General features: G+C 46.8%; 1 protein-coding gene across 1 annotated transcript; it reads left to right on the top strand.

Moving 5' to 3' along the window:
* The first annotated feature begins 31,645 nt into the window (after nt 1–31,645).
* Nucleotides 31,646–65,044, top strand: LOC146172143 (uncharacterized). The gene is made up of 13 exons (XM_084585982.1): nt 31,646–31,710; nt 35,631–35,708; nt 36,252–36,519; nt 37,573–37,818; nt 38,796–38,804; nt 39,566–39,645; nt 40,454–40,538; nt 45,247–45,381; nt 46,267–46,468; nt 53,916–54,079; nt 57,407–57,468; nt 58,881–58,999; nt 64,908–65,044. Exons 1-13 carry the CDS (start codon nt 31,646–31,648, stop codon nt 64,916–64,918), a joined length of 1,524 nt encoding a protein of 507 aa, XP_084442108.1. The 3' UTR covers nt 64,919–65,044.
* The last annotated feature ends 7,045 nt before the right edge of the window (nt 65,045–72,089 follow it).

Here is a 72,089-nt window from a genome sequence, read left to right as displayed (position 1 = left end):
TAAACTTCAATTTATTCACAATAAAATATTTAACAGTAATTTGTTGAATCCTATAGTTAACTTTGTGCAATTATAATCGGCATAAGCTATCCAAATATATCCAAATATAAGATATCCAAATATAATACTTCTGGCTAAAATTGGCAGAGAGGAAATACTATGGCGCCACTTCTGGGCAGCGCCCGCGTTACGTACGCAGGAAGGAAAACACACGTTGAATTGTTTCTGTGCGCTGCTTTCTTAGGCAGTTTAGGCTTTCTTAGCTATTATTTGGAAAAAGAAGTTTGATACTCTCCGGCTTTCGGTCGAACCCTCCTTACTGTCTGGTAAGATGCCGCTTTTTGAAGAAGTGAGCATCACCTTTTCCCTCCAGCCAGAAACCAGTCCTCGTTTACCTTACAAGTGATTAGTGCTAGAACGTAAACGTGCGCGCCGGTTTTGGGGCCGCGACTCACACAACTGTTTAGTGGTAACTATACAGAGACGAAATCTCTTTCTGAAATGCCCGCTGCGCAAAACGGAATAACCATTATCTTCATTACCCACTTCCAGCTTCATATTTTCCACTTAGAAATAGGAGCTCACACCGGTTTTTGTCGGGTACATCCGGCATTGATGGGCAAATCAGCAACGGATCATAGCAGCTGCTTAAATAAACTGCGGCAACCCCTGCGATGATGTAAGATCAACATGTGCAATGTTAGCCCAGGCTAATGAGCAAGAGCTAAAATACGGGACTTCTAGCTTTTATGACCCACAAATGCATTCGAGTGCCTGCTGCAGCAGCAGTCAGAGAAGTCACGTGATCCAACTTGCACCTCTAGATCAACGCTAGCGCCGTTCTGCATAGGAGGGCGAAGCTCCCGCTCTGTGGCAGACCTAAGCTACAAATACACTTTGGACACTTTCTGCACATAGAATCCGTACACGGCGCATACTTCAAGTAATACCTCCTAGTAAAACTTGTCGGAAAAACGCACACGCGACCTTATATCAAAATTTTGAGGCAGCTGATCTTTTGCGGCGTTAAGGGTGGTATGATAGCATTTCTCTTCACATTCAGTATCACTCTGCTAGTGGACTTACATTTGCAATGAATTCGAACTGATGACATGCGCATTCAACGAGGTATGTACATCCTATTGTATGCCGTTCATTTAAGTGTGGTTGTCCACCGAGACAAGAAAAAGATACTGCACTGCTCTTTCCCAGAAAGTCAGGCTAATTAACGATGTTAAATACTTTGGCAAAATATATGCCAGACTTATTAGCGCAAAACGTTCGAGGATAGAAATGTGGCATGAAAGACGTTACGCGTGCCCTCTTAAGACGAAGCTAAAGCGTCCTCTGAATTTTTTCACTCCTTCTGAACTACCTGCGACTTGCACTTGCGCGTCAATCTACCTGAGCTTAATTACTACGTCCTCCTGTAAGACACGACAATGAAATAACTAACAGGATTTTAACGTATAATTCCCATTGCAAAGTTACCCACTGGACGTCGCTTAGTTCGCCAAAAGCGAATTTGCGTATCTTAGGAAGCTCTTGCTGTTTAGTCATTGAGTGATAGCACGTCGAAGAGCTTGCTCACTCTTGTTATGTGCTTTCCCGCATCGGCGGGTGCTGCTGGTGGATTTGGGCGAGGCGCTTGATGGCGGGCGAATGTCGAATTGAACGTCGAACTTGTGTCCAATGGTCCCCCTTGAAAGCTTTCGCCGCAGGCGGAGTCCTTACGTCGAGTGTGCTGCAATACGACGCGAGTCGTCAATGAGAAAACAGCAAGACAAACCTTAACAGACTGAATTCGATGGAGGCGCTGAAGGATAGGCGTAGCTTTGCCACAAAATTTAGCGCTGTTGTTGATGTACGTGCAGGCTCTAAACAAGAAGTACTCTCCATGTTTATCTACGACGCCAATTTAGCCGAGGGAAGCTCTCGCAAGTCAGTTGAGGTTAAATATTGCATTAAAAAATGGTGGCCTTATGCCCTTTGAGTAGCCCGTAACGCAGTAGCCATAAATGAGCGATCTAGTTTTCAGAAAAGTGCCAATTGGATTTTTTCCTGCCCGTCACATGCCTTATTTCTCGATTAAGGTTCTCGCGCTACACCAGATGATATTTTGAGTTTTGACTATAAATACCGATTCTACCTTGTGCATTTTTACCAAAATATATCTCGTGAAACACTGCTACAAGCTCTGATGACACAAATGCCCGTAGAAGGTATATCGTGAAACCAAGATGTGAAATATTTGGCGCTCCACAGAGCAAATTGTTCGGTGTATTGTCCGGGACACCCAAACTAAAAAAAACACAGCCAAGAACGCGGATGTTTTAATCGTTTGCTCGCGTCTGACCATGTAAAACAGTGCAGTGCAACATGCAATGCATGAAATAAAGCATCTTGCTCCTTGCTTTGTCACGTTCTCTTTGACCTTGCTTGCTCACTTAGCACGCGGTGAACTTAAATTCCCGCGTGTGCTCCCTGCAGCCGAATTACATTTACGGTACTCCGCATGAAGCTACCAAGAAACGAATGACGAACTCCTCCAGTAGCACGTGAATATAGGGCATCGTAGACGCATTTTGTTTCGTGTAGGTATTATTAATACACTTAATAATTTGCCCTCCGAAGTAGGAAAAAAGTGAATGTTGCTGCATCATCCGGGCAATCGTTCGATAGATAAATATGCAGCATCCTTGAGATTACCCCAAGCATGATGAGCAGCTGTGACTTTAAAGTGTTTAGTGGAAAAAACAAGAAAAAAAAAGGTGGTTACCTGCCGGCTATGCCAGTAATATTCCAGGAATTGCTACACCTAGCAAAAGTTACATTCACAACAGTTTATTCACCTCGCTCAGCTCTTAATGCTCCTACAAAAGACCAAATTGAAGGCCTCGAACTCGAGCCCACCGAATAAACAATTTTTATCAACCTAATGTTTTGCAGTTTTTCCCCGAACAGAAGCTAGATAAGCACACGAGAGGTTTTGTCGAACGCTGGCTGGATGTCTCATACTGTGGCATTCTTTTTCATCAGACAGTTTCGTAGCAGTGAAGCTTACACGTGGAGTAGAAGTCGCTGGCAACTGATGGTAAACCCACCTAATCAAGCATTATGCATGCCGCTAACATGCAGACCATTAATTCGCCGGTGTTCTGCATGCCACTAACATGCAGACCAAAGTTCGTCGGTGCAGCTCAGGGAGCCTGCGGTGACTCACCGCTCGTTGACTTCTGGGCGGCCAACGTTCATCCTTGGTTGCAAACGATCTCGGTCGGTGGTGGTACAGGTTAGGTGCAGGGACAGCGAACACGCCCAAGGGGCCCCGGGTGTGGAAAGTCCGTGACTCCGTGGCGATCCAAGGCGCACATGGGAAGACCGCGCGGGGCTTCCTTTCCACCGCGCTCCGCACACGCCGGCAAACACACATGGCGCGACGTCGTCGCCTCTACGCCCAGGCACGCACACGCACAGCCACTCACACACCAAACAAAGGGTGATGCCGACCTTCAGCGGCGAACCTGTCCCGAGCACCTTCGCAATCGCGGCGGCCTTGGGTGAAAGGGGCATCTTCCATGCTCCCCGTCCCCAAACGGCCCCATCTTCATTTCCACACACACTGAAAAAGCCGCGCGTCGGGGCTGACTAATGAGCAACCCTCGCAATTTCAAGAAGAGGAGAGATGACGCTCTGTACAAAAAAAGGCACTCACTGTACAATATTTGCAAGATAGGAAGCAAGAACGGAAACAGAAGAAAACGAAAAATGAAAAAGGAGACACACAAAAAATAAAGCACGAAGGCTGGAATTGGGCGAGCCAGAAAAGGGGAAGACCAACCTTGCTTCCGGGTAGGGTTCGACGAGCAAGCTCGCTCGGTCGGTGAGGCGGTATGCCTTCGGTTGCGGAAAAGGCCCGTCGTCCGGCATCAATCACACAGGTGAACGTCGCCTCACCTTGTACCGGTGCGGGGCACGGCTGCAATCCACCGCATCGGTTGTGCCTTGGCACTTGCCTGTGGTGACAATGGGCACCAGCGCAAGCTCGGCAGACCGTTAGGCATGGGCCTTCAGGTCTGCGATGTAGGCACGACTGGCTTTCCCCATAGGGGGATTCTCCAGCAATGAGCCCCTGCTTGTTACTGGGGAAATGCCCCATGAAATCGCAGGTGGCCATCTGCCACGGACGCACACTGTCAGTTGGTTTCGTCATGCCCGGTGGCTTCCCACCCGTCGACTTCCCCATTTGACAGACATGGCAGGAACGGCAACAGCGGAAAATGTCGCGCTTCATGCCGGGCTGCAGTCACCCATTGACTCAGTTTCTTAAAACCTTGGAGCCACTCAGATGACCAGCCAATGGTTTGTCGTGAGAGAAACGCAACAGAGCGCCGCTCAGACATTGGGAAATAGCCACTTCAAATGGTTCATGGACTTATCATCCGTGGCTAGGTATTTCAGCGCGAGGCCGTCACGGCCCAGCAAATATGAATCCCCGGGGCACGCCGCGACACACGCTGGCTCGTGCCCCCCTGCGCCCGCTCAATACAAGCAGCGTATAGGCGCTGCGCCCGCTGCAATACAAGCAGCGTAACGGCGCTTCGTCTCCCAGAGACCGTCGCTGTCATCGCGACAAAACGGATCATTTTGCTGAACCGTCGTAGCTCTTCATGGCTGAAAACGATCCCAGGCATCCCAAAGGAAAGCCTGGTTTCGTCCCCTCGCAGGCTCGCAGCAAAACTTCCGCCGGGATCGGCGTCTCAGATGTGCTCACAAAGAGCTTTCACCCTCGCCTGCTTTGCGAAGCGCTGCTTACCCGGATAGCGGAATGGGGAACCCGTCTGCGGGCGTCCCCTCCGTGCCGATCTGCGGCTCGTCCGCTGTTTCGCCCCCTTCGCCTGCCGGCGTAAAGACGCCGCCGCGGGCGAGTGGGGCACGGGATAGCGCGTCAGCTACCACGTTCGTTCTCCCCTGCAGATACTGCACCGAAAAATCGAAACGCTGTACCAGGAGAGAATGGCGCGCCAGCCGGCTCGCAAGTTCACGGAGCCGCATCAGCCAACTGAGCGCCCTGTCGGAGCGGTTTCCAGAGGGAGCCCGGCCGACGCCTCGCCGTTCCCCAAACAGAAATGACTGCTAGCGGGGTACGGGTGCTGTTGTGCGAAGATGCCGGCAGCGGCGGCGTCGCGCACATTGCTTCCGCAACGGCGTAAAGCTGAAACAGCGGAGGCATATGGTGAACGGTCGTACCGCAGGGCGCTCCGAAGAACCATGTAGCGTGTTTCAGTGCCTTTGCCGAATGCCACGCAGGGGGCGGCAGGCATGGCGCATGAGCTTGATCGTCAAGGCGACCGGCTCGGTCGATGTGCTGTCCCTGACTCATGGAGCCAGGGACAATTCACGTTGGGTGCCAGTTGTGGTTTCTACGCCTCCAACCACAGCGGGTTCGAGCGTCGCGCGAGCCACAGCCCCGATAAGCCGTCACCACGCACACACTGAAACACCGCAGCGCGCACTCAACCTCCAACGGGAGGAGAGCACTTCGCTGCAAGGACACAAACCTCCAATTTCACAAAGAAGGCGTTTATTGAAACGCCATCCTCCAGCGGCACACACGCACACACATACACATATATACAAAACGCACATACACACACATACTCAGTCACCGTGTCAAGGGAACGCGCGAGGAGCAAGGCTCCCCTGCGCGCACGAAGTGACACGGAGTGCGCGCCGCAAGCACGCAAGGGCGTGCTGTGATCTCTCTCTCTCGCAGTGACCAAAGGGTTCCTTGGAGAGAGAGTGGGCAACCACCGCAAGGTACGCCTGTTGGATCACGATCGATAGGCTCGAGTTGCGCTCTCAGGTACGACCCGGAGCAGACGAACTCGAGTACACAATGGTCTTAGCGGACAAAGGCCGGCAGACAAGAACAGTTGCGTACGCAGCTTGCGATGTCCCGGAGGGGTCTCTCTCAGAGCTCTGCTCGGACGGTCACGCAAGCGCGGCCGTCGAAGTGGTGCCGTGTTCCCGCCAAAAGGCGCCAATGAGAACAGCCACTGGGACACCAGGGCGGAGCTGTGGCCCGAACGACAGTGGCAAATCGTCCGAGCCTCTCTCCGCCGCCTCAGGCGGGAGAAAGGGAACGAGGAGAACAACTGGGAAGCGGGCGGCGGCCGCGCAAAGGGCAGCCGCAGCAAGCCCGAATCCCACAAAATTCACTTCTGAGGTAGTTGTGCGCCTCCAGCGACTTCTTTGCTTTCAGCTGTTCACGTGTCACATAACTAGTAGCGTGCACTAGATATTTCTTAATATTTGTCATTTCCACCTTTGGTACCAGATGCGTGTCGAAAGACAGTTCATCATTCGTCAGAAAAAATGGATCAACGCCGCCACACATGGCTATCTTAGCTTCGTACCTCGTTCTTGCTTCTACGTTCAGACCTTGTGCATAGCCACTGAGATTTGACGGGCCTGCCTGAGCCATGGTGGGCGTCTCGAATATTTGCTCAGGTCACATGCGAAGAAGCTCACGGATGCTTGCACATGGTGCTCACACAGCTCGATGCAGCTCGGTCCGGAATGTGCGTTCGGCATGGTTTGTAAATCCGTGGTCCGTAGGCCTTAGCGACGCGGTGGATGCAGTGACAAACCGACGGCTGGAACACTGACACAGCTGCGTCGCTCCCCACGAAAAGCTGCCCGTTGTGAAGAAGCGCAGCGCGCACAGGACCTGTGTTTCCACGCTCATCCGCTGCCACCTCAGGTAGTCGCCTAGCTCGTCGCACAGTCACCGCACAGTGTCCTTCGAAAGGTGAAAATGGCGCCTAAAATACGCGTCAGGCAGTTCAAAAGCGCCCACATACCTTCGCTCGTGTCGCTGTTGCTGCTGACGAAGTGCCCACACAATGAGCGGTACGTTTGAGATGTCTAACAGTGCGCAAACATTCATATTGTTACCAAACGAGCCAACGATTTACGTCTCAACCTTCACAGGCAACACCGGTAGCACAAACGTTTATAGATCCAAAGGATCTATAAACGATGGGCCACACAGCTTCAACATAATGCGACGGCGATGCGGCTTTCCCGTTCGCTTCGAGTCGGGGTGGTCAAAAAAAAATGTTCGAGCGCTCCCATGCGGTGAAGGCTCCGCTATCACGTGATTTTGTGTGACGTTATTCGTCTAATTTTCTTGGGCACTTTTCACTACAACCATAGAGCCACTTTCGGTTCCGGCGTTTCCACCAATCAGTTGACTCGAGGTCACGTGATATAGCGACACTTCGATAACGACTCAAACTCAGAATACGGGCCCAGGGTTGTTTACAGAAGCAGACAGAAAGACGAAAACACCTGACTTCGTGCAAGACCCTTCTCGCCTCATACAAAACACTCAGAAATGGTGAAAGGATCTAACTCACCACAAAGTCCATTATTAATCATAGTCGTAATCAAACATCGTCAAGGAATAGTTGGAGCGATTAAAAGGTGATATATGACAAAAAACTGACATCTACAAAAATGTAATCTTGGAAGTTACACAGCAATGATACAGGCGTAGGGTTAGTAATTACAAAATAAGAAAATGATACCATACAACTTAGAACATGTTTTAGTGCGTAGCACTGCTAGCCGCAATCACAGATTCCATGATGTTTGTCCGAAGCCGCTCACTCCCTCTTTCTCTTCCTGAACTTGAAGTGCAGAAAGAGAAGGTGGCGACGCGTGTGTCGCGATGCTCGACGTTGAGGAGGTGGAGCAGCCGCATAGCTGCAGCAGAAGCCTCTCTTCTCTCTGTCCATCGGTCCCTACGTAAACTTGAAGAGGAGGAAAGGAAAGTGGCGGCACCCGCATCGCGCGACCTAACACTGAAGGGGCGGAGAAGCCGCATAGATGCACGCAGTGAGAGAGTAAAGGCCGCTGTACGGTTGCTTTTTCGACCCGCTCCGCATGTGTGCGGGCGCACGTTTTCTGTCCGCTTGCAGACGTGGTGCGGAAGGGGTGTTGTACGATCGTTTTGCTGACTGCCGTTTAGCCGGACTGTTCCAGCGTCCCGATTGGCGCGCCCGGGCATCGCCTTCGGTCCAGTAGCATGCTCCCTCAAATGGCATTCAAAGCTGGCGCGCAACCCGTGTTGTGGGGTGCTATCGATTTCGGCACCTCGGCGCTATTCGCTTGCCTCAGGATCACCATGGCGTGCTTTTTTCTGTAATCATGGGCTCTCGTCAGCTGCCAAATGAGTAGTGCTTCACTTTAGTTCTTGAGTGCTTACATGGCCACCACTGTAAATTTGAATTGACCTTTGCTCGCACTGGTTCGTAGCCGCCGCATCGCCTGTCCATTTTTCTGACTTTTCCAGTATGCCTTCGCTGATCTCTTTAGATGTCTCTACGCCGAATTTAAATTGAGCACTGTCGAATGAATGTGCATTCATAGTTCGACGACCGATGAGCGCGATTGCTACTATTGACGAAGCCGTTTTGTTTTGTCTGCCCAAGTCAGCCCAATAAAGAGAGATATATGCCAATGTATATGTGTGCAGTGGGGATAAAAAACGAGAATCTGCAATGGCGACATTCACTAGGCGTTAAAGTCACAAATGCTGAAAGAAACATTCAAAAAGGAATGGTATGGTCGACGGTTACAGCATACAGCTAAAAAAAAAATGCAGTGAAGACTGAACCAGCGCAACCCTAGAAAGATACCAATTATAGAATAGGATCTAACATTGAATAGCCTCAAGTAGCAAGCTCACATCCTCCTAAAGGAAAATTAAAATGAAATATGGGACACAGGTGTGAAAAGGAAATGGAGACTCAACAGCATTACCTGAAGAGAAAAACAGCTCACTCACAACTTGTTGATTTCGGCATGAAACATGTGTAGCTATTGCTATGTGGGACTAAAGCCAAGTAATTATTTCCCAGGATGGCAGTTAAGGTATTTACATTATCTGCAGTTCGCCCTGTTGTTACTACTTGTTACTATATGTTTGTTCCAAATGGCTCTCTTAATGCTGCTGCTTTATGAAAGCATTGATGTGTGCAATAGAATACATTCTTTTAATCCTAGAGTTCCAGAAACCAGATCCTAGCATATTGCGTTATGTACTTAAAACAGAAGGTGGCTGTGACATTAAAACAACTAAAAAAAGGCAATGCAGCGTGTTAAATAACCAGGTGTCCTAGCTTTCAGAAAATCGATGTGCCCTATCCCAGTACATTAATCCAGCTGCGGGCTGTTGAGAGTTGCCTGGCCTAGGCTGGTGTTTCATTATGTAGCCCTATAATGATTAAGGCTATATACTTAACATTTAAACTATTGGCTTCAAGAACAATCAGTATCAATAAGCAAGTAGTAAACTGTCTTCCAAAACAGCTGACAGAAATGTTTGCACCAAGGTGCCTTCTATTTTGCATTTTTGTTATTATCTTAAATGCCAACAAGCCCAATAAAGGATGCGTCTGCATGACAGCAATTTCACTTCAATGTCCCAAAACATGGCTCAGAGAACAAAATTAGCTTTTGTCAGAAGTGCTCTCCATGGTGTGGCTCTACATAATGTGGGTGAGAGATACGTGTGAGCAGCTGGTCACTTGGTAGATCAATTTGGAAGGCAGTGAATAAATCTTTGGAAATCATACCGTGATGAAAACATTGTGGGCAGCTGCTTTTCAACACTATCTACAACTTTAGAACTGATGCTTTGCTCTTGGGGCCAATAAATAAAGAAGTCACTAATTAGTTTTTGCTAACTGCAGAAAAACCACGGCAAATGAAAAACCAGTGGAGACTGGGGTAATCAACTCTGAATAGTAGTTCTTTGTTGGTTTCACTAGCTTAGACCATCCTACCTAATTTAAAGTTTGATTAAATTCAGCAGGGATACTTGGTATGCATGATTTGCTGGCATAAAGACTGGTAAGCTTTCCTCTTGCGGCCAGCTTCAAGTGAAACAGTCGTGATGCGGCTGTGGAAGCTAAATGAAATCCCCCCCCCCCCCCTGAAGCCTTCTAGCAAGTAAAATATTCCACTGGTCATTTTTCAAATCAAGATATAAAGACCATGGAAGCAGAACAGTATTATTCAAGCTATAATATTGTAAGCTAAATATAAAAAGGATTATATATGAATATTGCCCACAGAACCGTTGTATGCAAAGCATGAGTAAGGTTAAAACATTTACTTTGTTTTCCATTTATTGCTCAACAACAAAGCGCATGGTATTGTTTGACAAATAAAAAGTAAACAAGGAAATTGTTGCTATTCTTTTTTGGTTAAAAGGAAGCCCTTTTGCTCCCCCTAGAACCAAACCCTGGGGCTGCCACCACATGATATGCAAAAGATTGATTACTCTGCACATATTGTATTAACATGTTCTGCATGTCATGGACCATGTCATGCTCTGCCAGGTCATATTTACTTGTGGTGTAGTTTTAAGGTTGCTATGCAAGGAAAACAGATGTCCACTTTGGTCACATTGAACATTAGAAACACATACAACAACATGTAACAATGTTCTCCTGAACAAACTAGCAGAAATTCTGCAACCTTTTCATTTACGACAGAACCTTTGCTTCCAGCATCTGCTTCCACTCTAGAGAGAGGCCTCAAAAACTGCCTTCATCAACATTACTGTTTAGAATTTTGTTCAATATGCCTCTTCAGTGATGTGAAGAATGTATATTGCATTTGTCATTGCTGTTACATGGATTCAAGCTATCTCTAGAAATCTACTGCACAACATACATTGTGCCCAATATGAAACGAAGTGCCATCTTTGATTGCCAATGTAACACTTTCTTTATACAGGTTGGTAATGCATTGAGACTATACATTGTGCTCAATATGAAATGAAGTGTCATCCTTAACTGCCAATGTAATCTATTCTTTATGCAGGTTGGTAATGCATTGAGACTACATAAGCAGAGTCAGTATAAATGACGTGTGTGTCATATGCAATGCTCAAATAGTCGTGTAGTCTCTTATCAGATGCTTTGTATTGGAAGGGGGTGCATGCTTTTGAGGTCATGATGAGAATAAGCAGCACTTTGAGGGCAATGTATATGAGGTGGGTAACTACAGTGTGCATAACAAGTACACATACGCATGCTTCCCGTACTTTGTCCGGTTGCCATTTTGCGTAAACTCTAAAAAGCTTGATCCGAGTGCACTGTAGGGATAGCTTGTGGAAAAAGAAAAGAGGAACCTGCATGAAGAAACAAGAACAAGAATTGCTACTTAGTACAATGGCATTTATTCTTTCCTACTGTCCTTGTCCTTCAGCAGAGTTTTTGCCAGCTCCACAAGACATTTTTCAATGTGTTGTGTAAAAGTTTTAAGAGCAAGTTAAGCCGACATATTTTCCGCTGAACAAATTTTTGTTCCATGAAACACAGTGTTGCCTGGCCTAGCCTGGTGTTTCATTACTTAATCTTATAATGATTAAGGCTATATATTTATTATTTAAATTATTGGCTTCAAGAACAATTAGTATCAATAAGCAAGCAGTAAACTGTCGTCCAAAACAGCTGACAGAAATGTTTGCACCAAGGTGCCTTCTATTTTGCATATTTTTTTTTCTCTGTCTTGAACGGCAAAACCGCAATAAATGAAGTGTCTGCATGACAGCAATTCCTCTTCAAAGTCCCGAAACGTGGCTCAGACAACATAATCGGCTTTTGTCAAAAGTGCTTTGCATGATGTAGATGAGAGATATGTGTGAGCAGCTAGTCATATGGTAGCTCGATTTGGAAGCCAGCTATGGAAATCATACCATGAAGCAAACATTGCGGGTAGCTCTTTTTCAGCCCTATCTACAACTTTAGAGCTGATGCTCGGCTCCTGGGGCTAATAAATGTCACTAATTAGTTTTTACTACCTGCAGAAAAACCATGGCAAATGGAAAGCCACTGGAGACAAGGGCAATCAACTCTGAATAGTTCTCGGTTTGTTTCACTAGCCTAGACCACTCTACCTAATTTAAGGTTTGATTAAATTTAGCCGGGATACTTGGTATGCATGGTTTGCTGGCATCTCTTGTGGTCATCTTCAAATGAAACAGTCGTGACGCAGATGTGGTTTTAACTGATATGGCGGAAGCTGTCTTGTAGTCTCTTATCAGATGCTTTGTATTTTAAGGGGGTGCATGCTTCTGGGATCATGATGAGAATAAGCAGCACTTTGAGGCCCATGGTTTGATTTGGTTTGTGGGGTTTGACATCCCAAAGCAATTTGGGCTATGAGAGATGCCGTAGAGGAGGACTCCAGAAATTGAGACCACCTGGGGTTCTGTAACATGCACTGATATCGCGCAGCACACGGGTGCCTTTCTTTTCGCCTCCTTCCAAAAGCGGCTGCCATAGCCGGGATTCGATCCCACATCCTTGGGAACAGCAGTCCACCGCCGTAACCACTAAGCCACCCCAGCGGGGACTTTGAGGCCAATGTATATGAGATGGCTAAGTATAATGTGCATTACAAGTACACATACACACTGCTTCCTGTACTTTCTCCTGTCGCGACTTTGAGTAAATTCTAAAGGGCTTGATCCCAGTGCACTGTGGGGATAGCTTGTGGGAAAAGAAAAGAGGAAACTGCATGAAGAAACAAGGAGAACAAGAATTGCTACATAGTACAATTGCATTTATCCTTTCCTACTGTTCTTGTTCTTTAGCAGTGTTTTTGCCAGCTCCACAAGATCCATTTCAATGTGTTGTGTAAAAGTTTTAAAAGCAAGTTAAGCTGACATATTTTCCGCTGAACAAATTTTTGTTCTATGAAACACAATGTTGTAACTATCTTGCACACTTTCTAAAGAGAAATGTCCTTCTTGAGTCCCACAGTTTAAACACACACAGCCTGGCTCTTTGTGTCATTACTGTAACTAAAAACGAAATAAGTTCACATATACAGCTACAGCTCGTTAAAATGTATTTTTGTGACCCATGTATTTTTTATTAATAAGCACAGAAATGCTTGCAAACAAAACTGCCACTGTGGTACCGAGGTTTATATTATAGTGTGTGAGGGCTTTTAAGGCTCTTTGTATTTGCGCAGGAAAGCAAAACAGTCTGAATCACATGGCTGTTACTCTGTGAAACTGCCATCATACGGTTCATTGCACTGTGTACAATATTTTCGTGAATTCATGAATTGTGAAGCACACTGAGACCTTCAGCTCACACACTCTGCTTCCCAAATCACTCTTTCTTATGTTGAAATAGTTAGCATTTAGTCACCACTGCAGGGCTTGGCAGCTCATTTGCTAGTCATCGCACAAAATGAATTAAGCTGCCCGCTTAGATTGTAACCGTTCTGTTATGACCTTATCCTGCAAAGCAAAGGTAACACTCTCCATAGATGCAAAGCAGAGTAGTGAATCTGTGAATGCAAACAGCAAATCCAATCCAAGCAGAAAAGGAATGAATTCAGATTAAGTTACATGTGACCTCAGTGTCAACAAGTCAGGTGTTACATCCATGCCTCAGAGCTTTCATAGTGGATCAACATCAGCATCATAGAACCAATACCCATGTGATAACGCTTAACACACGATGAAAATATAAGGTAATTATTCTTTGCAAATGTGGTATGAGACCATGCACAGTGGTGGCCACACAGCAAATGTAAACTGATATGTGAGAAAACCCAGTTGATCACTTTGCAAATTGCAAAAAAGTTTGGGCGAGCAACAAAAGTAACAAGGACTAAAAAAATCTGTAATGCATCCTACATTGTTGTTAGGTTCACACACGTACATCATTGATATCACTCAGTAGGAAAGTAATCATGGGCTTCACAGCAAAATGTAAGCAGCAAATAGTCACGGGCATGAGCATCGACGACATCTGATTTTGATGCCATCGGAAATATCTCAATTGGTACCTCTCAGCAAAGAAATGCAGCTGAATAGATATTTAATACCAATGAAACTGAGTTGGCATGCGGTCTGGCGAGAGTAGAGCTGTCAAAGCAACAAGTATGGGATGTAATATGTGCAACTCCATAACAGCATCATGTCAGTATAAACCCTATATACATCATCTGTCTAAGCAGTTGGTCAATGAACTTAACTCACGCAAATTATGCAGGAAGAAAGACTGTAATCACAATAATTTCTTCAATTGTTTTCTTTCTTTTTAACCAAATATGTTTTCATGCTCAACATGCCTTAGGTACACCAAAGTGTCCATATCATGAGGCACAGTTGCATATGGTGTGCCTTTTTTTCATAAACATAACCTCCCGCCATACTGTACTTTTTTTGGCATCGCGTCTAAATGTTTTTTTTTAAGACCTGATGCGGTGATAAAGTGTTTAGCCCATCACATACAGAAGTGTTCAGTCAACCGATGCATCGCACAGATACTTAGTGCAGACATAGGTGCACATAGCTAGCAGGAACTAAAAATAAACAGGAAGGTACTCTCAAAGTGACAGCTGCCGTGAAAGTGCACGATATTTTCACAGTTTGCACAGTGCCGTCAAGCACCCATATCAGCACAAAGCGCAAACCGCGGAATAGTGGCATATTAGTAGCCTGAAAGCCGTGCAACTAACGTCGTCGAAGGGCTCGGCGCTCGCATGGGCAGGGCTCGGCAAGCACAGCACATACACGGACCGCGATCAACACGGGCGATCGACACATCGCGGAAACAACGTCGTGTGCTCGTTTCTGTTGCGGTCACTGCGACCAGCGGAACGGGTGCCAGACTAGCTGTCACCAAGGTAATTTCAGCATTAGGAAAACACAGTGTGTGACGAACTTTACAAACATGGACAGTCCTCTTCCTTGCTAGGTGGCAGTCGCTCAAGTCGTAAACACTTTCGCAACAAATGCACGGGCACTGTTCGATGCGCTGAGGAGCCGATTCGTGCGCATGAAAATCACCGTGAACTACTGTTGCTGGCTGTCGGCCGTGAAGATCCTCGTGGCTAGCGATAATTACAAAAACATCGTGACACCGGTGCGACCTAGTACACTTCGCCGGTTGGAAGATCACTGCCTTCAGCTCAGCGCAGATAACAGTGGCGCATATGATCCGACTTGAGGGGAAATCACAGTCGATATGAACACTAGTATTAGCAATGCGCGCTAAGTATATTGGTTTTTGCGGCAGAGCAACAACTACCATCTACGCTTCACTCTTCGCTTCGCTTCACATCGCTGGCGGCCTGTTGCCTGGCAAGATCGAGGAGGAGGAGCCAGAGACGTCGCCTACAGCGCAACCAATAGCTGCAATCCGGTCGCCTTGCTGATCAGCACGTGCGGGCAAAAAGTTGTGATTGAGTCAACTTTTCTGCGGACGAAGGTGTGCGCTATTGTATGCCCCACCGAACCGGTCGTCTCGGTGCGGCCGCATGCGTGCTTAGCGGGTCTAAAAAGCAACCGTACAGCGGCCTTAAGCCAGTGAGAGAGAGGCGTGTCTGTTGCGGGTATGGCAGCTGCCAATGGACAGCGTTGCACCAGTGTGTGTTACTCCGGGGTGAGCAGTCGCGTGTCGCCCGCGCGTCCTCAACTTCGGCATCTCTCCCCTCGCATCAGTCACTCTTCTCAGCCAGCCTTCACGGACAGCAGACGTTTACGCGCGGTGCTTCCTGAATCTCGGCTCCGAGCTGTTCGCCACATCGTGAAGGTGCTTGTGCTCACCTCCGCGTCTTAGCTGGCGCTCGCTTTCAAGTACGTTTAGCTCTCTCTTTCTCTCCCCCTATAATCCCACCCCAACGAGAAGAAAGGTTTCCTTGTTGTGCTGAAAGTTTCTCTTATATAGGACGCCATTCCGAATGCTGTAGGAGGATAAACCCCGTGCAAAAGCACGTGGGACAGCTACATCAAGGCCTTCAAGATGCTCAATAAGCGGGCGTAAACCGGGGTCAGCCCGTTGACGCTGGGCCATGTCGGTGGTCATGATGACAGCAAGAAACGGGAAGTCATCGTCTTCTCGGTCGGGAGGGGCAGCATCAACTGATGCACGAGACAAGCAATCGGCGTCGCTGTGCTTATGGCGGCTCTTGTATACAGCCGTAATGTCGTATTCTTGGAGACGGAGGCTCCACCTTGCAAGCCGTCCAGAGGGGTCTTTGAGGTTGGCTAGCCAGCATAACGAATGGCGGTCGCTCACAGCCCTAAAAGGTCGGCCGTAAATATAGGGTCAGAACTTAGTTATGGCCCAAACTACCGCGAGACATTCCTTTTCCGTGGTTGAGTAGTTTGTCTCTGCTATTGAAAGAGAGCGACTTGCGTAAGCGATAACTTTCTCAGTGCCATTTTGCCACTGAATCAGAACGGCACCGAGTCCAAAATTACTGGCATCGGTATGGATATCCGTAGCGGCGTTTTCGTCAAAATGGTCAAGTATCGGGGCGGCCTGCAGTCGCCGGCGCAACTCGTTGAAAGCATCCTCTTGATCACCTTGCCACGCAAAAGGAACATTGCCTCGGGTAAGACGCGTAAGAGGCTCGGCAATCACTGAAAAGTTCTCTACGAAACGCCTGTAATAGGCACAAAGCCCCAAAAACCTTCTAAAGGACTTTTTGCGGTTGGGCGCGGAAAATTTTTCACAGCAGCAGTCTTGTCGGGATCTGGTTTCACGCCCTCAGAACTAATAACATGGCCAAGAAAGCGGAGCTCCTGGAATCCGAAATGGCATTTCTGTGCTTTTATCGTCAGTTGGGCTGAACGCAGTGCCTGTAGTACCATTCGCAGTCGGTCAAGGTGCTCCTCAAAACTAGCCGCGAAAATGACGACATCGTCGAGATACACTAAGCACGTTTTCCACTTCAGTCCAGAGAGAACGGTGTCCATCATTCGCTGGAAGGTTGCTGGTGCAGAACAGAGACCGAAAGGAAGCACTTTAAATTCATAAAGGCCGTCGGGGGTGACGAACGCTGTTTTCTCTCTGTCCCTTTCGTCCACTTCTATCTGCCAGTAGCCATTCTTGAGGTCAAGCGACGAGAAATATTTGGCATTGCGTAACCGGTCCAATGCGTCGTCGATACGTGGGAGCGGGTATACGTCTCGTTTCGTTACCTGATTTAACTTACGATAATCGACGCAAAAACGCAAGGTGTTGTCTTTTTTCTTCACCAACACTACAGGCGAAGCCCAGGGGCTGGTAGACGGCTGTACCACGTCATCGATAAGCATTTCCTGCACCTGTCTTCGAATAGCCTTTCGTTCTGTTGACGACACCCGGTATGGGTGTTGGCAAATCGGCTTGGTCTCCGCGTCAACCATAATGCGGTGTTTGGCTACTGGGGTACGCCCAACTTTCGAAGACGTTGCAAAGCATCCAGCAAATTCCTGAAGGAGGTCTAGGAGTCGCCGCCGCTCAACCACCGACCGATTGGCATTAATGTCCACAGTTGGTAGAATGTCGGGTGCATTACATCTGGCTGGTGACGGCGGCCCCAGAGTACAGATGTTCCCTGGCTCAATAAAGTCGGCAACATACGCGATGGCCGTTCCTTTCGCAATGTGCTGAAACTCAGTCCCGAAATTCGTAATCCAGAGCTTCGCACAACCATCCCGTAAGCGAACAAGTCCTCTTGCAGCGCAGATCCCTTTCTCAAGAAGCAAGCCCACGTTAGTCTCTGCCAGTACGTCTCGGTCGCATGGTGAGTCACTTTCTACCAAGATCATAATGCTGCACCGTGGCGGGACCGTAACGTCAGCAGCTGTAATACGTAAGGCGGACGTTGATGAACCGTCGACGCTAGATCTCGCAACGGCTTGGCTCGGCGAAAATGTCACTCGTGATTCTTGTAAATTAATTATCGCACGATTAGCCTGTAAGAAGTCCAAGCCGAGTATGACGTCTCGCGAACAGTGGGTAAGTACAACGAGCCCCCGCTCCCCGAATCCTCGGGGAGCGGGGGCTCGTCGAGCGGCTAGTGCGGGATGTAGAGGGCCGTGGACTTGGAGAACGATAACGGGAAGAGTTAATGACGCGGGACCCGTATTGTGGGACGTCCGGAGGATTCATATGCGTCGACAGGTACTCCTCGATTTCGGGTGGTCGTTCACCACTCCGAGGACATCGTGCACGCGGATAGAAGCCACGAAGTCCAGCGCGGCGGTACGGACAGAACCTTAACATGTGACCGGCCTCACCACAGTGGTAGCAAAGGGGCTGATTGTCAGGAGCACGCCAGACGTCAGTCCTTCGAAATCGTGCCTCGGCTAGAAGAGGAGGATGGCGTAGGCTTGGATCAAGAGTAGGGGGGTTCACTCTCGCTCTGGGAGAGCCGTACCCACTATAGTGCTGGTTTGGATGCGGCACAGTGGGGTTCCCTCTTGGAGGATCACAGAGGTTATGTTGCTGAAGCACGGCTGCGTACGTTGGCACACTCGATGGCGGTGGCCGCACACCAGGCACAGACGGTTCCGGGACGGCTTGCCTCACTTCTTCGCGAACGACCTCCGCGAGTGATGGAAGCCTCGACGACGATGTTAGACCCTGTAGCTGAATATGTATCAGCTCTTCTCTGACCACAGATCGAATAAGCTCCCTTAAGGCATCATCAGAACCGTTGAAGCCGGAGCCGTAGACGACCGGTGACATGGCGGACACGTTACGGTTATAGTGCTGAGCCCTGTGTCGAAGTGTTTGTTCTATCGTGGTGGCCTCCGCTAGAAACTCTGATGCCGTGCCAGGTGGATTGCGCACGAGCCCAGCAAAAAGTTCTTGCTTCACTCCGCGCATTAGGTGGCGCACTTTCTTCTCCTCTGACATATTTGGATCAGAACGCCTAAAAAGGCGGATCATGTCCTCGTAGAACATTCCAATGCTCTCGTTTAGGGCTTGGATACGAGATTTCAGCGAAGACTCCGCACGCTCTCTTCGGTAGTTGGCGGTGTAGGTCGCCAACAGCTGGCGACGAAAGAGGTCCCATGTTGATAGTGTCGTTTCGTGGTTCACGAACCACGTCCGCGCTGAATCTTCGAGAGCAAAGTAGACATTATAGAGCTTCCTTTGCTCATCCCAGCCGTTGTTATTGGCGCCCCGTTCGAATTGGTCCAGCCAGTCTTCAGCGTCCTCATAAAGCTCGCCATGGAAGGACGGTGGCGTTCGAGACTGGAGTACGACGAGCTGGGGTGAAGACTCTCCGTTAGCCGCAATGTTCGTGTTAGATCTATGCATGTTGGCCACAGGCGTGCAGGAAAGAGGCCCGAACTCTGGCGACTGACCTCGAAGGCGGCGGCTGCAACTGCGATGGACCGGTGTCAAATCCGTGATGGCTCTCGGTTGCCCTTGAGGGGTTGCAATCAGCAAAAAGGGAAATCGTACCCCGCACCTCCACCAGAAAATGTAACGAGTACAAGGCAGCGATCAATGATCGGAACAGTTCCACGCGCTACACAGAGTTTCGTCCTCTTTGTCCTCTGTTCTTTGTCCTCTTTTCAGAGGGGCACGCGGCAATATGCATGCCACAAAACAACCCTTCGCTAACAACCGCAATAAAATGTCGGACATATGAGTATGGACCTATATACTTAGCCTCTGTGCCTGTGTGCTGCCTTCACATGAGCGCCACGTAAAAAAACTTAGCCTTCCTCTGCCTGGCAAACCAATGAAGCCGAACTCATATGGAGAAGGAAGGAAAACGATTCATCATATACAGCACCGTGGCACAATGCCAAGAATGTTCTACTTTTTCATCAAAGATGAATGAAAGAAAGAAAGGGCTCGACCGATATTGTCTCTAGACACGTCTCTCAATAAAAGCCGTAAAAAGGCATTCACAGGAAAAAAAAGCAAAAACATGTTCCCATTACGTTCCAATGCCTCTAGCCATGAACACCAGTGCCTTATCGCAAAGATACCACCCTTGCATGGTAGAGTATTCCACCAGGCCTTGAAACTTATCGAAAGGTGTGTTTCAGGACTTTTTCTGAGTGTACATCTCGTCAAACATTAGAGTGCATGCACGCCTGGGGGCCGAAAACGCAGCTCTTTGCTTATACTAGTTCAAATAATTAAGGAAAAAACTTATTTTCAAGAAAACACACCTTCAACCAGAGTTGCAGTGTCCTGACTTATGTTCTCATGAAATCAAATTATCTATTGCCCTTTTAGAATGATAGTGAAGTTCCCTGGTAAATGCTTTGTTGCAGCTACTGCAAACGCAACCAAGGCGTTTAACGCAGCTGAGCTTCAACCAATGCAGCAACTACATGACGTTATATACGTGCTTATATCATTTACTATCATGGTCAAGGTCCTCTGGTGACGACGTTGTGCGGACTGCTGAAGTTTCTGGAGGCGCTCTTGAAGCAGCTGGTACTTCTTTCAAGGCTGGAGATGTTCCTCGTGGCAGAACGGCGGCCAGTACTGGAAGCTGCAATATGCATTAGAAGCAAGTGAAAGAAATGTGTGCCAGACTGCATAACATCTGAGGTGAAAACCGAGTAGACACAATGACCGATAACGTGGGAAGTTGGGCGAGATGGCAGGTTTTCATGCTAAACGAGCGCGAAAGAATAAACACGAAAGAGAAGACAGCCCAACACAAATGTTTGCGTTGTACTGTTTTCTTCTCCGTGTTTGTTCTTTCATGCTCGTTTTGCATGAATACATTCACTGAACCTTGCCGCTACCCGTATATCGCATGCATAGTACGCATTTTTCAGGCCGGTAATAATCAACCTTGTAAGCTCATGAATAAGAGCAATAATAGGAAAGTGAACATTAAAAAACACTATTGAACACTTCTATTACTATTCGGTGTTGACAATTCACTTAGAACTCATGCACTTTATTTAAAGTTCTATTCGTGCAGTGGCGAGTGCAATGACGGCCTACAAGAGATCAAATTCGGAGGCAGGCTAGCCCCCGCCGCAAGACCTACCTGTCCCAGCCCCATCAGGGCCAGGATAAGCCCCCTTTCACCTCCTTCCACTCCCCCCACCCCCCCATCGAAGCCAGGCCATTCGAGCAGAGCATGCCGCCACTTGCAGCGACGGAACGTCTCTCCTGAAAAACGCTCGCGTAACACCGTCCGAGAAGCTTTGCATGATATAAGCTTTACCGCAGCCAACACAATGACGCGTGCCTACGTCTGACACAGTAGAAATTACGTTCATGTTGTGTGCTGCTTCCAAATGGCAAGAAGACGACGTGACGATACGTTTCCTCCATCCGTGTGACGATACAATGAAGACACCGTTGAACCGCTATCTTCCCTTACGCCTGCCCATCATGTTCTGTAAGATTTCCACCGGGTTTACAAGAGCAAGAAAGGCCGCTAAAAAATGAGATGCACTAAAATTTGTTCACAATAACTATGCCGCGTCCTTTTAAAGAAATCCAGCAGCTAAAGTTTATTAAAATAAGAACGTAAAAATGTTATTTGGTTTGTTACTCAGCAGTTAAAATTTTTACAACCTCATTTGAAGTCCTTCAAAGCGATTGATGTCGCTGGCAATGGGTTTCTGTCCCCGTTTTGTTCAAGTTGCGCGACCATGCGATGGGCCTTGGCGATTCCACGGCATTTCAAATTTGCTCGGTTTCACAAAAAGATGCAAATCCCTGAAAAAATAAAAACCCGAGATCTAAGGATAAATATCTAGAGTTGGTATTACTGCTGACCATTCTCTTACCAAGGTAGATCCCATGGTTGCGAAACTTCCGCAGACCCCATGAGGACAAACTGAGGGAGACATGAGTTTTTTTTCACCGCCACGCCCTCTGCGAATGGTTCTAAATATTATAAAAAATCAAACAAAAAGCATGACGCCACTTTGACGCATGCTTGGCGCGTATTTCGATTTTCTTTTCTTTCGTAGACACGAAAGACAAGGTCCAAGACGACGAAGAGTGAACGATACTCGGCCAAGTCGGCGAAAGAAAAATCGGCCCCGAAACTGTTAAGGAAATTTAGTTTAGCAGAAAATTTGAGAGCCAATTTAAGGCAACTCTTGGTGTTGAACAGTGTCTATTCTTAGCCGACTTGGCCAAGCATGTCATTGCGCACGACGCTTTCAACTCAGAGCTAATGCGAATAGAATAGACATAAGAACTGCAGAGACATACGAAGAGTAAGATGATGACAAAAATTAAAATATCTTCAAAATAAATATAAGCATGCGGTGTAGAAAGTGCAGCGAGATGCGGCAGCTGACATGACAGTGATAAATGATAATGAATGAATAAAGCCTTTATTTGATTGAAGGGATGACTCTCGGCCGCGGTTTGGGTAATTGGGAATTAGGAGGGGTGGGAGTGTAGCTTATCACTCCTTTACGGTTCTTCAAGCTGTTTCTCGTTGTTAAAAGATAACCACATTAAAAGCTCAGAAAAGGATCAAGACCGGCTTCTAAAAGCTAGGCCTTCCAGACTTGCAGTGACTGGTAGGTTAAGCTCCTGCCTGGATTGAGGTATGATATGTCGAGCGGCTTTGTGAATGCATTTTCGTGAGGCAGGGAAGCGCAAAAGCTTATAAGCTTCTAAATGAGCTCAAGATATGCTACCATCCACGTTGGATAGCAAATGGCGGCGAAGAAAGGAAAACAAAGGCGTAAGCGAGGGCGCGACGCTAGCCTCACTCACCAGTGGCCAAGGGTCTGCATGCCCCAGGTTGTTTTCACGCAGAGAATTTTAGCAAACATTGGTATGGGCCTGGCTTCTATATGTCCTATTGGTTGCTCAAGGTCTTTTGTGGATATAAATTATGGTTCTATATTTACATCTAATGTGAAGCACTTACCCTCAAGTCTAATATCCAGTCTCCTATGTGAACACCTTGAAAAGTTCCCTGATCACACTGTAATTGCCACTAATGCGTCTGTGCTTGCGCACAAAGCAGCGATTAGAATTTTTTCAGTCTCTTTCCTGGAGTTTTTCGGTGCGTGCCCTGGATTACACACCGAAGTTTCTAGCAGAGTTTATGTCAATTGGGCTAGCATTACTAAAAATTCCCTGCAGTCAATCAAAAATTATTTTTCCATCAGAGTCTCTTTCTGTTTTGTTGTCAGTGGAGCCAGCACGGGATGCTCTGTTGAGCCGCTCACTAAAGTATTTCACACCGGGGTGGGTGAAAGAAATACGCTTTATATAGGTCCTCGGTCACAGCGGTATTTTCCAGAACGAAGCGGCAGATTTCCTGGATAAATCAGCTCTTGATGCATCTGTTTCATGTACCATCCCTAATATCACCGTTTTTGGAATGTCCCGTTTCCAGCGATATCAATACCTAGCCGCTTCATGCAATGATCCTTTGCTAGATACAGCCGAATACCAACATCTCATATACTCATGGAAAGTTCGAGCATGTAAATCACGGCAGTGTGAGGTAACGATGACTCTCCTGAGATGCAGCCTTCCTCGTCTAAATCTTTATTTATTAAATGCGGGATCAGCCCCACAAACCTTTGTGAGGCTTACGGTGAGATTGAAACCATTGATCACTTCCCTCTCGCTTGCCGAAGGTTTTCACATCAGAGGAGGGTGCATTTAGAAACTCCAATAGCACGCTTGGGATTTAGGTTGTCGGTCCCGCTTCTACTCTCCTTCGGTGCGAGTGCGAAAGGATTGGCGTTGCCTGAAATTTGTCAGTACTTACATAACTACATCACAGCACGGACAGATTCCCTTGCTAATTGTATTCCAAATTTACAAAATTCCAAATTTTTGCTTCATATTTTTCTTTCAATAACTTTTGTGATCTTAAATCTTATGTTTTTGGTTAGTTGTCAATTACTTTAATACACAAATTCAATTTGTGTAGGACATTTGGCAGTCCACACTGAGCCCTGGCCAATCCACCTTCGTGGATATGTGCCAAATATCAAGGCAGAAGAAGAAGAGCCTACAGCGTTCTCCGCTTCAACGCGGCGTCGTATGATTGGTCGGCTGCTGCTTAGCGGCGCTTGATGAGACGCGTGCGATGCGGATAGTACCCGCATTGTTGACCACGTGACCGCGCCTCTCGAGACCTTGTTCCACGTTGGCTTTCAGAATCTAGTCAGCGTTCGTCTAGCTCGAGAAAGCCCGATTTCTGCCGTCGAAGCCCTGCTAGGACCGGGTGAGTTATTTCCCATTCATCCCCCACGCTTGTGCTTCTCCTCCGGAATGTTATGAAACGTGGTCACGCTGAGCGGCGCAATCGAAAAGTAAAGAACACTGCTTTGGCGCTTAGTCAGGGGCCTGCTTCCTTGCTGTTCTCGGCCGTGGCTGCTTTGGTCGTCTGACACATATTTCATTGAACGAGAGCCATGCATGAGCGCCTCAAGCTCTTATTTTTGTCCTTGCTGCCGCGTAGAATCGCAGAAAAAGTATTGAACTCATTGTTTCGATTTGCTGTGAGCTGACGTTGCAGTGGCGAATGCAGCACGCCATGTCTACCGCTGCGGCGAAGCGGGGAAAAAGAAAGAAGATGAAGCCCAGATTGTCGTTCGGCTCATCCAGCGGTGCCCCCAGTAACCTGCCCTCGTGAGTATGGCCGGCCGAGCGTTCTGGCAGTCTTCTCTTACGTTTGTCACTACACTCCAGTTAGGACATTCCGTTACTTCGCATGCTGTCATTTGTTTACAGAGAGCATGCGAGGTAGCGTGTGGATTTTATACTGCTTGCCAATTTTTCGTTCACCCTGTTCTCCAAAAGACATGCTGCCGTCGTTTGAAAAGCTGGGGAAAGAGGTGATAAATCCGCTTATAGGAGATATTCACCGAGGCCGTACTACCTGATTGCGTGAGCTTCGTCCCGCTTCGTCCTGCATGTCGAAGGTCGCCGGTGGCATCGACACGCATCGTCTCGCGCAGTATCAGGTTCGCTGTCAGGTGCCCCGCATATATTGGAAGTGATCCGTAAAGTTTTATCAAGCTGTTAAATACATCCATATCCACTTATCTTTGTGGAGCCGTTTATGCGCTTGAAGTCTACTGAGGTATTTTATTGCTCCGGGACATAGCACTACATTTTCGGTGTTGCAACTAGGCATTCACCCGTGCAACAGCTTGACAGCAAAAGTGGCTGGCTACCCATTGCACGCAAATCGACTTGCAGCTCATTAAACCCGTTGTTAGCTGCTACTAAGGCAGAACAAATCTTGAATAGACAGCGAGCACATTAAATGCCCCAATTCCAAAACTGGCATTGCCGCGAAACGCACATTTCTAGTGGCGGAGGTTTGCAGACTGCTGATGGAAGCTTGCACAGCCATTGTTCCAATAGTAAAGCCAATCAATTCATTTGCTTAATTTAGATTACAGAAGGTCGAGCAAAAAAAATTATGTCACGCGCTCGCAGCAGAAACGGCACACCCAGACAGCATGTTCAACAAATTCAGTATCGGCAACGTTGCTCTGCTTGAAATGCACATAACCCACGGAACCTAGGTTTGTAACCACGCTATGTGCAGCGACAACGCTTGATACAGTTGTAACATGTCAAGTCAGAGGAGGTGGCAGCGTTAGCTAAGCGAACAGAAACATCGCATTTTGCTCACCTCTAAAAATGGCACGCCAGGCATCGACATCCTCATGCACGTGTGGCTCCTGGCCTCGCTCGCTTGCCAAAAATTAAAACTTTCATGGCTTAGTCTGTTTTAATTTCTTCACCTGTCGCAGAACTTAAGACCGCATTTCAGAAGGCAGGCACCGATGTCGGAGAATGCAACGCGAATAAGTGGTGTTCTAGTACGCGGCGCACCTCGACGAAGTTACCGCGATCGTATGAGCCGTTGTTTTCAAAAAGTCAGAAATTTCGTCGACTGTCGTTTTTCTTGTTCCACGAAGTCCTCGGGTGTATCCACTCTCTCACGTGGTTTTCGCTGGTGAAAGCAGAAATTCCGTCTAGACGCAAAAGGTCTACCCCACGGATCACGAGTTGAATACTGCGGATGGGTGCGGCTTCCGCACACACGACCACGCATACGGCGAATGCTGCGCCGGCTGCTAGCGCCTCTGGCGGATGACGTCACGTGCATACCGTCTATAATTGGACTCGATTTCAGCATGCAGCTTGTCGCTGTCGTAAACTCGTTTGATAAAAATGCGCAAGCTTCCGAAAAGTTGTCAGTTAGCGCATGTCCTGTCTACATCTGTGTTAGTTGTCCCCGACTTTTTTGCGCTATGTCTTCAAGATTCCGCCCCTAGGTTCGTCGACTACGCCACAACTGTCGTTACTTCCTTTGCATGAACAAACCCTTACTGCAGACTGCATTGTTCGTGTAATTTCAGTACACGACAGGAGTCATTTGCTAGCTAACGCACACCTAATGGCGGTTGTACAGCTCTGCCATTGGCTTGATTAAGAGCGGCACATATGGACTTCGTATCTTGAGGATTGTCGTTATAAACGAGCGTAAAACATGCAAAGGAGTTGAGACTGTATATATAGTGGACTGCCGCAGGAACATAAGCCCACTTTGCACCGTGACTCAGATGGTCTGAACTATTTGAACTGCAATTCCGGCCTTGAGTGACGTATAAACAGACTTTAATTCAATTAAAAATGCTAAGGCTCAAACAATAACTTATTGGGAACAGCTGTTTGATCGATAGGCTGAAAAGTTTGAGTGGCTTGCATGGTATGTTGCTTTGGAACTGCATGTCTGAGCAAGCAGTGGTAAAGAGAAATAATGCACTGGCTTTCAGCTCAGTGTTGGTTCCTCAGCATTAAGGTTGTTGGGGTTGATGTACAATAAGATATTACGTTCGCATGTTGGGTATCGATCGCAGAATTATGTTAAATTTTGCTTCAAGCTGTACGAGCAAACCCTGCTGATGGACCAGATTACCGCAAGACGAATACTTCTGTGGTCGAATACTTCGCCTCCGATCGTCAGAGTGTTCGGATCGCATACTCGATAACCTGTTCTACTCCGTATTGCTACTGGATGAGCACCACCCAGAGGCCACGTTGCTTGCATCAGTATGTACGTCGGTGGCGGCATCTTCATCGAAATGGGTCAGTATTGGGGGTCTGTGTAAACGACTTCGAAGCTCCTGGAAGGCTTGGTCTTGATTGCCTCCCCACAGAAAGGTTTTGTCTTCTCTGGTTAGCGCTGTGAGCGGTTCAGCTATCTAGGAAAAATCGCGAACGAAGCGTCGGTAGTAAGAACAAAGACCCAGAAATCGCTGAAGTATCTTTTTGTTGATGGGGTGTGGAAAACTTGACACTGTGGTAGTCTTGTCCGGATCAGGGAGGACGCTCTGCGCAGTAACAACATGGCCGAGAAAACGTAGTTCCTTGATAGTGAAGTGGCATTTCTCAGGCTTGATCGTTAGTTGGGCGCTTTTGAGTGCTTGAAGCACAATGCGCAACCGGTTCAGGTGTTGCTCGAAAGTAGGCGAGAAAATAACATCACCTAAGTACACCAAGCACGACTGCCACTTCATTCCTGATAAAACCGTGTCCATCACATTTTGGAACGTGGCCGGCGCAGTGCAAAGACCAAACGGAAGCACCTTAAACTCGTATACACCATCGGGCGTCACAAATGCAGTGTTCTCTCTGTCTTTGTGATCCAACTCGATCGGCGAGTATCCGTTTTTGAGGTCTAATGAGGAGAAGTACCTGGCGTTGCGTAGTTGGTCGAGGGCTTCATCGATCCTGGGGAGCGGATAGACGTCCTATTTGGTCACGTTATTTAGCTTTCGGCAATCGGCGCAGAATCTCAACATGCGATCTTTCCTTTTGACAAGGACCACTGGCGACGCCCATGGGCTCGTCGAAGGCTGGATCACAAAATCCGCAAGCATTTCATCCACTTGCCTTTTTATCGGCTTCACGTTCCTACCCGGTACGGGCGCTGGCATACCGGTAGCGTGGACTCATCGGTGATGATGCGGTGCTTGGCGACAGGAGTACAGCCGACCTTGGAGCCCGTGGCTAACCAGTCTGCGAAATCGGTCTGAAGAGCCGAGGAAAGATTCCTCTGATCAGGCGTCAAGTCCGGGCTAATTTTAACGGTTTGAAGAGCCTGACAAGATGCGGCTTCTTCTTGAGGGTTGGCCCCGGTGGTACATAAATGAGGCAAGGCAGTAACGTCATGAAGGAAGGGAACGGCCGTCTCCTTGGCGAGGTGCCGCATCTCCTTAGCAAAATTAGTCAAGAGGACAGTAGCAGAACCGCTCTGGAGTTGCACGAGTCTTCGAGCAATGGCTAATTCCTTCTCGAGTAGTAGCGGGAGGTTGCCCATCCGCGATGCCCTCGTAATCGTGAAATGAGTAATGCCTCATAAAAGCCAGGACACCAGACCGTGCCGATACCCTCACGTCATCGTCAACTAAAAGCGAGGCGTTCAGTCCCGGATCCTCGTGCTGAATCCGCGCCACGGCCCATTTGGTCGAAAATGTCACACACGCTTCTTTCAAGTCAATGACAGTGCCGTGGGTCTGCAGAAAGTCTAGGCCAAGAATCAAGTCTTTCAAACCCTCAGAAAGTACGACAAATTCTTCGACATACAAAAAAAAACCACGGATGCTGACCCGCGCTGTGCACTTGCCTGCAGGGGCAATCAAGTGACTTCCCGCTGTGTGATTTTTCGGGCCGGACCAATGCGTCAAAACTTTCCCATATTGTCGAGCGAGACCATGACTCATTACTGAATAATTGGCACCAGTGTCGAGTAACGCGGTGGCATGAACTCCTTTGTTATGCACAAATCGAAGGTAGTATCTCGGATGCTGTCGCTACGTGTCCCAAGTGAAATGTTGTTGTACCGATCGAAGGTAGCACGTCGGATGCTGTCGCTACCTGCCAACAGAAAACTCTCGTCCGATCGGTCTGACGATGACGGAGGATCTTCACATTTCCCGACATCAGCGACCCTGCCTACGAAGGCTGCTGGTATTAGTTTTCCCGGCGCGGGCTTGGAGAGCGACGTCTGGAATGGTTGGGGCTTGGCGAACGGTAGCTTGTCGGGGACGTAGACCGACGCTTTTGGTAACCGGACGTGCTGCGATACTGTGGCGCTGTAAGTTTGCTAGCGATCTCAGCAGGCCGTTTGTGATTCCGAGGGCAGGGAACGTTCGGTGCAAAATCCCTCATGTCGACAAGGCGGTACGGGCACGTCCGGTAGAGGTGACCTGCTTCATCACAATGATAGCGGAGGGGCCGATGGTTCCGGGTCCGCTATGCTCGATTTTTACGCGGTCGCTGGTAGCATGGCAGAGGGGAATAGCGAGGCCCCATTCGGCTTCATGCGAGGTCTCCCATGCGAGGACCCTGCGGCTCTATTGCTGGAGTTGCGGCATTGACACCATGGTCCGGCGGGGGAGGAGACTTATGTAGGACGGACGCGTATATAGGTATCACGTCTAACTGATGGGGAACGTCAGGCACTTGCTCAGTTGCCATGTGAACCTCGTCTCGGACGACTTCCGCCAGTGAAGGAAAAGATGTGTTGGCAGGTATCCGGAGGGCTTCAAGTTCCTCTCGCACGACAAAACGGGTGAGGTTGCGTAATGAGCCCATGTCTCTGCCAAAATGCATAGGGAGTGCGTCGGATGCAATGCTTTTGACGTCGCGGTTGTATTGACGGACTCGGTGTGGCAGCGTTGTCTCCATGGTGGTAGCCTCGCTGAGAAACTCCGCCACAGTGCGCGATGGGCTGCGCACCGGTCCCGTGAAAAGGTCTTGCTTAACGTCCCGTATCAGGTGGCGCAGCTTCTTCTCTTCCGGTATTTTCGGATCTGCGCGCTTGAAGAGGCGTGTCATGTCCTCAAAGAACATACGCACGCTCTCATTCTGGCGCTGACTGCGGGAGTGTAGCGCATCTTCTGCTCGCTCCCGGCGGTCGGCACTAGAAAAAGTGGCCTTCAAGTCACGACAGAAGGCTTCCCAAGATGGAAAATAAAGCCTCATGGTTTTCAAACCATGGTCGCGCAGACGCTTAAAGAGTGAAGTACACGTTCTGGAGCATACGCTTATCGGTCCACCCGTTGTAACGAGCGACTGGCTCGTAGGTCTCAAGCCAGTCCTCGGCATGCTCGAACACATCGCCATGAAAAGACGGAGGTGTTCGCGGCTGATGACATAGGATGTGCTTGGAAAGCCTCCTCTCAGATGTCATTGCAGCATGTTTTACAGCCTTCTGAGGCTGCGTCGTCCTGGTAGTGGCCGGAAAGGTCCCGAATTCAGGGGGCTCTCCACGTAGGTGGCGGCCGATGCGGTGATATACCGGTGTAAGCTCCGTAGTGATAGGTTGTTTATGCAGGACTGGATCGATAGCCGGCAAAGCCTCCACCTGACTTGTAACAGAGCATTACACAGAAGGCACCGAGGAACAGAAACACCGACAACCAGTTAGGTCAGCACGGGACTGAGCAGTCTCTTTTTGTCGTCGTTTCCCAATCGCCCGTACAATTCTCCGTCGTCTTTGAATGGCATGTGTCAATATAGCTGAAGTTAGTTCATTAAAACTATAGGGGCCATATTGATGCCTGAGCCAACCATAACAAAAATTCCGTAATAAAGCTAAAGAAACCATGAATAACGGTTGTATAAGTAGAAAGCGATTAACTGGCATTGACATTCACACATTAGATCTAAATGCTGCATATTCTGTCATTTGAATAGAGCGATGCTGTTATTGCTGTCTCTCCACCTTTGAGAACAGTGAAAACTGCTGGATCGTTCGAGAAGGCGGATGTTTCAGCGAAGCTTCAGAGTAAAAGAGATAGTCTAGCTGTATGTAGTGGTTGTTTCTGATCTCTGATATCATTAGATATTGAAGAGGAGCGTTTGTGCAGAATGCTCACTTCTGCTTGTATGAATGGTCTGAGTAACTAATTTTCATGAATTGTTCTTTACAGGATTTAAATTGCAAGAATGCGCCTTATCCTGCTTGGCAATATTTGATTGGTATAATAATAATAATAATAATAATAATAATAATAATAATAATAATAAATATGAATTCGTTCACAGGAAGGGAAAGGGGCAGTATCAGTCACACTTGCTCTGTGGACGCCTGAACTGCGCCGTAAGGAAAAGGAGGAAAGTGGGAGTGAAAGTAGAAAGAAAGAAAGGGGAGCCGTAGTCGAGGGCTACGGAGTAATTTCGACCACCTGGGGATCTTTAACGTGCGCTGACATTGCACAGCACACGGACGAACTTCGTAGTGGTTACCAGTGATTATCATCTAGTGATGAAAGAAAGCAGCGGTTTAATTTTGTGCCATGGTTTGCGCAGTTCAACAAATATATTTATGATTCGTAGATTAACAAGGGGCAAAATGCACTTTTTCTACGGCACTCTGGTGTGCAGTTTAAGATATCACGTTATGACGCTAACCACCGATGCGGATGCGCAATTGTTTTTTAAATTTACCGTTTGTGAACATACTGTAGCTAAATTTACTATAAACCGCATATAATAACAGACGTATTTGATTTATATGCTGCGTTACGTCGGTTTAATGGGTTTTATTTTGTCCTGTTTTGTTTCAAGATGTAGCGCCGCGCTTTTCATAGCGTCCTCCGAAGGAAACGCTAAAAAGAGATCGCCAGCGCCTTGTGTCTGCTATGCAACTCCATTTGAATAAAAGTCTCAACTCGCTAAAAGAGCGCTTAGGTAAGAGTTTTCGCTTGCTCGTGTGACACGGGTATTAGACACGCTCCAGTGTTATTTGGCAGCCTGCTATATCTTGCCCAGTCACGATCATGTCATCGATGTAACATCTGGCATGCGGGATGCCGCAAAGCACTTTGTCCATCATGGACTGGAATACTACCAGGGCACTAGCCACACCTGTAAGGTAGGCGCTGACATTCAAACAACCCCAGGCTAGTGTTTACATCAAAAATGATCTGGAACCTGGAGTAAGCGGCTATTGCTGGTACGCCAAAGAAATGTCTAGTGCACAAAATACCTTTCCTCCTTTCAAAGCAGTGTACATATCCTCGGGCCTGAGTAGTGGGTAACGATCTGTTTTCAATGAAGTGTTTACGGTTATCTTATAGTCTCCATATAACCTGGTACTGTTATCTTCTTTTAAGAATGACTAACGGTGTAGCCCAACCGCGGCGCATTACTGGCTGCATCATGCCTGTTTCCACTTGCTCCAACAATTTTCTAAACCTTTTCTGCAATGCAAAGGGTACAGGTCTAGCGCGGCAAAATACAGGAACTGTACCACGTTTCAGAACAATTTTTGCTTGCAACTTATATATTGTTCCTAATTTCTCAGAGAACACCGAAGGGTACTTTTGTTTAAGTGCCACCTGTCCAATTTCCAGGCAGTCAAGTTTGAGATGTTCCAGGCAATTTCGGCCAGGTAGTGCTGGTAACCTCTTTTTGTTGCCCTTAACAACAACGACAGGTAGCGCCATGCTATTATCCTTGTACTGAACAGCTACGTCACACTGCCCTTTAAGTTCTATCTGTTCCCTAGTATACGTGCGAAGCGACATTTTGCATGGTTCGCCTCTTACGCGCGAAAAGTGGGACTAGTACACTAACTCTGGAACGATTGTCTGCTCCCGTGTCAACCTGCATATTACGGGCATGCCCCTCAATGATAATGCCCCCTTCATAACATGATCGGGTTGAGTTAACCAAATGATACAGTTCATGCTCAGAGTCTTCGTCGAAATATTTGAGCAAGTGGGTGCTTTTAGATTTTGCCCTAACTATGCGGCACCTTTTTCTTCAAGTGGCCTACTTTTGAATACTCATGACAACCGAGTTTTTGTAACAGAAAACGTCCGATGACTGTGCCCTGCCGCACCTATCACACCTCCCGCTCTTGCCGCCTTGCCTTCTCCTGGGCTTAGGTTGCCTCGGCTAGGGATGCTGTAGAACTTTCACTACGAGCACTAATGCCTCGTGTTCTCATGACCGCATTTGCCCACTGTCTCGCACCGCTAGTTCTCTGTCAAGGGCGATTGGGCATGCGCTTTGAAATGTCATGTCTCGCTCCGAGTACAGAGCACGCCGAGTCTCTTCATCCCGTGTGCCGGCAACCAGCCTGTCTCGGAGGGCATCTTGTAAGAAGTCGCCGTAGTCGCACTTCCTGGCTAAGTGATCGACTACTGTCAAGAAGACGGGGAGACACTTTTCGTTGATTATCTCATTTGCCGTTAAAAAATGCTTTGAGTGCTTTAAGTACGACTCGAAGTTTTGTGTTTTGGGGTCGTATTCTGACATCTTCCCCACTGACGGCATGTTTAAAGGAGCCCAAAAGTTCGTTACTCATCCGTTTTCTCCGGAGACTGCTGTTGGGATGCCATGGGCGATGCTGCCCTCTGAACGCTGAACGAAGGTCACGACGATGCTTGCATCCGTGAGCGTCTGCAGGCTGCGGGGTAACATAAGGGAGACGGTCTTCCACCCCGCCGCCACTGCGCGGGAGCAGCGTTCTCGCTAGCGAACCGCGGAGGGAACAAAAGGACAAGGAAGGGTACGACACAGCGTTAACTCCAGTCCCATTTATTGCTCATGAAAAACATACAGAGCATGACGGCTAGCTATACATCAACAAGGATTTCCTTGGAAGGGCAAGGCTACGTAAGAAAGAAGGACTCCTGACTCACCGGCTGGGGAATGGGGGTGCGACTTTGGCTGCGGAAATTTGCATGCGCCGTGAATATGGCGGCCGGGATCTCCCATCCGCGCCGTGTTCTTCGGACAAAGCCATACCACGACGTCTGCCGCGGGAGGCGGCGAGAGCGCGCAGTATTTACTCGTCGCTTCGCCGTTGGAAACCAGAAGACGGGCGGTCGTGCACGACGAGTCATCGCGTGTGCGCTGCATACTCCGTGCCCGTTATCGTCTCCAAGCGAGAGACAACTGCTCGCGTTGCCGGCTAGATCCTGAAGCTCTCTGGGCTTCCTGCGGGAACCCGCCCAGACTTCTTGGTGGCACACCCAACGATGGTCTCCTTCCCCCAAGGGGAGGTATTTACCTTCTCTTCCAGCCGGCGCTGCCACGACGCTCGTTGTGGTGGTGGTGATTGGCCACGGCGGAGAGGGACACAACTGGTTTTCCACAAGGCGGTAGTCGTACCCCGAGAGCACGCACTACTTCGTTCCTTTTTCCTGTAACGCAGAACGAAAGTCAAGGCGATGCTTTCCTCCTGAAACACTGAACGAAGGCACCGCTCGGTTACTCGCTTGCTCGCTCCATCCGCCGTCTGCTTGTCCCATCCTCGTCGCCAGTTGTTATAACGTCAACAGCGAGTCATTCCAGTGAATGAACTGCTTTATGCAGTGCTGGCATCCATATACTCATGTGTGAAGTGACATTAGTCGGACCCAGCGACGCAGTGTTTTAGCCGTCGTGCTGCATTATCACATAGGTCAATATCGAGCCCTCCACAATGGCACCTCTCATATTCAATCCATGAAACTATCAATTTTTACTGCTTCCTATTCCCAGCTTATTTGAAAATATGGTTAGATTCGGTGAACTGTGTTGGCATGTATAGGTTTGTTGGCATGTGTTTGACAAACTGCAATTCAATACAGTGTATGAGCAGTGTGTTGATGAAAAAAGGATGACATGCTGGATTTCAGGCTTTTGTACTGTTGCTCGTAGTCCTGAACACCAAAACATTTACGAAGTTTTGGTGTAGGCAGAAAGTAGGGGCGTGCGAATATTAAAATTCTCAGATACGAATTGAGTACAGATATGGGGCGAAAAAATTCCTTCGATTATCGAATCGAATATCTGATAATTAAAAAAAAATCAAAATAGCAAACATTGCTAGTCCTCTTTATATCATAGTTGACATTTGTATCCAAAATAAAATTAAACTAGATTCCTACAGAAGCATATGGCGCACTGAAAAATCTTGCATCCGAGTTTTAGAGGATTTCTTATTCAGTTTCTTTTAGTATAGAATGAACCAGCATGAAGCCGGGTCGAGTTTTCATATTGCTGCTGGATGCAGTGAACTCTCATTACTGCTACCACGGGACCAGAAATAATGCCCTAGTTAACCGAAAATTCGAATTATCAAATGGGCCTAAAAAAGAACAACTTGAGGTGCATAACAGTAACTTTGTGTGATGAATAGGTTTTGCGCTTGAGGTGAAATTTCAGTGAGAACAATGTTTTTTCTTGGTGTCATGGATGGCTTTGTTTTGTATGCATTTTTTGTGAGACCTTCGTAAGGTCCCTCTTCACAAAACTGCATTGTCGCATGTTGAGGATGCTTAGCAGCAGTCAACGCGGTCAGGTATTGCAGTAAGGCTTCGTACTGTGAGTGATACAGTGTGGTAATTCGAAGATCATGAGTATCAGTTTTTTGACTGCAAGTATGAATCGAACAACAAACATATTTGATTGGTATTTGAAATATTCAATATTCGCACCCATAATAGTACGGTTCAAGCTCCAAGAATTGGTTGTGGCTGTTTATTGAATAGGCTGATTTTTATTCAGTGGCTCATTATTGATGTGAAATTGCACAAGGTGGAATATCTGTACACGTTGAGGGAACGTTGTCGCTTGTTCTCGGTGTGCGCCTTGCGAACATTGAAAATTGTGCTCTTCAGAATGGTACTGGAATATTCATGAACAGCTCGCACGTATTGTCGTAAAACAGCACAGTGGGGCGTCAAGCATAGTTTTTCCAATGCAGGCCAGAATGCAGGTTATAAAAACGAGTTCTGTTCTTGATGTTCCGTTGCTGAAGTGCCTGGAGTTGTGTAATAGGCACGGTCTTTCTTGCAGTGTGGAAGACGTACCAGCAGTAGATGAAGAGCCAGAGTTGCAGGCTCTAACCGATGCGGATGTGGATGATATTGTCAGGTAAGACAGGATCTTCCGCTCAATCGGCTTGTCCTTTCATCGCAGGAACCTTGGCGAGGTTAATCAGGTTCTGTGGCTTCTCTTGACTGCAATTTAAAACGTGGCCATGCTTTTTTACCTGTTAATGCGTTCTGGGAAGGAACAAAGAAACAACCAAAATAAATAAACGAGCATGGAAGGTGCATTGGCTAAAGACATCCACTATGCTTTTCACAAGTTCCTTCTGCAACTGCACGAACTCTGCCAAGTCTCTACTGGGGAGTTTGCAAGTTTCGTGAGTGGACAGGGGTAGCATATAGAGTTGCATAAATTGGAGCTGTAACGGGGGTCATGTATAGCAGCGTGTTCATGTAGACTTGCTCATTGTATGTTGTTTTGACCAACGGACATTGAAAACTGCCGATCGCTACTTTATAGTCTTTAGGTGTGAGCACACGGCAGCTATGTCACTCAAATACGAGTTGGCAAGGGCTTGCTGTGTAGTATACGAGCGCATTACAAGTATGCAGCCTGACCGTATGCGGCTTCATATTGCTGCTGCAGACGGCTACGGGACTTCCTGCAGGAAACCGGGCCGTCCCAGGAGGATGACTTGCTGAAGGTCCTGAGCCCCCAGGAGGCGCGGCAGGTGCTGTCAGAGTACAGCACGCTGGCCAACTTTGTGGACCGATATCCGGGATTCCGACAGGTGCACGAGGAACCCCTCTCCTTCCTCTACTACCAAGACCATGAGGACGACACCGATGACTGCACCATCCCCACTGCTGCTCCAGGGGGCGCCCACAACGGGCTGGAATTGTCTGCGCGCAAGGTATGGGTGCATGTGTTCTTGCTGGGTCTGGGTGATGGAGTTGTCGGGATGTCATAAATTAGTGCTAAGGGATAGGCACATGAGGACCTTGGTTCGAGAATTCTTTCTGCCTACATGGAAACATTTTGCAAAAAAGATCTGGGCAGAACCTGCAGCCGACTTAGCATGCCAGAATATGTTCAGTTTCTGTTCAGTATGGGACACACTGTGATTGGATGGACGCAGAGAACTCAGTAGTGACTACACACTAATCACTACGAGGTGGTGGCTAGGGTGGAGCTAAGCTTTTGGCGGTGTCATTTTGATGTCATTTTCGTGTCGGTAATCTTGTACCTGAACAGAATGACATGCACTTGAGAACAGTATTTTCAACTTTTATCCATCCTTCCATCCACACCACTGGGAAATTGCTGTCAACTTGGCCGCATAAATTCAATAAATAGGCCACATTTACTGGATTAACACTAAATTTCTCGGGAAGGTTCATGTAACCAAAGCAAAATAATGAACCTGTAACGAAAACTGGATTAATTTTGGCAGGGAGGAATTGATCCGCAGAAACAACTGTGACAGATACGTACACTTGGTTATGAGACGTTACATGTCATGGAAAACAAATGTCGCCCTTACGTAAGGGTCACTTTCCAAATTTAGAAAACATTGGTGTCACACACACACACACACACACACACACACACACTCACACAAAAAAGCTGTTTCATGTGCGCATAATGTCTGCTGCGTAATGTGATGCACCACCTCGCCGCAATGGTTAGGGCGCTCAACTGCTGTGCCCTAGGATGCCGGATCGAATCCTGGCCATGGTGGCCGCTTTTCGATGGAGGCGAGGTGCCCGTTTCTGTGCGATGTCAGTGCACGTTAAAGAGCGCCAGATGGTCAAAATTCTTGAGCCCTCCACTACGGCGAGTCTCTCATAGCTCGAGTCATATTGGAATGTTGACACCCCTAAACCAAACCAAACCATTATGGTAGTGGTTGGAGGCTTCGTAGTTCGGGTGCAGTCTGACGGTAGTGCACTGGTGTGCCGGAAAGATTGACCAGGAGCTGGAGCAGCCCGTGGAGGCAGGTGATGGCGGATATCAAGGTGCGCGGGCCAGTCCGTGCAGCCGCACCTCGTACGAGTTTGCTGAGGAGGATGGCGTCGAGGAAAAGGATGTCTGTGTCAAGGATAGCTGCAGCCAGACGCCATACCAACCTCGCTGCCTGTCGCGAGCCATGCAGGCTGTGCAGCTGACATGCGATGCCGCGACCCAGACCCACATTGTGGACCCTGCCCAGGTAACTACATCAGCGAAGAAAAAGTATGCTCATTTTAATATTGTACAGCGAGGCTTTTCTGCAGACTAGGCGAGCTTTCTTCCGGACAAGTGCGATGTGTTTTAGCTTATTCCATTATCACTTCTTTTTGGGCGAGTTGGTTCATTTTTGGAAAACTTGTTTTGGTTTGGTTTGTATATTGGTTTGTATCATGGCTTATGTTTCAGACATTTTGAAGCGTTAAGTCTTTACCTAAGGCTAATTTTCAGTGGCTGAATTTCTTCAAACATGAAACTTGCAACCAACGCAAAGTAATGAACCTTTAACTAAAACTGGTTTAATTTTGGTGGGGACAGATCGATCCATGCTTTTTGGATTTCAAGGTGGTCATGTGGTCACGTTAGTTCAATCTTAAAAAAGGTGGATCACCTGAGTGTACTATGCGAACGGGAGGACCAGAATTACATTTGCAAGCTAAGAGAATTTGCGGGATAAATTTGGTCACCTTATGAGCCCACAATAGCTTGCGAGATGGTGTGCGATTGCTTTTGTACGTCCAAGGATGGTCGTGCCGTAGGACAAGCGCTGCCGCTGCTTTGGGTTGGAGGCGCTTCGATGTCGGTGCCTCCGCCAAATACTTCTTTACCATGGATGGGCTGGATAGGTGTGAAAAGTGCGCGAACTGGTGTCTCTGGTCTGGCTCTGCCTTGTCTAAGCGCCGAGAGAATGACATCCGTGGCTGCATTGCACTGAAGCCGCTCTCTGCAGGGACACGCTTCGGCGGTTCACAAGTCTCTTCGTGCTGATAGTTTGGGGTTGGGGCGCTGCTGCATATCAAGCCGGGGATGAGCATAACTTTTTGAGTCTACAATAGATCATATCTTCATTGGTCTGTGGCAGAACGGAGATCGGTCATTGTTACCTACACCCCAAATTCTCGTATTAACCGGGCTGGTCCAGCCTAGCGCACTGGAGACTTGCTCAAATTTACCTACGAGACTGCAGATGTTCTTCGAACTGTTCAGAACTTCTAATTATTGAAGTTGTGCTTGCAGATATTCAGGGTTATTTATAGCCACATTTTCTCTCTTAAATACTACGGCTACTGATCCTACTATGCTGCTGTGGCAGCATTGATGTACGAGGAGCGAATAGGTATGCCAAGCACACGTACCGATGTGAGCTCTTAAATATGCCAGCATCAAACCAACAGTTTACACCACCAGATATCACCAAAAATGCAGCCTAAAAAAGCGGCGCAAAGTTGAGTTCGACTGCCTCTTTGGTAGCAGTTTAAGCACTTCCCTCTAAGCTTAATGGTGCAGAAAGGACGTGTCGGGCCTGAAGACCTTGCATGTTTACCATACTCTCTGGGGACAAAACAGCTAAATGTGATAATTTTCTTATCAGCCTTCCGGACCACCTTCTAAGTTCTTTTTTTGGGGGCCTTTGTCTTTCGTGCGAAAACAAAATGTTCAGGGTCCTGACATGCAAGTGTCGAAACACGTGACGCAACTAGTACTACAAATTCATTATTTGTGGAAAGAAGCATCACGTGGCAATGCAGGACTCTACACTGCGCCGACATTGCCACGATTACCAGAATGCATTTCACTGGCTGTGGCATAGCGCAGCTCCCGGTGAAATATCTTTTAGTACTATATCATGATCCAGAGCTGTTCAATTTGGGGAAAATCCTCCTCTGGTATCCTAAATAACATTTTTGGCCATTAACTGGGATGTTTTGCCAACGTTTCTTCTCGTGCAGCTGGAGCTGATACTGAAGGTCCAAAACAATGAAATCTCTGAGCTCCAAGACAGGCTGGCGGTTCTGCAGGAAGATCATGCGTGAGTGTCCATTGAGCGTGCTGAATAGTTCCATTGCAGAGCAATTTTCTCACCTCTGCTTGAATAGTATGGTGTTGTTGTTTTCACTACCAAAACCCTTCAGTACGATACCTGTAGTAGTATAGTGTAGTAGCTTTCATAACCTATTGAAAGTGGTATGAAATGCCACCTAAACGGATGCCACTGTGGTCTTCGTACGAATTTCCACAAATTCTTCCAGCTATTGTACCCGCCGTGGTGCCGCAGTGGTTAAGGACTGCAGTGTCCAAGGATGCGTTATCGAATCTCGACCGTGGCAACTGCTGTGCGATGTGGGTGCATGTTCAGGAACCCCGGATGGTCGAAATTTCTGGAGGCCTGCACTGTGGCATCTCTCATAGCCTGAGTGGCTTTGGGGCATTAAGCACCATAAATCAAACTGAACCATCAAGCTGTAGTAGGAATAGTAGTAGTAACATTAGAATACATTTATTTGGCCATAAATTATTAAATATTGGCCAAGTATGTTGATAGCCTGGATAACTAATTGAAGGATGGGTCGAGGAGTGGGTACGTAAGTGGGTTTGAAAAGTGAACTGCTAAAGAAATGTAAATATGTGCTGAACAGTTTGGTTAGTAAACATATGCTAAAATGTTTCGTTTGGTACTTTGCCAGTATTTATTTAGCATGAAAGTGATATCTGTCACTGCGGCAACATAAGCAGCTTCCGGTTGTTTGAAAATGCTCATTAACCACCTGTGGGACACGGCAAGGAATTTGACTTGGCTTCCAGGGCGTCATTGATGGATATTGTTTTTTCCTTTGCAGCCGCGAGTTGAAGAAGCTTCATCTCCAGCTTAAAGAGCTAAAAAACAAGCCACTAGTAACACAGTCACCATCACAACAGAATGAGGTCAGTCTTGTTTCTTCTCTCTTTCATTCTAATCTTTTTGTCATCTTGGGAGTAGGCAATCTGTGTGTCATCTGTTCTGCCAGGCGTCCTTTAACTAGGTCATTTGCTGGCAGTGGTGCTTACGTTTAAAATGTAGCTTGCTATCTGAGGTCATAGAGTGTGAGGGTTCTGACATGGCTCGGACACTCCTCTCAGAGCCGAGAGCCAGGCCGCTAGCTCAGACCACAGTCGTTGTCGTGAAGAACGGCACGCCGAGGCACAGCCAGTGGGCCAAGCCATTTATTGGGAGTGCCCAGTTTCCATCGTCGGTGACAGCAGCATCCGTGCGCTCCGGCGATACGGCGTTGTCTCTGGCGCAGACGCTGTCCGCCGAGATGAGAGGGGAAGGGGAAGAAGGGGCCGCCTGGCACGCTACGCCAGTTCTCTCATTCCCGCCCTCTCCACCACAGCCCTGGGGGAAGGAGGCCAGAAGGGAAAAGATGAGGGGTCCCTGGGAAATAGAGAGAGGGTGTTCCCCGCTCTGGTGCAGGCGAGGGGAGTGTTGAATTCCCACACCCTTCCTCTCTTAATGGTGACCTCTACCTGGGCGCTGTTTTCCCCTTTGAAGCTGCACGGCTGATCCCTCAGCAGATCCATGTCGCAGGACAGGAGTCGGGACTCGGGTTGGTAAGCTCTGTCTCTGGCACCGCGGCAAAAGCGAGGACAACCACCCTCCCGTTGGGCTGGCTCTGCGTGCAGACCGCACATTCGACTAGTTCTGCTGAAATCTCCGCCGCCGCTGTTACGGCGGAAGACAAGGGGCAAAGTACCCTGACCCACCATCTGTCGGGCCGTCGGTATGCCCACAGTGCGCTGCTCGCACACGGTCACGCCAAATTAGGGCAGCAGGCTCCGTTCCCTCCATCCACCAGGCGCCTTGCAGAGCTCCGTGTACAGGAATCACGCCGGCCTGCGTATCTACACGGGCTGAGTTCTTCTCCAGCCAGGGTTTAACGGGCATGCTCCAAATCCCAGACGGCAGAGGTCATTGTGCACTGGCATCTCCTCAGCCCTCCCGTTCGTGAATTATTTGTTCGAGCTCGAATGCAAGCTGCTCCAAGAACGTTTGTACGCTGGCGCAGCCACGGGGCGCGCCGTCTAAACATCGCCATCGCCGTCCGAACTCAAACGGTGTGGCCCGTACGTGCGCCCGGAGTGCCGGTGTGATAAATAAGGCCAGTGGGCGCGCACGGTTCGTATGAACATGCTCAGCACAAGCTTCGCGTGAAGGAACGTCGCCGGCTTGAAAATCGACACCTGCCGGGTAACTTTAAGTAAGACCTCCCGTGCCCTTGCGGTTGATATTCTGCTCCTTCGCCTACCTTCAGCACTGCAACCTCGCGGAAAGGACTGTTTTTCCTTATATCCGCTCGCGCTCGAACTCGAGGGTCTGGTGCTTGTCTGTCGCGAGCTCAAGTTGCACAAGCAGCTGACGGCACCGGTGCTGTTCTGTGCGTGATCTCACGCTCGAAGCATTCCGCTTTCTTTCATCGATCGCGCTTACTGAGGGTGTTGTAATCATGCCCACAGTGTAGCTGTGTGCGGGGTCTCACATGCACAGCATTTGACAATCCTTCAGTGATTTCGCTGGCTGTGGCTGCTACAGAGCCGCGGTTTGCGTGATTGCACGTGTGCGCCATTTTCCGGCTGTCGCAGCGAGTGCGCTGGCTTCGGGAGTTGCAGCGATGCCCGCAGAGACTTCTCTGGGGTTTGCTAGCTGACGCTCCATTCAGCGCGTGCAGTTTCCACTTGAACAGTCACTTTAAGTGTAAGATGCTGTTGGCATGGGTCCACTGATTCCGCCTGACCTTGGGATTTTCAGCTTGCAGCCACGCAACAATCTCGGCAACCTCTAACGGTCGCACCGATCTGAGCGCACTTCCTAGAGCGGCTTTGTATTCAGATTTCGGCGCACGCTCCTTTACGCGAAGCTTGTGCCGAGCGCATCCAGAATGACCGAGCCTGCCGATTGGCCTTATTTACGCCAAAGGCATCGCGGGCGCAGGTAAGGGCCATGCCGTTTGAGTTCAGGTGACGAGAGTGGGAAAGGCGATGTTTAAACAGTGCGCCTCGTGGCTGCGCCAGAATACAAAGATTCTTGGAGCTGCTCGCATTCGAGCTCGAACGAATACCCGGACTCCAGAACGCCAGTTCAACCTTGGCTGGAGGAGAATCCGGAAGAATGCGGCCCGTGTAGATAAGAAGCCGGCGTGGTTCCTGTACACGGAGCTTTTCAAGATGCCTGGTGCATTGAGGGAGGAAGCTTGCTGCCCTTATTTACAACCTGCGGGGTGTCGGCGTGGCAGGGGGAGACCAGCGCACTGCGGACGTACCAGCGGCACGTGACAGTATGGTATGCCAGTGGACTTTGCCCCCTCTTCATCCCCGCGACTGCAGCGGCGATGTAATGGCTGCCATCCTCGATTTGGACGTGGCGCCGGAGACAGAGCTTACCAACCCGAGTGCCGACTCCCGTACGGCGGGATAGACCTGTTGAAGGACCACTGCCGTACGTCTCCAAAGGGGGAGAAACAGCGCCCAGGTGGAGATAACAATTAAGAGAGGAATGGTGCGAGAATTCAACATTCCCTCGCCCGCATGGCGCGGCAAACCCCCACCTTATCTCTCTCTCTTTCATGAGGACGCCTCATGTTTCCCCTGATGGCCTACTTCCCCCGGAGCTGTGGCGGAGAGGGGGGGACTGAGAGGACTGGCGTAGCACATCAGACGGCTCCTTGTTCCCTCTTACCTCCCATCTCGGCAGACGGCATCTGCATCCGGAGAGACGACGCCGGAGCGCACGAATGCTGCTATGACTGAGGACAAAAATTGGGCACTCCCAGTAAACAGCTTGGCCCACTGGGTGTGCCTAGGTGTTTCGTTCTTCCCTATCGCCGACGTGGTCAGAGCCCCAGTCCCGTGAGAACACTCACACGTCAATGCCGAAAACCTTGTGCGTCTTGAGGCAGGAGTAAGTTACTAAGTTACCGCTATACTGTACCGTGTGCCGAGACAGTGAACAAAAGGCTGGCAATAATTCTACTTTTTGAGACAGCTATGCTTTTTCTCTTGCACCGCAACTTTTAAAATTGGTGTAGCAATATCACGGTATTATCATGAACATCATATCATTTTAAAGGACACTAGTATTGGGAGACAAGGTGGAAAATATTCACTTATTCTGGTTCTAGATCTTACCGCAGAAATTTTCTTCAGCCTAATTTTTTTATCTCCGCAGGATGTCGTGTTTATGCTTGCATAATGTCTTCATTGTAGTCAAATTAGTGACAGAGGGAAGGTGTGAGAAAGTGGTTCATAAATGTAGATACAATTTTCGTCTAGATGTCAGCCAGTTGTTTGCTACTCGCGGTCGCCAATACTGTTTAGAGTTTATTTGAGGCTGTTGTTACGGATAATTTTTTGGTATGCAATTGAAAAGTTCTTAATAGATTCCAAATATATTTCTTGAAATTTTATTTTTTGAAGTTTTTAGTGATTTTATATGCGCCTTAACTCTTTCTCTGTCATTGGCACCCCCATTTGTTCTCCGCTCTGCATTAAAAACACGGTGAACATATTGTTCTAGATTTCTCTGCGCTAGCTTCGCACTTGTGCAGCTTTCGAAAGTGGTTGTAATTTTTTGGCCAAGCATCTACGAGTGCTGTTCGGTTATCAGTTGTAACTTAGGTTTATCATTTCCTCACTATGGCTGCTACGTAGAATCTAGTTGGTCTCCACTTCAAATTACGTATTTCGGCGATATACGTGGCAAGCTTGGTCTGTAGATCACTTAAAAATTTTGTCTCGCTACCACCGTCACTCCCACATAACCAGTTTCGAAGCTTTGAACTTGAGGCCCACAGCGCAGTTGTTGCCTCTGCATAAATGATAGCTGCCTCCTTGAGCGCTGTGCTGAACAAGCGCCGAATGCTTTTTGGACTGAAGAGCTCGTGACTAAGCATCTAGCCAGTCGTAAAGTCAAACGTGTGAACATGGAATGACCGCGAACTCAACGAATGATCCATGCCTGCTGCTCCATCAACCATCAACACTCCATGGAAGTGCCGCCGTGTCACGTGACCAGACGTGACTGACGTGCAAAAAGGGAGCTTCGCCGCGATTCTAACAGTGGCTCTTCCGCAAACTATCGACACTCCCGCAGCTGCAGTTTGTGCTGTGCAGTAAAAGTTAAAGAAATATTCTTCCCGAAAACCGGATAAGCACGCACAGTAACTGAATGTTGCACTTGCTTTGGCTAACTGTGCCACTCTGGTTTCGATTGTAAGTCGACTCCCCAGCTTCGAATTTACGAACTTTAAAAAAGTGTCGCCTTACAATTGTTTAAATACAGTATAGGCCGCTTAGCCGGACAAAAGGTTGTGTCTGGCCCCTTTGTTTTCAAGCTCTACCTACCACTCTGTCAAGAAGCACTGAGAACAGTGCTCTTTTTGTGTGCGTTGGTATGTTGCCGCTGTTTAATAACCAGGATGTAGGGGATACTGATATGCTCACTTGCAGTTGTCTATGTGACGTCGTCTCTTAAGCGAACCGAAAATGAACTGCCGTTCTCGTTTGCAGAGCTGGAAATAAAATCCAAAACATCAAAAGGACTGAAGGGTAAAATTTTATGCCGAGCTACGTGCCGTAGGAGCTGGTTCATTTTTGACAGGCGGACCAGAAGGTGAATAACCACTTCATGGATGAAGAGAAAGGAGAGGATGAAGACGAGATGCCTAGGGGAGCTGTCGCTATGATTAACACTTCGCTGTCCGCGCCTATTCCCATCAATATCCCGCTATCAATGGTTACACGATTCGAATTTTCCCGTTTTCGAAGCGCTCCTTGACAAGTGGCGTCCTCCTATGGGAAGTAGAGGAACTCTCAGTGTTTCCATCGAGTCGCGCACGTTCAGATGGTCTCCGGAGTCAGGTGATCGACGCTCCTTGTTTACATCATGTCGTCGACGTCGTGCCCTCCTGCTGAATGGATACGGGTGTTTCCGCGGAAGCTGACGCCTTTCACGGAAACGCCCGTTTGCACGCAGCAGGAGCACACGACGTTAACAGCAGCAGTGATGACGGAGAAGACGAATTCAGCTGTTCAGACGATACTACAGGCAGTGAAACTACGTCAAACCTACCCGGAACATCGACAGCCAGACCTCGACAAGTTTTGCGTTCGCTCCTCGAAAATGCCCGCTTTTGTTGAGCACTGATCAGAAGAGATCAATGTTCTGAAGGTCAGAACTATTATCTGCAGAGTGACGTCTTTTGTGTTGTATTACTTGCCGCCAGTAGAGCAAGGAGTCGTGGTTTCCGCTAGAGGACAGCCAGGGGTTAAAATCGACTACTGTTTTCTTTCCCAACACAGCAAATGCTGTACACACAAAGCTAGTATTGGCTGCAATTTTGCATTGGTCCCTGCTGTAAAAAACATATAATTTGAAATATCTTCGTTTTATTTGTATCGAGAAACTGATATTTTTGTGTGTTTGCTTTTACTACTATTTTCGCGGATAGTTTTTTTTAATCACTTATTCAATAAGTATAATGATTGTCACTAATAACCCATTGTGAAGAATAATTTCCCCTCTACAATTTGATACTAAACGCTCCTGTACCTAGCACGTTTTGTTAACGAAAAAATGTTAATGACACCACCCCAAAACCACCATTTTTCCCGCGGACAGCAAAGTATTAAGGAAGCAGAAGACTCTGGAGATGGGGGGGAAGGTCATTGCCAGATGCCACCCGGTCGACCGTCAGGCCCATCGCCGCTGCTGCGTGGGAAATCTCCTCCAGTTCGTGCTGAACCCGAAGATTTGAAGAAGGACGTTGTGTCCGTCTGGCCCAACCTGAAGCCACGCTCGCAAAACAACGTCGGGAGGCCAGGTGGGCTCCATTCTCTATTGTGACAGTGTTGTGACGTGGCATTCAGGCTTCAGTCTAGTAGCTTCGAATAAACGTAGCTACCTTGGGAAGGTTGTGAAAATCGGCTTGCCCATAGGGTGTAAATTTGAGGGTTTTGCGGGTGCTGAAATTTTCGAATACGAATGTAGCAATTAAAATACACGATTCCCTGGTTGCTATGTTCGACATTTCGACAAACTGTGGTTATGTATGATATGCCATTACTCAAGCCCCAAGGAGCCGTGAAAGTACACATAGGCGAGAACCCGAGAATCAGGTCGGCTTCCAGCATTGATATCACAGTCCAACCCATATCGCCTCTCGAGCCAACAGCCGCTTCGTTGTTGTTATCCCTAAGCGTGGTAGCCGCGCAGTGCTAGGCACGTGGCAATAAGTTTTGTGATCAACCAGACATATGCAAATGAGCGCTCACAACGTTGGAAAACTGGTCAGCGGCGATCACCCTTTCCAGTTGCTTTCCTGCAGTGCCTAGGCGCAACTTCAGCGAGCCAACATACGAGGCACCCATTCCCGTGGAAACAAGAGTTTATGCGGAGAAACGCGGCGGCTTCTTTTGCGGTTTCTTAGTAATATAGGGGTGAAACATTTGATAATTACAACTACATTGAAAGCTCAATTCGAAATAGCACCATGACTGGTGCGCCAGCTGGCGGCACCGGAGTTTAGGGGTTGGGGTCAGCGGCTGCATCTGCCTGCTCTTTTCTTCCGCGCAAGTTCCGAAGCTTGCAACTAAATACTCGTTAATTTGACCCATGTTAATTCAGAAGCACGGATAAGTATTTGTTTGTGCGGTCCCAGCCGGACGCCCATGAATGGTTATGGCATCGGATGGGCACCACAGGATTTTAAATGAATAACCAAGTCACTACGCAGGAAAAACATTTTTTTTTTGTAAGTCTTTCATTCTTCCACCCATAAGTCATTAACAGAAGCACGCGGTCAGTAGCACTAATTACCCTGGCTTTAGGCTCCGTTCGCTTAAAAAGTCTTTTGCCTTATCACGCATTCCAATGGTTGTTTGGCAGTGGAGGTTGCCAGCTTCAGACGCCACACGATGAAATGAAAACGAGGCCTGTACAACCGGACGAGCACTGGCATTCTGCCCTGCCAAGTTGCCTCCCCCCACCTCTTTGCTTCCTCTTTCCTGATAGAGCTGGTGTGAAAAGATAAACACACCATGATGTTATCGCTGTGCAGCATCTTAGTGAACTGCCAAGTAATGTTCGGTGGAATGAGACGGTGACAGCAAAAAACGGGCACGCTAACGAACGCTTGCTTTTTTTTAAAGTTCTCAGTGGCTAAAGGGGGGGTGGGTTCATTATGCAAGAGGCTCGCACGCGAGTAAATACGGTGTAATTTACCGCAATGCAAAAACGGTTCTTGTTAGTTGCTTCTTTAATTTTTTTTCGGGGAAGCACCCCCATAAGATAACCGTGTCCTTTTGGGGAGAGGAGACCACTACTATTGTGATGCACTGCAATGTGGGTAGCGGAAGCCTCTGAGTGTTCCCGACAGTGTGCACAAGCTGAAGCACTTCGAGTGCAATTACTGGGATGCAAGCAGTTCCCTACTGTAAACAACGTTTTTTTTTCCTTCTAACTTGAGGACAGAATTAACGAGGATTTACGTATATGGCAGAGATATGACAGCTCCACTCTTTTTCTGCAAGTCCATGTTGTAAAATGAGCCGGTATGCCAAATCCTGTGTAAAATTATTCCTGGATATTGTAGTAAAGTGTACATGAGCGATTTAAAAAAAAAGTGACAATATTTGCTTTTTTTTTATTTTTCACTGAATGTTTTCTTCCGTATTCGTATTTCATTTGTGTTTGGAAATTTAGATATTTGCGCACAGTAACATATATTAGAACGTACCTAGCATCTTTGCACATCTTTTAGGGGCATTTGGTTTACGGTTACCTAGTTCCTTGCAGGAACGTGGCATGCAGTTTAACTAAGGATCATTCCATGCTAGCTGATCCACACTTTTGGCTTTGCCATTTTCAATTTCTTCTTTAAAATTCAAGGCCTATTGTGTTACTGTGACCGATTATTCCAGTTTCTTTTTGGCGAAAAAATATTTTTACATCTGTTAACTTTGCAAGCAGTAGCCGAATGCAACCATGCAAATAATTTGTAAAAATAACATACTAAGCACAATTATGAGATGAATCATTTTTCTCTCAAGTAGAGCACATTGTGCTTTCATGTGTAATGAATAGAACGTTTTTCTTATTTTTGTTGATACATTATAAGGTGCAGAAAAGAATGCAGTTTCAACTTTTATATATTCTTGCAGTAATTTCAGTTATTTGGTCAAGTTGTTGAGGGTGTTGTAGTAAAAATGTGAGATGGTAAGTCTGCATAGTACAATTCGAGGACGTTTATTTCTGAAAGTTTAAATCAGAAAAGTTCTGTTTAGGAAAATAATTTTGAAACTTGTGTCCTTGCAGTCAACCATGGCGTTGCTCCATGCTAGCTTTTCATTGCAGCACACTTGCTGTCGGCTTCAAATTTGCGCAGAACCAGCACTCCTCTAATTAAATAAATTGGTGCACTAGGTTTGGGCACTGCCAGCTTCAGCAACAAAAAAGTTTGCTAAGGTTATTTATACAAAATATAAAATGGTAGCGTGGCAGAGGATCTGGATATACCCTGAATGCTTTTTACACGTCCTCTATGACACTGGTCTCTGAATTTATAATAGTTCCGTAGGCATAGTATTTTCAGAAATTGGGAGGAAAAAAATTTTTAGGAACGAGGTGAGGGCGAAAAAGTCGCAAAAGTTTGTTCTACCCGGAAGTAAACACTCTATGTCTAAATAAAGATGAAATTTTTTTAATAAAAGAAGTTTACAGTTATGGTTAAAAAAATATTATTTTTAAAACTGTTTTGTGCAACTATGTTTTGATACCGCTTGTAAACTTAAAATGGCAACCACCACGGCTTGGAAAACATTTTAAATGAACGTGGGATAGCATTTGTCATGGTGACAGAAAAGACCACAATGTGCAGTCTGGATCAGTTGGTATGGAATGACTATATATTGAAATGGCTAGGCTTAATGACTCCCAGAGTGATGGTATGCAACATGTTGCCTTGATGCCAACATTATCTGCATGTATATAAAACAATAGCTATACGTATGTCTTGGTGATATAGAAACCTTTAGGTTTGCGGTCGCAGCTCACAGATTTATATAAGCCATTGTAAACAGTGCCAGCCGGTTGGCAAATTTTATGAACTCATATTTACCGGATTTGTACTGTCAGGATTTTGCTCTCTTCCTGCTACAGTAAAATCTTGTTACAAGAGACATGATTACAAGAGACACTCGGTTATGAGACATACTTAAAAATGCTTTGGTTGGTTTTCTTATGTTTGCCATGGTAACATCTCATACAAGAGACGTGATTACTAGAGACACTTGGCTTACTAAAGACAACTATTCTGGGCACCTAGAGTAAATTCGTAACTCTTCAGAAAACGCATAACCCAGACACACTCGCGCGACGTGGCCGACTTCGTACTAACTCGCATGTTCTTCACATCTCATAACCTTGGCTCGATTTCATTACATGCTGTTCGGCAGGAGGATGTCGCACCTCGCATGGTTGCTACTATTGTCTCACTGCTCCGAAATTTCCTTCATTCTGCTTCTATAGTGTCATTCGCACTCCTGCACTGATGTTTTAGTTGAATTTACGGTTGCTTGGATTTTCGATCCAGCTTCCGCAATGCCAGTCACTTCGTACGCCAGTAGTCGGACCGGTCGGACTCTAGAGTATTGTCATTTAGATGGAACACTTCCGCTCGACGATTCATCCGCATAGTTTCTCATCAGACAGAGACTCAAATCTCTAAAAGTCATGTTGAAGTGAGTCCAATATTTAGTTATCAAAAAAGGCAAATCAGTTAATTACATTTATGTTACGTTTAACTTATACCATTTCAAGGGCATTGTGAGCAACAAGAAGGCTTGCAAACACAGATGGGCAAAGCGGCTCACTTTAGTGAGCAACTGCGTACGGCTGAGCTCACTGAATTTACCCGCCTCATTTGAATGGCTCGCTGTCTGACTTAAATCTGGGTCGCTAAGGAGAGAGCAGTGGTTCTATTGGAGAAAGCCGGCTCTCTCTTTCTCGTTCATTGATCCGCGCCCAATCAGCCTCCCAAAGCGTTCCATTGCAGCTGGGTGGCTGGGTGCATCTTCCGCGGCTGTGTTAGTGGTGCGACAAAACAACTGCTTTTCCGCCCTTCCTCATAAGAGTCGCAGCTGCTCTCTCGCTACAACACTTTAGCCTCGCCTTCGGCTGTCTTTTCAATTGCTCTTACCAAATAACGATTGTGTCGTAGTTTGATAAACGTGAACAGTGGATCTTTTGCCCTCTTGAGAGCCAGTTCGCCCTTTTGTTCCGTGAGCCGTGTATAAAAAGAAACAGAGGCTCTGATTATTCAAAATTCGGGTGTTTACGAATACTAGCGAAACGCACGGTCATTAAACTGCGCCTAAGCTGCAAACGTTCAGATTGCTGGTAAATGCATAATCACCTGCAAAATAAAGTCGGTCTAGATGCAGTTACAAAAATTATTAGAAGAGCTGTAGAAAAAGTTAAGAGTGGAGACAAAAAAAGGAAAAGAAGTGATTTTGAGAAGGCAATAGCGCGATTGTGGATGCTTTTATTTGCCGCTTCTAGATGGCGCCCGAAACCATAAGTACCTAAGGCTCCTTTATAGATAAAGGAGCCTACGTGTAAGCGGGTGGGCGCACCATCTAGCGGAGGCATCACCACCACCACCACCACCACCACCATCATCATCATCATAATCATCAGCCTGATTATACCCACTGCAGGGCGAAGGCCTCTCCCATTTTTCTCCACTTAACCCGGTTCTGTGCTAGCTGCATCCACACTTTGTTACCCTCATCGACCATCGGTTATTCTCTCTCCGCACTACATGTCCTGCAGATGTCCATTTCTTCTTCTTAATTTCTACTAGAATGTCGGTAACTTCAGTTATTTCTCTGACCCACTCTGGACACTTTCTATCTTTTAATGTTACCCCTACCATTTTTCGTTCCATACCCCTCTGGGTTGTCCTCAACTTAAGTAGAACTCTCTTGGTTAGCCTCCACGTTTCAGCCCCATAGGTGAGTACAGGTAAGATGCAACTGTTGTATACTTTCCTCTTGAGCGATACCGGTAAGCTGCTAGTCATAATCTGCGAGTGCTTGCCAAATGCACTCCACCCCAATCTTATTCTTCTTGTTATTTCCTTTTCATGGTCCGGATCTGCGGTTACTACCTGTACTAAGTAGACATATTCGCCTACTACTCCCAGTATTTCGCTACCTAATGTAAACTGCTGTTCCTTCCCGAGGCTGTTGAACATTACCTTAGTCTTCTGCATATTGATTTTCAAGCCTACCTTTCTACTTTTCCTGTCTAGGTCATCAATCATTATTTGCAGTACATCCCCCGAGTTGCTTAGCAAGGCAATGTCATCTGCATATCGCAGATTACTGAGGTATTCTCCATCTACCCTTATCCCTAACTGCTCCCATTCCAAGTCTCTGAATACTTCCTCTAAACAAGCTGTGAATAGTACTGGGGAGATTGCGTCTCCTTGCCTAACACCTTTCTTTATGGGAATTTTGTTACTTTCTTTATACAGAACTATGGTTGCTGTGCAGCCACTATATCTTTCAGCACTTTCACGTTCGGCTCGTCTACCCCCTTATTTCGTAATGCCTGCATCACCGCCGAGGTTTCAACTGAGTCAAATGCGTTTTCGTAATCAATGAATGCAATGTATAAGGGCTGGTTATATTCCGAGCATTTTTCTATCACCTGATTGATGATATGGATATGATCGATAGTAGAGTACCGTTTCCGAAACCCTGCTTGATCCTTTGCTTGATTGCTGTCTAATGTTGTCCTGATTCTATTAGCAATTACCTTAGTAAATACCTCATACGTAACAGACAGTAAGCTGATTGGTCTGTAATTTTTAAGGTCCTTAGAGTCCCCTTTCTTGTGAATGAGGATAGTGTTTGCATTCTTCCATGGTTCCGGTATCGTCGATTGCACCAGGCACTGCGTATACAGGGTGGCCAGTTTTTCTAGCACGATATCCCCCCCGTCCCTTCAGCAAATCTGTAGTTATCTCATCCTCTCCAGCTGATTTCCCCATTTTCATAGTTTCTAGTGCTTTCTTGACCTTGTCCTTCGTCACTGGTGGAACGTCTGACTCTTTTTCCCTACTGCCAAACTCATTACGGTCCCGACTACTTTGGCTACTGTAGATATCTGTACAGAACTCCTCGGCTACTTTGACTATATTTTCTATATTAGTGACGACGTTGCCCGCGTTGTCCGTTATCGCATACATCTGGTTTTTGCCTATGCCCAATTTCTTCTTTACCGCTTTAAGGCTTAACCCGTTCTTTACAGCATGCTCAATTTTCTCCATGTTATACTTCCTTATATCGGCCACCTTGCGCTTATTGATTAGCTTTGATATCTCGGCCAATTCGATCTGATCTGTTGGATTGGACGCTTTCATACTCTAGCGTTTCTTAATCAGATCTTTCGTCTGCTTAGACAGCTTACCGGTATCCTCTCGAACTATTCTACCGCCTACTTCTACCGCGCACTCAGTAATGATGATGGTAGTACTCACTTCCTAACCGCATGCAATGCCGCTCGCGGATTTCTCTACGACAGTTTGTTTTTGCTGCGTATGTCAAGTTTTCACATCGCCGTCTTAGCATTTTATCTTTCATTAAACATAGAGAAATTTTAGTGATAAACATCTACCGGGTGGCGATAAAGCTATTGTATCCAGTGTACCGGCGATAATCGTTATATCTGGATCAGTTTACATTAGGCCAATGAGAAAACTGGTAAATCCGGAGAATTTATTCATTATAAGCTATGTTTCGTTGTAACTTGTATCGTTAACGTGGACTGCACTGTAATAGCTTTCCATGACATCTTGCACTGCAAATAGTCCCACACAAAAATTCTCGTTGTTGTAGCAAAACTAAATGGACTTTTCAACTTTGATGGCTCTACAATGCTTGTTTCTGTAGCATGTGGGGTATCAGAGTGTGCATTTAGTTCTAGCGACGTTAAATTTAGTAGTTGTGACAGGGATATAAGCTTGCTTGATATCATGCTGTCGCATAGAACTTCAGCAACCACAAGGTACTGCAGGCAGACAGTAAGCTATCCCACGCGGTACTAGATGCAAATTGTTTATCCTTTGTGCTACAAACAAAAACTTGTTTCTTGGGTCTCTCTCGCTGTAGGTTTTAGGGTTTGCGTTTAAGGAGGAGACCTCTTGCATGTGTGGTCTCGCATGTGTGATTCTATGGCTGGTATTACCTGTAACAATGCTGCAGATGCCATGTTTGGAATGTATGCTTCGGGTCTCCTAAGCTGCCCGTTACACGTGCTTTGTATTGCAACAGAGGGGCGGCGGGTTTCTGATTTCTGGGACCTACACTGGACGTTGGAGAAGGAAGCCTTGTATTCCAGCTGTCCATCCTCTCCGACTAAGAGCAGGGTGAGCATTTAGCCTGTTTTGTTTGGCTTGTGTGGATCAACTGTCTTTTTTGGTAGTGCTTGTTTTGTCTATACATCAGTTACGTTTTTAGAAATAAGTTCTGTAAGCTCGCTCTAAAATATACGCTCTGCCCATTGGCTCCAGCGCACAGCACGCTAGAGTGGCAAATAAAGACCAGGCTATGATTTATTACTTGCAGCAGTAGCATTATGCTCTTATGGTGCGTGCAGGGGCCAGTGAAACCGGTCTATTAGTGCTGCTGCGTGATCAGATCTGTCATAGCCATGATTATTTCCTTTCAACTTCAGGGAGGCAGTCATACAGTCAGTCTTTTTAGCGGTGATGAATCCTAGAGCTAGTGCTTTAGTAATGTTGCGAAAAGCGAGCCCTAGTGGCACGGCCGCTCAATAGAGGTGCACTTGGGTGCGGCCCGTCGCGTCGCCCGGAAGAGCCGTATTGCGCCTAGTTCTCATCGCCACCGCGGCGGCGCCACCGCTTCGTGACGAGTCCGGGTTGTCCTGGCGGAGAGCGGCGCGCAGCGGCCGTGGCTGTACTTTCGTTTCAGCGTCTGCGCGGTCGGCGCTTGCTCAGATTAGGATTTATGAGCGGCGTTTCACACATTATGTGATGCTACGTGCAAGTTTGCTATTTATAAGGGGGATAGCAGCATGTCATCATCACTGGGATTTTCCAAGTCATTCGTGGACTTCCGTTTACAACGAGAATCGAGGCAGTCGTGCGCTTCGCTGAGTGGGCACCCATTTAGTTGCGTTTCAGCCACTGTAATAACGTATTACATATTACAATCTTGTAATTGGGACAAGGTTTGGGGCCATTTATTCAGCGTGCACTTTTCTGGAAACTTAGAATTCAGGATGTAGCGTTCAATATTATTGTTCAGCCTGTTCCTCCGTTTTCACTGGAAATAGTATTCAAGTGGGTACCACCACCTAAACACGATAGCTTACACAAACTGTTGCAAACTGTTGCAAAAGAAACAACAAACGACAGAAGCAACGACACGCCCGCAGGCTAAGGCAGTTTTTTTTTTCGTTTGATTATGAAGTCGCGTGATGCACAAAAGACACGCAGGCTTATTTGACAAGCGAAGAACTTTCTTCGAAAGTTTATGTGCAAGCGTGATTGTTTTCACTGTCAGAATTATGTTGCCTGTCCTGTTGGTGAGCAGTGGTCGCATTGGTTTGGTTAGGTCCTTAGTGTGACTGCGGTCCTCTCTCTCGCAAATCAACTCCGGAAATGGCACGAAATTGGGAAAAAGGGATGAAACCAACATGTTGCACAGCTTGCTGCTTCTACTGACCTCCGGGCACTTCATCACCTTGTAACAAAGGTGCATGGTGATTTTCAGATACCTTAGGCGTCCACCATCAAGAACTTTGATAAGTCCAGGGGTTTGCAGGAATCAAGGCACAAAATTAATAAAAGGATGGGGACTATTAAAATAAAATTATTGACACTCTAAAGTAAGCACTCAAAGATATTTAAACTTTCGTAATATATAAATAATGAAGACAAGGGAAGGCACTGAAAACAGAATAAATAAAAATGTTTCATGAGATTCTGTAAAAATATGTATACCTTCTCTTCACATGGACGTGCAAGGTAACCAGCCAAGAAAGCAATCGGTGCTAACCCTATGTCAGCTGCTGGTTCACACCACACATGAATGAATGAATGTAAGCTGACTCGGAAACTGTCTCGCAGCAGACGTGATGGCAGTGGGCAAGGTACGACTTTTATAATCACGAATGCCAAGTTTTACAGTTGCCTAAATGTTGATAGGTGCATCTGCAGACTTTGATGCTTGCAAGATGCCAACCTGCCCAAGCATGGCAAAATGTGTATAATCGCAGTCGATATTCTTTTTTCGCTAGTGGTACCTTCAGTATTTTTTCAGAGGTGAAAGCAGTAGCATTTGCGTCAACTCTGTTGTTCCCGCCATTCAATTGCCTTAGGCTGCTAAAAAGCGATACTACTAACCCGCTGTTGAGGGCATGCTTCAGGGCGTATCGGAAGCTGAGAATAAGATTCGATTAAATGCAATGCACTACACACAGAAGACATTGTTGTAAGATACTTGATGTGATCAAAAAGGTACTGAATTAGCGCCACTGTTGATCTGGTTGTCATGATTGTTGCTTCGTACGTTTGCTTGGTTAGCCTTTGCATAGACGTGCCACCTTGGACCTGAATGTCTTCGATATGGCAAAGTCCAACCCTAACCAAGAGAGTCGCTCGGCATCTGACAAATAAAGCGACTCTTCTTGGTGTTTCCACGGCTTCACTGATGTGATGTTGTGCAAGGCATACCATTTTGATATCACTGTCATAAAAGTGATCGTAGCGGAGCTATCTTGAAACTCACATGATTTAGGATGACACTGGGAGTTTTCCAGGAGGAATTGAAGTGTAGCTATAACAAGGGGCGAAAATATATCTATTGGCCTGCGCGCTTTCATTTTTTCAAGGGTAACTTAACTTGTGATGTGGGTAGTTCGGGAACACGGAGGAGACGGCTGAAGGAAGCGGGATCTTCAGTTTTATGTTCTTCCTGTAGTCCTCATCTGTGAAGTACAGTGAGTACACCAGTGACTTTTCACCGGCTCCCAACGGCTTCCTTTTCCGTCCTAGCCCCCCCGAGATATGTTTTTCAGCCATGCTGCTCAACGTTGTGAATCGCATGGGAACTCATTGTAACCGATCTTCAGATTTTTTCTTGCATTCGTGGTGCACAGCGGCACACAGCAGTTGCCTGGCATGGTGCTACATGCGCTTAGGACGCTGTTGACACAGGCACCGATGGCACGCATGCAGAACTATCAGAACCACGCGGTTATGCTGAGTAGTCAAAACGAAAACAAGCGCCAACACATCCAGCGCGCTCCTTCCGCGTCGTCTGCTCGTTCGTGCCGGCGGAGCCTCGTCATGACTGATGGCGCCCTCGCGGAGAATGACGGCGGAAACTGTAAATTATCCCAATACGCACTTCCGCAACCATTGAGGCGCGACGCGACGGCCCGAACCAAGTGCGCCTCCATTGAGCGGCCGTGCTAGTGGACTGTAGACCAGGCATAGGCTAGAAATTAGGGCATTTAATCACCACTCTGTACTTAAACAGCTGCGCTCTTTCGGCAGCGCTATCGGTCAAACAAAATGACCACTCAAAACACGCAGCTGTTGATCCAAATTTTCATTCGGGGTGGTGTAGATAAAGCGAGCGTGGGCTAATTGCATTTATTTGTGCATTTTGAGCAAGCTTGTGTGTTGTATTGAAATATTTCTACCACGTTTCGTTTCTTTTTACAGTCGGAGAGGCAGATAGAGAAAATAGTACACATGGTGAAGGAACAGAAGCCCAACTATACAGTGTGAGTTTTTTTTTTTGGTTTCTTCTGTTCTGTAGTTCTTCTTGGCGGTGTGGTTTATCGGCTGAAATGACTTGAATCAAGCCAGATTAGTCATTGCCATAGCATATTACAGTAGAATCCCACTAAAGTGAACACAGATATAGTAAAATCTCAAATATAGTAGGAAAGTGTAACTGAAGTCCCAATTCGTCTTCCATAGACTGCAAAGTGTTTGTCACCCCTTTATAGTAAAGTGTGTCTGGTCGCGGCAATGTACTTCCTACTAAAGGGCATCATCGCATGCCCGCTACCTAGAATCTAGAGGCATATTTTTTAAAATAAAACAATCGCACTGCGTGTATTTTATTTGGCTTTACCACCAGGTTCGCCAGCTCTGAGGAGGAGCCAACGTTACCTATGCCTTAGCAACATAATGAAAATCATGCGGCGCATAGTGTAAAAAACTAAAGCTGGCTACGGACGTGGAAAGAAGGCTACGTGGTTCGTGGAGAAAGTAAACGAGAGTAAAATTGCGGTGAACAGAAGGGATGGGAAGAAACGGACAAACAACCTCCGCACTTTGCAGTGCGAAGTAGGAGGCAGAAATGGCAAAAAGTGGAGATGCGGCATGTGGTTTGGCCCTCTAGACTGTCTCGCTCAGTTCTCATCTGTTGATCTCCTGCCTCTTCGATCACAGAAAGAGCAGAACGGCCCCATGTTCCTCCAAGGCTCTGCTATTCACATGAAATCACTCAATTATATCCGTAGCCACATTGCATTCATGATTAGGAAATATATCCAGAAGATGTGAACAAGCATTGAAAATTGCGCAGAGAGATGGTGAGGTTTTTTGCCTTCATAGTTCCTGCAAAATGCTAAAGTATCAATGTTCGGCTCACTGATTCATCAGCGGCTAAATCGGCTTCTGTGTGCTTGTTTAGCAATCTGTGAAGTTTTTATTATGTGAACACAGAAAAAAAAAATAAGTTGGCTTGTGTAAATAGATTACCTCCTTCATTGAGACCACTTTTAAGACAAGATAATGGTTTTACAAGGTAAAAAAGAGTACTGAAATACAGGTATCGCCCCCACAGATGTTCTCTAAAATGTCTCCACACGTGGGAGAATTCGGTCGATAACAGATGATGTGTCTTATGGTTTCATGTCGAATTTGTGAAGTAGGCTTTTTTTTTTAACTTGCCTGTGGGCTTTGCATGCTTATGTGGTTTTGTTTTTAGTTTGCCTCTGTCTAAAGGCTTGGAGCAGTAGAGGAAGACTTCATATTTTGGCAAGAGACTGCATATATTCGGTGTCGTGTTTACTGGTGTTGTGTGATGTTCTCAAGCATGGAAATTACCGCAGTGTAAAGTAGCGCGCACTGTCTGCTCCCAGCTGTTGCTCAATGCCAGTGCTGTGTTTCTGTGCGCGTGCAGGCATGAGATCCGCAGGCAAGTGGACGTTGTGCGCCGCCTACGGGGTGGGTTCTCGCAATTGACTTTTAACGAGATTGCGGCCCTGGTGCTCAGCCACATGGAGTCCACCACCACGCGCAGTAAGTGGCCACAGTCCACCGTCCCTACACTTCCGAAGTAAACATCCGTCCAGTTGATAGACGGCAGGTTTGCAGATGTGCTCTCTATTTATTCATCTTATCTATTTCATTATGCGAATGTCCCGCTGAAACCGACCTCTTAATTTTACCCCAGAACCAGACTGTAGTTGGAGACAGTAGTAATGTCTGTCTGTCTGCCTTTATCTGTTTCCATCTATCTTTATCTGTTCTTATCTATCCACCCGACTTGTCTGCTCCAGTTTGCCTTCTTTTAGAGTCCATTGATATTTTATTGACTTAAAAGGATGATGACAGGGTCGTTCGAGGTATTGCAGTTTTATACTTCTGTGAAGTATATGCAGGTCTGTGATTCTAATCGCAAATATTTAGTGCCTAGTATGTTGCGCATATTACAATAATGCGATAGAAATCGTAATCTGAAAACTCCTCCCTCCAAGAGAGACCGACATTTTGAAATGCTCATGTGGCGTCGAAAGAAAATACGCGGGGGAGCGTTGTCTGCAATTCAGGCTGCGATATCAAAGGACATGGCTCGTTTTCTGTTGTGGACAATTGACAGTGGTCATCCCTCATGCAGAAGTGCTTGATATAGATGTTACCACACAAAGGCGATATGGAGTAAGGAATATTTTCTTCAGCATAAGGCACTGTCACAGTCAGTGGGCTGCTTGGTTAGGTTGTTATGTTCTTTACCTTATTGATGCATTACTCCTGCGACGACACCAGCACAACCAATGGTCGCCTATCACCATAGTGTGATGTTTTTGGCCCCACGACGCCGATAGAACTGAACAGCGGATGGTCGCCCGATCTGTTTTGGTTGAATCGGAGGCAGAGTTAGAACTTCACCCGATTAGTTAACGGCCTGAACAGCTGCGCTTGTCTGTAGCTTAACAGTGTTTATCAGCCACGACCTTAGCCAGATTTTTGAGTCGGCGCCGAACTGTCAGCGTGTGAGACTAGGAATACCGGGAGTAGCGGGGTTCGGGTCTAGTGTTTTGGCGATTACGAAGCACACATTCACAACTTTAACGGTTGTAGGCGTCGAGTGCAGGTCTGGCAGTACCAAACCCAAATTGGCGACAGCTAACATCACAAAGCGCGTGCACATTAGGCAGGAAGAGTTTATGTGACTCTGTCTGACAAGCGCAAGCCGGCAGCTGTCGGCGCCACCTTTGAGTACCCGGCGCAGGTAGAGTATGCAGCATCCATGGGGCTTCTTAAAGCGCAGTTGTAATTTGTGATCAAACAAGGGTGCAACGGGTGCAAAAAGAAGTGGTTAGATTTGGTTGTGCTAGCTCAGCCCACATTTTATGCCGTGCAAATGAGCAGCATATATCCAGTCATAACAAAAGCTATGTAAACAAACACACTGTGGGTGCAGACGTAATTCGCGAATCGCCAAATATCTACGGGAGTTTCGGGCTCCCACTTTAAATGCCAAATGGTGGATATTTACGCTGAAGCAGTCACAATTAACGTGCTGGACAAGCACCAGAAAAACGCAAGGTTACGCTCGGAAGTCTGTCGCAGTCGCGCGCGGCTGCGGGGAAGGCGAGATGAAGACTACGGTGGATGGGAGGCCCTTTTTCGGTGCGGGCAGTATCATCATCATCATCATCATCATCATCATCAGCCTGATTATACCCACTGCAGGGCGAAGGCCTCTCCCATATTTCTCCACTTAACCCGGTTCTGTGCTAGCTGCATCCACTTGACCCCTGCGAACTTCTTAATCTCATCCGCCCACCTAACTTTCTGCCGACCCCTGCTACGCTTTCCTTCCCTTGGAATCCAGTTTGTTACCCTCAGCGACCATCGGTTATCCTCTCTTCGCACTACATGTCCTCCCCATGTCCATTTCTTCTTCTTAATTTCTATTAGAATGTCGGTAACTTGAGTTATTTCTCTGACCCACTCTGCACGCTTTCTATCTCTTAATGTTATTCCTACCATTTTTCTTTCCATAGCCCTCTGGGTTGTCCTCAACTTAAGTAGAACTCTCTTGGTTAGCCTCCACGTTTCAGCCCCATAGGTGAGTACAGGCAAGATGCAACTGTTGTATACTTTCCTCTTGAGCGATACCGGTAAGCTGCTAGTCATAATCTGCGAGTGCTTGCCAAATGCGCTCCATCCCAATCGTATTCTTCTTGTTATTTCCTTTTCGTGGTCCGGATCTGCGGTTACTACCTGTCCTAAGTAGACATATTCGCCTACTACTTCCAGTATTTCGCTACCTAATGTAAACTGCTGTTCCTTCCCGAGGCTGTTGAACATTACCTTAGTCTTCTGCATATTGATTTTCAAGCTTACCTTTCTACTTTTCCTGTCTAGGTCATCAATCATTATTTGCAGTTCATCCCCCGAGTTGTTTAGCAAGGCAATGTCATCAGCAAATCACAGATTACTGAGGTATTCTCCATCCACCCTTATCCCTAAGTGCTCCCATTCCAAGTCTCTGAATACTTCCTCTAAACAAGCTGTAAATAGTACTGGGGAGATTGTGTCTCCTTGCCTAACACCTTTCTTTAGGCGAATTTTGTTACTTTCTTTGTGCAGAACTATGGTTGCTGTGCAGCCGCTATATATATCTTCCAGCACTTTCACGTATGGCTCGTCTACCCCCTGATTTCGCAATGCCTGCATCACCGCCGAGATTTAAACTGAGTCAAATGCTTTTTCGTAATCTCTGAATGCTATGTGTAAGGGCTGGTTATATTCCGAGCATTTTTCTATCATCTGATTGATGGTATGGATATGATCGATAGTAGAGTACCGTTTCCCGAAACCCTGCTTGATCCTTTGCTTGATTGCAGTCTAAGGTTGTCCTGATTCTATTAGCGATTACCTTAGTAAATACCTTATACGTAACAGACAGTAAGATGATTGATCTGTAATTTTTAAGGTCCTTAGAGTCCCCTTTCTTGTGAATGAGGATAATGTTTGCATTCTTCCATGGTTCCGGTACCGTCGATGACACCAGGCAATGCGCATACAGGGTGGCCAGGTTTTCAAGCACGATATCCCCCCGTCCTTCAGCAAATCTGTAGTTATCTGATCCTCTCCAGCTGATTTCCCCCTTTTCATAGTTTCTAGTGCTTTCTTGACCTCGTCCTTCGTCACTGGTGGAACGTCTGACTGTTTTTCCCTACCGCCAATCTCATTACGGTCCTGACTACTTTGGCTACTGTAGAGATCTGTATAGAACTCCTTGGCTACTTTGACTATCTTTTCCATATTAGTGATGACGTTGCCCGCCTTGTCCCTTATCGCATACATCTGGTTTTTGCCTATGCCCAATTTCTTCTTTACCGCTTTAAGGCTTCCCCGTTCTTTACAGCCTGCTCAATTTTCTCCATGTTATACTTCCTAATATCGGCCACCTTGCGCTTATTGATTAGCTTTGATATCTCGGCCAATTCGATCTGGTCCGTTGGACTGGAAGCTTTCATACTCTGGCGTTTCTCAAGCAAATCTTTCGTCTCCTTAGACAGCTTACCGGTATCCTCTCTAACTATCCTACCGCCTACTTCTACCGCGCACTCAGCAATGATATCTCTGAAATTATTGTTCCTTGCCTCTAGGGTAATGTCGCCATCCTCAGTTAGAGCTGAAAACCTATTCTGTAGCGAGATCCTGAACTCTTCTGCCCTCCCCCTCACCGTTAATTCGTTGATGGGTTTCTTTCTTACTAATCTGTTGCGTTCCTTCTTCAGATTTAGGCTAATTCGGGACCTCACCATCCTGTGGTCACTGCATCGCACTTTCCCGATTACCTCTACATCTTGCATAATGGCGGGGGTTGAACACATTATGAAGTCGATTTAATTTTTAGTCTCTCCGTTAGGACTTTTCCATGTCCATTTCCGGTTCTTCCGTTTGCTGAAGAAGGTATTCATGATTCGTAAGTTATTGCGCTCTGCAAACTCAACTAGGTACTCCCCCCTGCTATTCCTAGAACCAATGCCATAGTCACCTACTGCGTTGTCTCCTGCCTGTTTTTTCCCTACCTTGGTATTGAAATCGCCCATTAGTACAGTATACTGCGTCTTTACTTTTCGCATTGCCGATTCTACATCTTCATAGAAGCTTTCAACTGCCTGGTCACCATAACTACATGTAGGTGCATAGGCCTGTACAACCTTCAGTTTATACCGCTTATTCAGCCTAATTACTATGCCTGCAACCCTCTCATTAATACTATGGAATTCATCTATATTACCCGCTATATACTTATTGACAAGGAAACCTACTCCTAGTTGTCGCCTCTCTGGTAAGCCTCGATAACACAGTACATGCCCATATTTCAGTACAGTATATGCCTTATTCGGCCTCCTAACCTCACTAAGCCCTATGACATCCCATTTCATGCCCTCTAGTTCCTCTAACAGCACTGCTAAGCTAGCTTCACTAGCTAGGGTTCTAGGATTAAACGTTGCCAGGGTCTGTTTCCAATGGCGGCCAGTCCAGCGGAGCCAGGCTTTCTTAGCACCCCCTGCTGCGTCACAGGTCTGACCACCGCCGTGGTCAGTTGTTCCGCAGCCGCTGGTGACTGAGGGCCGGGGTTTTATGGAGCTTATCATAGGAGGTTGCGGCCAATTACTGCACCAGGGTGGCCAACACCTGTTCTGGTGAGGGAGTGCGTTGCCGGAGGTGTTCACCGGCATCAGGTCGCTCCCCAAACCTGTTTATGCAATTCCATCAACACGCGGATTTTTTTTTCTTTCATCCGGTGGAGAATTGCGCGGCACCGGGATTTAAACCCCGGTCCTCTTGCATGCGAGGCGGATGTTCTACCGCTACGCCACCGCTGCGGGAAGTAAATTGCATTCAAACCCTGTTGGGTATTGCGATGACGGGACTAAAGCGGCGCATTCTTTACCAATGATTTACCAGCTGAAAATATATAAGTTTGACTGACACGCGCATATAATAGCAAGTCCACAGGTACCGCTTCATACAAAAGTTTTGTCTGCTCCTCTGATGTCGTAAGGAGTGCTCTCGCGTAAACATATGCTTGTTTAGGGTTTCCTGTTAGTTTTTGTACAAAATGATCGGCGGGTAATAGCTCGGAAATCAGCAGCACAATGCCAACCCATCCCTCTTTCGTTGCGCACAAGGCGGAAGGATACTTTGGACATGTACCTTTTTATAAGCGGGGCCGCTTGCTGTTAAACAAGGTAACTCTCATAACATAAAAATATACTCCTGATTGTATGCTCAAATAATACAGTCTGAGCGCATCAATTTCGGTCTCCTCGACGATCTCTAGACGAAGCCCAAAACAAGTCCGAAGATCACTAAGGTCACTTACTATGGTGAAGGCTTCTCCAAGAAAAAAAGAGAATATGGAATAAAATATTTTTGCTGAAGAAAAAAAAAAAAACACCGCGTGCATGCAAGAGTGCAGAATACACCGTGAATAGCAGACGACATGCTGATGATATCTCGTCGTGACGCCAGCGGCCATTGGTTGACAGATCTGGATGCTGTTTTGAAGAATAATTCTAAAAATTGATTTTAAACCTATCTACAGATTTACAAGGTTGTAAGTTGACTCGAATGTTAGTCGACCCCCCCAAATCGGGAAGTCCAAAAAAAGACACACTGGCGTTGCACGGAAAGCCTGCACAGTTGCTTACTAGTACTTTGATGATTTTGATGCTTGCAGACCACTGCAGTTCATTTCAAATGTTGCATAGGGCATTGGCAGGGGCGACTGGTCATTTGCCACACAAAGGTAGCGCACAGATATATCGCACGCGTGGTATCATCCAGTTTAGTAATGCAAGATGTGAAAGTTCCCAGACGAAATGCGTTTAACTGAGATGGGAAGTGAACTCTCAAATAACCTTTTTGGTCTCTTCCCTCCTCCCCTTAACTACAGAAAAGCGCTGAATGCAGGACGTCGGCAATGGAGACTACAGCCCCAGAAGAGCCACCACCTCTTTGTGCCACTACTCCTTCACGGGCCTCTGAGCTTCTCGCAACCATGCCACATTTTTTCCATTGTGTTTTCTACTGTGCTAGCCTTAATTGTTTTTTGTTTTCTCGTTTGCTTCAGTTTTTTTCTTTCTTTTCATCATAAAATTTTTCATCATAAAATTTCGTCGGTCTTAACTTGACAGTGTTGGGCAAGGGCAGCTGCGTTTTCTGTACAGCCAGTGGTGAAACTGCTGCGCCAATCGCGCCAAACTGGGCCAGATCAAATCCTGCTACATGCTGCTACAAATTCGATGTTTTTGCCTACTTCTGCGCCATGGCTGCTCCAAAAGTTGCTTAATAACTCTGTCGACTGCAAAACCGAACTGTCGCGAAACCAAAACTGACATCTGTTGGAACCGATCGACATAATGTGTACTCCTCAGCCTGTGAAAACGGAAAATAATGTTTCTTGGTACGTCACAATAAGGTCTGTCACAGCAAAAGAATACCATACCGCAACACAACCAGCTGCTACAACGCGCAATTCCGACGTAGTGCAACCTGCGAAGTTGCCAGGAGAGCGAAGAAAAGGCAGCGGACACCCCTCCTCCAAGGGGTGGTTTTAAGCCAACCGACAAAAATCCCTAACCCCCGAGGGGCGCCCTGGAAACCGGTTCAGGCGCCCGAAGGCGGCTCGTTCTCACAACACCGCGGCCCAGAGGGGTGGGTTTCTCCCCCTTGTGTTCCCCCTCTTGTCGAAAATATTTTCTTCCCCATGACTTTGAGGCTTCGCCCCCAGAACGCAATGCCGAAAAAAATGTTTTTGGAAAGAGTAACTAATAAGGCAGTTACAGCCACTGCAATCACCCGATTCTGTAGTGTTCCCCTCCTTCGGTTCCTTCACAAAGGTTTTTCACTCTCCTGCCCGGTTATCTAGCCTCTGCAAGCCAAAATCCCATTCCACCTCCGTGTTTGGTGGTAGGTAGGGCGTAGCACTCTGCTTGTGCAGAAACGAAACGGGCGAGGGAGTGCGCGCCACTGCATTTATTCCGTATCAGTCCGGCCGTGGCGAGGGAAAAGCGCGCAGCAGCGAGTTGTGGACACAATTATTGGTGTACGCCCAACCTTCACCCGTCAGTCAGCGAGACGGACCAATCAACGTCTCTACTCTGACATCAGCCTTGCGGCTCGGCGGGCCAGCATAGAGATGGGGAAGCTAGTATCCTGAAGGGGAGGCTGAGAGAGCTTTAATTTGCATTTTTGCTGATTTGCGTTGCGCGTATCACCGTAGAATTTTGCACAGACCATCTCCGGTACCTGATCGAAGCATTGGGCTCCTTTGCTTAAAATGTCATACCCTGGACAGCGGCCCTTTAAAACGTACAGTAAGGCAAGGGCCTTACCATACGGAATGCGCAGGCTCTTCGGTAAAGTGAAATGTATGTCAACAGCTGTGTAAGTTCACGACTCACTGGCCTCGCTTCGTCGTGAGAGCTAGGGTTGAGGACTTTTCGAAGGTTTTCGAGTTTTTATTTGGAAACATGAGTTAGTACCCACACATACATGGGCATTCCAGAAGTACGATTGTACACTGCTATGTGATTACTTGACATGGCAGTTTGTCCCTAATAAAAACCTTACGCCTCCAGAATGAGCTCGGAGGTGTACGTAGTGTATGTGCCGCTTTTGATGGTCCTAAAGAACAAGTTTGATGTGCGGCAGTATTGTCACTAACGTGTGTGCATTGGCACAGTGATCTAGTTCATGTTATGTTGGATTGTCCTGACGGGCAGGATTTGTGTCGGCAGTACTTCGTTGCGTTTATGCATTATGGTGAAGTGGTGGTGTGCAATTATTTTACACTGAAAGTTTACTCTTTAATGAGTCAAACACTAGCACGAAGGTCAAATATCCTAGACGTCTATACAGAAACTTCAGTTTTTTGGCTGCACTGAGTCATGAGACAATCTGTGTCCTCGCATTCGGAGATGGTGGGCTACTTAGCAAAGTGCTGTTTTAGCCCCATTCTGTGGAGGGTGCAATCTGTGATATATATGTGATCATGCATGTCAAGCTGGCAACTCATTGGAAGAAAGCCATGGGTGATTTACGGCATGTTGTCGTTAATATGTACTTCAAGGAAATAGATGTTTGGTACTTCATTGCGCTGTCTGATTATTTTAAAGTGGCTGTTCCTCTGTGGGAATATGATATTGTTGCAAAGGTGTAATTCATTCATTGATTAGTACCGTCATGCTGGTATTACTTTATTTTTGAGTGGGATATACTACGAGTTTATGTGGAATATTTATGGGTATGTGAAAACGTTTGCTAGAGAGTGTGTAGGATGATTGCAGTACCAATTTCAAAATATTGTTTGCTTTAAGTTGCTCATAGCTAAGAACGACGCCCATTTTGTTTGGTAACCACAGTGTGAGCTTGTTGCGGTAATTGCGGAGTTCAATTTGTGGGTGCAAGTCAGTCCAATAAAGAATCCATTTCAGTACCATGCTGTTCTTGTTTTTCACCTATAGAACTGTCACCACCATGGGTCAAGTTAGAGCTTTCAGTTGTCCGTAGGAACCTCTTTAGTTGTAGGGCTGAATTGCGCTAATATTCGGAATTCAAGGGGCCAGAAAACTGTTCGAATTATTGAATAACCCCTAAACTACAGTGCAAAACCTCTCTGCAAATTTATTTAGAGAAAAGCAGAGAAATAGTCTAATACTTGTTACTTGAACTCTGTGTGCTAGCAATATTTTATATTTCTGTTGGAAATCTCCAGAGGAGTGTTCCAGAATGGCAAGAGCCTCTGCGGCCTTTCTTGCAGTGTGGCATGATACCAATAGAAGCTCCTCGCATGCAGTGTCGTCAGATGCACAGAGGGCGCATTAAACGATTTTGTCCTGTTTCTGAGCCAGCTATATGGCCCCACACTAATTTATGTGGTCTGTGAAAGTTATCAGCACATCCAAGAACGGCACGTTCGTCACGAGCGCACACTGCCTCAGCTGCGTCAAGCTGCGCAAGGAAGCAGTGCCGAAACAGTTTACCATCATCTGCCACAGCATAGTACTATCCCACTCATAAGCAAAGATGTGTGCAGTACTTGGCAGTGATACAGCATGCGTTTTTCAAGCCTCGTTGCATAGCAGCATTGTTTTCATGGAGGGTTGCGGAAATTTTAATTACCTGGGGTTCTTCAATGTGCACAAACTGCCCAGTACGTGGGCACCTTGCAGACCCAGTATAAATTGGAGGTTTATAGGAAGGGACCCTTACGGAAATGCCATATCTGGACTTATAAAAAAAATCCAGATCAGGTATATCAGGAATTGGGCAGATATGGTATATTATTACAGATCTAGGCCAGATAAGGCATATCTGCCCAATTCCTGATTTCTAGTACCAGATAAGGCATATCTGGTTGTATATCCCTGATCTTCCCAATTCCTGATTTCGAGTACCAGATAAGGCATATCTGGTCAGATATGCCTTATCTACCCAATTCCTGATTTAGAGATCTAGCCCGCATGGCAGGTAGGTTTTGAACTATAGATCTATATATCTGCATATCAACATAACACTATTACAACACACAAAAAACAATTTCAGTGCTCCAGCTAAATGCATGCTCAATCAATATTGCCAAGGGAAACCTGAATTTCCCCTTTTATTTGAAACCTTACAGGAAAATAGCTTTGAAACCACAGGTTTTCTTTTTTCCCTACCTATATGGAATCGCTCAAAGACGGTGCTGAATTACGTGTGTATACCGAGGGTCAAAGACATGCTCATTCGTTAGTAAATATTGAGATTCTACTCATTTACGCGCGATATTATAACAAACTAATGAGATATCTCAACAGAGTAATGTCTACACGAGACGCTAAAGTGAAATACATTAACCTATTAAATTAGATATTACATTTTTATTCTACTCTTTTACACACAGAGCTTTTACCAGTAAAGGCTTTTAGTTAGAGCTGGTTTACTTGCGAAGCTAAATAAAATAAATTTCTGTTAATCGAACTAGACTATTAAAATGGAATTTAAAGGTTTGTCGACACCCGGAAAAGGTACCGCTAAACCGTAGGATGATAAAACACAAACTGCTGGGACTGCTGATAATACCTAAACCTTAGCAAGGTACATATAGGCTGTCAGGAAGTACTGGTGTTACCTTAAGCAGAGACTGCAGTGCAAAATGAGCGAACGCGCCTAACTCGTGGTTGCCTTTCAAATTAGGAGAGAAATCCAAGAAAAGCATGTCTGATGGCATTTGTCATGACAGGTGCCGCTAAACCAAATCAAGCATGAAGCTACTTAGGTAGTGCAAATAATAATGATAATAAATAACGAAGGACCCTATCCACCCACTGAAATTTGTCAAAATTGCTGGAGCGAAAGACAAATTAGCAACAAAATGTACGAAAAAAAATCCCATACTGGCAATTACCATCCAATTTACTGATTGGAAAATTAATTTTCCATCAAAATAATAAAGTGAACAATCCTGAGGCTGGCAAGTGCTAGTTCCCGACAAGAAGTCTCACGCTCACGGTTTTGGTGATCGGGTGTGAAGATGAGGCGGCACGATGAGGGTGCGATCCGACACAATGGTGAAGATTTGGCCGGGCCACCCAGGACAGAATCCCCGAAAAGCTCAATCGACCATCAGGTTCGCTGCCAAGGCTGGGGAGGCAGCTTCCACCCGCAGTGGGACACAGTGATTTCCTCTGTGCCGACGGTCAGACTAAAGCTCTTGTAGGTTTGCTTTCGCATTTTTGTTACATGCACACAGCTAATAGCGAACAGGTGCTGGCACACGCACACACACCAGCCTACACAACATGCAGCACGCCCGCCAGCCGCACCGAACTCCGATGTCTGCCAACGAAAAGGAAAGGAAGAAAGGAACGAGATACCAAGTGCTTAGGCGCAAGGAGTTGAAAGGGGGAGGGGAAAGAAGCAAGCACACACAAAACGGAGAGCTCGCGGCCTACGCGGTATGAAGCGTGGCCGCGAGGAGGAGAGATGAAATGCGAGCCAGCGACGCAGGGGCCGCCGCTGTCCGAGAGGGAAGAGGGGAACGCGGGAGAGGAGGAGTCACTGTCTAGCCACTGCGGCCCTCGACGAAGCAACTGCCAGCTGTCTCTGAGGGTGAGTCACCGTCTGACAGCGCGGAGGGGGCCGTATACTGAACTGCCATCATTTTCTTGATATTTTGAATCTCTCTACTTAACCGACCATGCTTTTGTGCACCGGACTGCGGCCGCATTTTAAATGAAAATGCGAGTTAGTAGGTGGAAAGAGGAGCATATAGCTATAACCCAGCGCCATCCTGGATTAAGGAACACATGGTGTAATAATTAGGATGCAGCGAAATCTGCAGAATATTTGAAATATTAGGAGTCGTAGCTATTTTCTAAATTGGATATATAATTAACACTAAACATGCAGGCCATGCTAAGTGTAGAAAAATTGAAGCTCGACCACATGATGCCAATACTGGATATTTGCAGAATGTAGACGAAGGCCATATATTGCTAATATACGATAACTATGGCGCCTACATAATTAAGGCCCCGATGAGGTTATATAAAGTCCTGTTGATGCCAGGCATATGGCCCTAGTCTGTCTATATAAGGTCATGCCGATGCCATATACGCCCTTTATCAGGCCACATAAGGTCGCGAGGATACCATATATGCCCCTGATCAAGCCATATAAGGTCCCGTTAGCCGTTCAGATATGGATTATATGTTGCATGATATGGCCAAATCTGAGCCATATAAGGGCAACATTTTGCACATATATGACCTTACCTGGCCCAGATAAGGTCTTATTTGCAGCCTTATATATTTGTATCTGGAAGCATATGTTCCATATCTGGAGCAGATATGGGGTTTCCGTAAGGGGAAAGCCACTGTATCTTTCACAATTTCGCTAGCCACGCCATATGGGAAAGGAAGAAGGTAGACTGCACGCTATTAGCCCGAATCCCTTCTACGCTCAATGCACATTTTGCAGTGCAGACCTTTCATATAATGGGCTTGCCAAGGAAACCAAACGTGGGTAGATCGGAGGTGGCCCTGTCCACTTACGACTTAACGGCACAAAGGACCTTGGTTCTGAGAGCATGAACAGTGGCTTTAGCCAATAGAATCCTAGGCTGAGCACCTGACCAACCCCACCACTAGCCCTTAGATCATTTTCCTCAAATAAATGTTTTACTTTACTGCAAAGGTCGGAGGGAAGGAGTTACTGTAGTAGAGGGCTATAGAATAGTAATTTTCCCCACCTATACGGACGTTTACGTGTGGCGACATCGCTTTGCTGCATTCTCTATGCTAAACCGCCAAGCAAAAGCCTGTCAAACAATGCTCTATCAAGTCTTATTTAGTTTATGTGCAGTCATATTACGTGCATATAAATGGAACATAAAACGTATCTTCCAACACAACAAAACTTCTTTAACTTATCACACGTCAACTTGTGCTTTAATTGCATTTGCTCGCATTCGCATCGCTGTAAAACACATGAGCCGCCAAGACATGTGGGAAACTTATAAATTGTACAAAATCGCGTATTTCAACATCTTTTTCAGTGTGTATTTTGTTTTAGCCCGAAGAATGATAGTGTTAACTTCTTAAAGAAAAATAGAACGATACCCATATCTTGCAGACCGTTTAGATATGCAGTTGCTTAGGTCCAATGAGCCGTGTCGGATAAAGGGTATTTATTATTCCCAAAATTACAAAATTGTTTAAGTAAGACAGTTTTCTTCAGAAGCTGAGCAAAATCTTGTGATGTAAGTACTTTGAAAATATCGGAAGTGGAACCTAGGTCTAGATCATAATCTACATTTTAAAATGAGTGCAGAATGGCATTGATCCTCACCTGCTAGTGAACCGGGCAAATTCTCTAAACAGTAATGCCTTAGTGCACTATGCTGTACAGTAAAGCAATGACAAGTATTTTACGCACAGAAAGTGACATAGTATCTGGTACTGTTCTAATACGCATCAGATGGCACACAGCTTTTTGCAGGCATAAGAGGTGCTTATTTCACTAAAGGACACAGTCAAAAAGTAATCACCGATATTTTTCATTAATTACAAATTTTTGAGGCTTGCATTTA

This window comes from Amblyomma maculatum, unplaced genomic scaffold (assembly GCF_055883805.1).
Source record: "Amblyomma maculatum isolate TAMU_Amacu unplaced genomic scaffold, ASM5588380v1 scaffold_13, whole genome shotgun sequence".
In the NCBI taxonomy this organism is placed as follows: domain Eukaryota; kingdom Metazoa; phylum Arthropoda; class Arachnida; order Ixodida; family Ixodidae; genus Amblyomma; species Amblyomma maculatum.
The sequence above is the reverse complement of the archived record's forward strand: the minus strand, read 5'-3'. Positions and strand labels throughout refer to the sequence as shown.

What these genes read in the sequence shown, in the direction of transcription:
- LOC146172143 (XM_084585982.1), top strand. Translation starts at nt 31,646, where the DNA reads ATGCCGCAAAGCACTTTGTCCATCATGGACTGGAATACTACCAGGGCA. An exon ending in TGGAATTGTCTGCGCGCAAG is followed by an intron (nt 36,520 to 37,572) that starts GTATGGGTGCAT and finishes TGTGCCGGAAAG; the next exon opens with ATTGACCAGGAGCTGGAGCA. An exon ending in CAGAAGCCCAACTATACAGT is followed by an intron (nt 57,469 to 58,880) that starts GTGAGTTTTTTT and finishes GTGCGCGTGCAG; the next exon opens with GCATGAGATCCGCAGGCAAG.